Genomic DNA, 72,089 nt, shown 5'->3' on the forward strand with positions numbered 1-72,089 from the left:
GCTCTGCCGCAGAAATTCCTCTGGGGAAACCGCCAAGGAAAAGAACAACTTCTGAGCTTCCCTGAACTGCCTCCTCCTCCCAACACATGCACACGTCGCTCTTTCTACCCCCTGTCCCTCTAAAGATTCTCCTTTCCAAAGGTCAGACTTTCTCAGTTTATTCCCCCAGGTATAAACCTTCACCATCCCAACCAGAAGCACCCCAAACCAACCAGGAGTCTCTGTCTATAGTACCCAATAGATATATCTAATCTCTCCAACTCATCCTCACAAAGACAGACATGTATAAATGAAACCTGTTTCCCGGTATGTTTTCATTCCCCAAATATCCATTGATAACTATTTGTGGAGAAGCAAGTCGCAGGATTTCCCTCTGACCTGATGGCATACTAAAAAGCATTAGGCCTAAGCCCCGATGATGGGCACATCAGTCACTCAATCGGCCTTTCCATAAACATTGGGATTCTATTCATTTATTCCTCTGGTTGCCATAGAAGTGAAGCCACTTCTTCCCTCCCAAGACCAATTCCTCTACTTTTCTTTTCTTTTTTAAAAAACTTTTTTTCTTAATGTTTATTTATTTTTGAGAGAGAGACAGAGTGAGCAGGGGAGGAGCAGAGAAAGAGGGAGACATAGAATTGGAAGCAGGCTCCAGGCTCTGAGCTGTCAGCACAGAGCCTGACATGGGGCTTGAATGCACGAACTGTGAGATCCTGACCTGAGCCAAAATCGGACGCTTAACCAACTGAGCCACCCAGGTGCCCCAGAATTCCTCTACTTTTCAAACACACCTAACATATCTTTCTCATCTTGGGGTCTATGAGCTGCACACTTCTTTCAATATCTTTCAACATTCCCCTATAAGATATGGCTGCGCTAATTGTATAGACACAGAAAATGAAGGCTTTATACCCCAGGCTCAGAGCCTACATTGACTCCAGACCAAAGCCACTCAAACCCCAGTGTTTATCAGAATTACGGGGGTGAGGATTAAGTGCAGATTTACGGGTTGCTGGGGATCTTCTCGTGTAACAGACCTGAGTTTTATTAAGATTTTATTTTTTCAGGTAATCTCCACACCCAACATGGGGCTCAAACTTTCAACCCCATGATCAAGAGTCGCATACTCTACCAACTGAGCCAGCCACACGACGCAACCCTTGATTTTGAAAAGGGCTCTTTGAGAAACACTGCTGTATGTGTCTTAGGTATTTTAATATGCTGTAAATCCCTTGAGGCTAGGGGTCACTCTTTGCTTTGAATCTACCCTAGGCTTTACTACACTTTCCCTCCTACAACAGGCCCATGATAGATTGAAGGACCCTGGAAAATGTCATTACATTGACATTTACTACTTAATATCACAAGGAGCATGTTGCATGGACCCTCCAATATTGTTGTGCCTGTTCCAAGAATGAAACACGGGGCTGTCTTAAGAAACAACAAGACTGGCGTGTCTGGAGGGGCTGTGTGTGCAGCAATGATAAATTCATCCCCCCCCCCCCCGCCCCCACGCCATTGTGTCTTCTTCTAAATAAAACTGTGTGAGTAGCTTGCTCATTAGCTTCCCTGCAGGAGGTAGTGAAATGTTAACTTTTAGCGAGCCATTAGCTGAGAGATAGCCGATTACTTATCCACTTTCCCACTGTTTAACCTCTGTTCACAAAGATGCACCCCTCACATTCCTTTAGAATGACCTGGCTCTTTAAAGCCCATCTACCCAGCCCTAAATCCAGCCATCCAGCTGAGGGTGTTACAAATGTAAGTACACCCCCAACACCCCACAACAGGAAAAGAGCCCTTGTGAATTCTCTCTCTCCGGGTTTTCCTGGCTACTCTCGGCCATGGCATGTGAGGTGCCTGCAGACCCTTTGCCCAGGAAAACCACTGTCCATCCTGGGGTCCAGATGACAAGAAGAGAGCAGACAACCCAGCCCCAGAGACATCACTGAGGCCTGGAGAAATGTGAATGTTAACGTGTCTGTTTTTGATTTGGTTTGGTTCTAACTCTTCAACTTCTAGAATTCTTATTCTCCAGCAGCAGGTACATATTTTCAGGGTATCAAAATGTTTCATTTTTACTTTAAATTTCGGAGAGCACTAGGATATTTCAACTTTTTAGTACCTATAGTTGAACATTTTGCAAAAGAACTCTAATGTTTCCGTTCAACGCTTTACATCATATTCAGGATTAAAGTTATTGTTTCGCTTGAATTAATTGTGCCAGACACTATTGTAAGCATTCTGTGTATACTGACTTATTAAAATAAAACAGCAATAAGAAAGGTGCTGTAATTATTCCCATTTTACCCATAAGGAAAAGGAAGCTTAGAGAAAGTGGTAACGGGATATGTTTCTGCAGGGCCAGATTGCTACGTGGATTATGAAGTCATCTCCCACTATGTTCTAATGAAGGAAGGCTCACCAGACTTCAAGTCTTTCTCTTGAGAGCTCACTTCCATTCAAAATTTCTAGCCTGAAAATCACAACGAGTCTTTGGGAAGGCATGTGTGTTTTAAATGAGTGCAGCTTTTTCAAGAGGTACACGGAGGTATGCTGTGTAGAACATTTCTTCATTGTTCAGGAGTATCGGAATATTCGAAGATGTTCAGAATCCTTAGTCCCAACAAGAGCAAAAGAATGCAGCCTCGATGAGCAACGTTTTGAACCCAGAGAAGCCAGAGAAAGGCAATACAAGTTTGATTCACCATTTGCACGAGTCAGGGTAATGCCTGGCGTCCGTATTGCAGGGTATGGAGGAAACAGGAGTGGGAAACTCCAAAGGACTTGGCTTGGAACCTGTCTGATAAAGGTCTGCAATTTATCAGCACAAATGAATTAACCTCTCCAAAGTCTCAACTCCTTCCTCTGTAAAGTGAGTGGCAAAACCTCTGTGATAGAGTAAAATTAAATGAAAGAGCCGAGCTAACTACGACACAGTGCTGAGCCCAGAGAAGCTCTGAATTAATCTGAATTCCCTTGCCCTCTCTCTCCCTTTGACACAGAAGTAGAGGTCAAAGATGTGGCTTCCAGTCTTTACCCTGCCATGTGGCCTTGGGCATCTCTTTTCATATCTCCAGACCTTGGGTTCCTTACCAGTAAGAAGAAATGAAATCAAACTATCTCTAAGGGAACCTACAATCTAACAGTATGGTCTGAAGGTTGAAGGACAAGTGGAGAGACCCATGAGCCAGGACAGGAAGGCAGAGATGAGGAAGGGCTGGAGAAGCCACATGAGTAGACCCACTCTAGGGCACCTGATCTCCAAAGATAAGACAGGCTCCAGGCTCCCCGAAAATTGGCCTAACCATGGACATGTATCACTGTAACATGAGAACAGACACATTCATAGAAAGTCCACTTCCCTGCCCCTGAATCTACTCCAGGTGCACAATCTTCTAACCCTTCCCTCCCCGCTCCCCCAGGCCTCCGTTGCCCCATGGTTTTTCCACCATCAATGCCCTTCCAGTTCAGTGAACCACTTCAAGATGGGAATAAGTGATAATACCACCAGGTGTGACCTGCTCTTTCGGCAGCTACCCCTGAGCCCCCAGTGGCCTGTCACAGACTCTTTCTGTTTGCAGCTCTTGGGACCAGTCAGAAGAGTTTCAGTCCATGGGGACTCCAGGGGCGAAAAGAGAGCTAACGAATCCCCTCCCTCAGAAACACCCTCCACAATCATCCCTGCTCCACCAAGCAGAAGGGGGTGTCACACTAGCACTACGGGCTCGGTGGCTCCGCTCACTCTGAAACAGCTCCTTTATCCGGATCATTTTTTGCTTTGTTCATGCAGGGCAAGTCTCAAGCACTTGGGTGGAGACGGGTGACAGTGGGGTAGCCCACGGTCACTTCAGATCCCCAGTGGTGAATGAGGGCACGGCCCTGGGACCGACGAAGCTCCCATCCTAAATACAGGTCTTAATGCTGCTGAAACAGGCTGACGGCCTGCAAGTCTGACACTGCGAAGGTGGTCCTTGTCCTCCACACCCTCACCCCACAGGAAGTTCTCAAATCAGGAGTTATTTAATTATACAAGCATGTCCCAGGTTCCCAGGGTTTGAATCCCCAAGCTACCCTGCTGAAAGGATGCGTAAGTTTCAATATGCGCACACCTCTCATTTGCAGGAGAAGGAACAAGTCCCAGGGAGGTAGGATGACTTGCCTAGCACTCCAGAATTCCAGCAAAGTGAAGACCGGAATCAGCCCAGGGTGCCAGCCCAGTGCTCCTGCCTTCATTCCCTGCCTCAGTGGGCCAGGCTAACCTCATTGGCAGAACCATAGGCAACTAGCCGGCCCTTTGGCTCCTGAGATTGCACCGAAGACCCTGAAGAAAAGCAGGCTGTGAGCCTATAGAGAAATGTTGCACGTTCTACATTATTTCTCTGTCTTCTTTTGGTTATCTGGTTTTCAAGGGATTTCCCCCCGCTCCTTGGAAAATTATGAGCACACCTAAGGCTTGTGTTAAGAACATTTGCGTTCTCAATGGTCTGTTGACAAGGGACAGACCTTGTCAAGATAAGAGGGGCAGATAAATGAGGGGAGAGGAGGAGGAGGAGAAAGGCTAACGCAGTGTTTCCTATGTACTTTCTATGCGCCACACACTTTCCAGCCACTGACTCCTGTAATGCTCACAGCTCCATGAAGTAGACACTACCAGGATCCCCGTTTTACAGAAAAGGACCAGAGAAGTCCAGAGAGCTGGGCCAAGTCCCGGAGCTGGGTAGGTTTGATGACAAATGTGAAGGGCTGCTCAGCACATCAAAGGGCACTTATAATTCCTTACTGAAATCCATTTCAGAGAACTTCAATGTTCCTGTGCCTTCAACAAAAGGAAACTTCTAGAATTAGTTTTAATCCAGAAGAGGAAAACATCCATGTCAATTTTGCAACCTGTTGGAGAGACTCAATTATAGAATCCCTAAAGCTAGCTACCAGATCAGACAGTATTTCTCACTTGCAGCTCTCATAAGGATAAACACATGACCTGCTCCCCACCAGGGAAAAACCTCACTCCTCAGCCATTATTTTAGTTGAGACAAGGTCTCTGCTTTGAGCCCCTGAATTCCTTCTTGGTGTTCTTCTGACTTGTTTCTTGAATGTTTATGGAGGATGCTAAATATCAAGTAAGAGAGGGTAATACAGAAAGCGCCTGGAAAGAAATGTGTTTTGTTTGCGATTTCTAAAAAGTCTACCATTTACAAAAGTGGGTGATGGGTGTTTAGTCTCTTTTAAGAGGTTGGCAGGTTTACACCTTAAAAAAGACGGCAGAGAGGAATCCACACCTTAACACATACCCTAGACCTCAAATTGCACTATGAAGTGAAACAGTGTGTTAATAATTATGCCAATAAATATGCTGGTGTTTTTAAATGGTGTTTAGGGTGAAGCGCCCCGCCCCCCCAGCCTCGGGCTCCCTCTCCCTCACTGTCCCCATCAGTGCCGGTGCACAGCGACCCCTTTGTTCTCCCATCAGAGGGAAACTAGCACAATAAAAGCCTTGTTTCTGATAAGAGTATCTGTCACTGACATAGAAGAAGCAATGTGTTTTTTATTGAGTCGACCCCCTTAATGAGCAATACACAAAAGATCGTTAATTATAAGCCACCCTCTGTCCCAAGCCCATATGTACATTTGCATTTCCAAAAGCCCCACTCGGCCCTTTTGAAAAGGTTTGCCTTGGTTTTTGCCAGGCTGGTTAGGAAATGGCTGCACCGGAAGATGCTGCCAACATCAACACTAAGCGCACAAGACGTATATGCAAATGGCAGATGCAAATGGTTCAGTCTCCTGAGCAGGCACCTGCTGTGCAGGGAAGGATGTTCAGAGATAACATCGGTGCCATCCTGGGCTCTCGCCCCTGGAAAAACCTATGTCAACTGGGCAGAGAAGTGAATTTCCTCCTTTCTCTGCATTTGCGTCACAGCACCCACACCAGCAAACAGAATTTAACTGAGTTCTGGGACCATGGACAAATGAAAAGGAAAAGAAATTGGCAGGCTTGGCAGAGCTCTGTTCTCCCTGGGAAATATGGATTAACTTGCCGAACTAAACAACTTATTGAAGCTGCTTCTTCGGAAATGCTTTTTGGGCTCAACACACTGGGTCAAGCCTTATGCTTATACTTTACACGGCCCAAGGTCTTAGAAGACCATTTGTGTTAGAGGAACAATGTGGGCAGGCCTGTTATCCAGCATGCAGGGGGTGTCAGAATATTCTAAAAGGCTAGAGGACACACTGAACAGGAATCCTAACCACACTAATGATTTGGGGAAGGGTGGGGATTGAAGCAGGTGGAGAGGGATCCCACTGGGTGAGCATCTTACTAGCCTAAAAAAGTGAATGGATGAATCGTATGTCATCGGGGAAATACGAGGGAAAAATAACCCTGAGCCACCACGGCGCATCTATCAGGGTGGTCAGAATCCAGAACACTGACACCGCCAAATGTTGGCAAGGATGTAGAGCAACAAGAATTCTCATTCGTTGTTCACGGAAATACGAAATGGTTCTGCCACTTTGGAAGACAGTTTGGCAGTTTCCCGCAAACTAAACGTACTCTTACCAGCAATTGTGTTCCTTGGTATTTACCCAAAGGAAGTGAAAACTTACGTCCACATGAAAACCTGCACGTGGATGTTTCTAACAGCTTTATTCGTAATTGCCACGACTTGGAAGCAACCAAGATGCCCTTCGGTAGGTGGATGGATCAACAGTGGGGCATCTAGACATGGAATACTCGACAACCCTACAAAGAAATGAGCTATCGATCCATAAAAATGCATGGAGTAACCTTAAATGCAAATTACTGCGTGAAAGAAGTCAACCTGAAAAGGCCCCATACCATATGATTCCAACTAAATGGCGTTGTGGAAAAGGCAATGGAGTCAGTGAAAAGATGAGTGGCAATCGGAGGCTTGGGCGGGAGCAGGGGAAGGGATGAATCATTGTAGTGCAGAGGATTTTTAGGGCAGTGAAAATGCTCCATGTGATACCGTAATGATGGATACATGTCATTGCACATTTGTCCAAACCCACAGAATGCACAACACCAATGTAAACAATGGACTTTGGGTGATTATGATGTGTTGATGTAGGTTCATCAGTTGCAGCAAATGTATCATTCTGGTGGGGCTCTGCATGTGTGGGGCCAGGGTGGGGTACATGGGAAATCTCGGAACCTTCCTCTCGATTTGCTGTGAACCTAAAAGTGCTTTAAAAAATTAAGACTTTTTTTTTCAAAGCTTATTTATTTTGAGAGAGAAAAGGAGAGAGATTGGGGGAGGGGCAGAGAGAGGGAGAGAGAGAATCCCAAGCAGGCTATGCACTGTCAGTGCAGAGCTCGACGACAGGGCTCCATCTCACAAACTGTGAGATCATCACCTGAGCCGAAATCAAGAGTCAGATGCTTAACCACCTGAGACACCCAGGTGCCTCCCAAAATTAAGACTTAATGAAAGTTTTTTTTAAAAACTTTAGGAGCTGTGTCAGGAAAACATCTTCCCTAGGTTTAGCAGGACCATGCCCAATGGACTAAGCAGAATGAGCACTCGAATAGAATCTATATGAACCCTATACACATAGCGAGAATGGGGGCACTAGGAGGCAAATAATTATTTAAATGAGCAATATTTCAGGTCTTATAATATGGAAACAGGTTTTCATTTCAAACAGCTTCATGCAAACCATTGTTTATAATTATCATGATCCCAAGATGTTGCATGTACATCAAATTTGGCTACATTAAATTTTTCCTCCAATGATTTACAATCTCTTTCAGCTCTGAAGTTAGCGATTCAGGTATGTGCTTTCTAAGGCGCTTGATGTTTATTGTACATCCTTTTTAAGTCTAATTTCCCTCAACATTCTGTCTTTCCCTTTTATTCTTCCGCCAAATATTTAGTCAGTAAGTATTATGGGTCAGGCACAGTTCTTAGCATTGACTTCATGTTTATTTGCCATTCTGTCCTTTTATTTACAGTCACTGAAGATTTAGGATGACACTGTAATAGCACACACAAAAGACAGTAAAAGCCACAGTGCTGACTGTTGAAATGGACAGGACACAAAGAGATGTAGCACTTGATAAGATGGCAGGATAATGGGACAGATGGAGAAACTGATGATCCTTCTCAGTGAGGACAGGTGTATCTGGGAATACTAAGCCAGTTCATCCTTGTGTTTTCCTGCCCTCTTTTTTTCTCCCACTGGTACCCCAGGGAGTTTTCTGTCCTCTAGCCTATACCACAGGAGGAAAAAAACTAATTCTTCAAAGAAGCAATTTCCTTTCCAAAATGTCTAATGCATCAGTCAATTACATCTGAGGTTCTCAGCTAATGAGCCAAAATATTTGCAGTTTTTCTACACAAGCAAGAAAACACAGAGTCAAAAAGAAGTGAAATTGATTTAGAAGACTAGCCCTTTCACCTAAAGGAAAAGCAATGCTTCCCAGAACGATACGTAATTGAACCGACTGCAATAGCATGGGTTAAGCCATCTTCTTAAAATGACTACAAACTCATAAAGCAAATAGTGATGCTTTGTTTTTGTTTTGTTTTTTTCAGTTTTTTTTTTAATGTTTATTTATTTTCTTTGAGAGAGGGAGAGAGACGACAGAGTGTGAGCAGGGGAGGAGCAGAGAGAGAGGGAGACACAGAATCCAAAGCAGGCTCCAGGCCCTGAGCTGTCAGCACAGAGCCTGATGTGGGGCTCGAACCCACAAACTGTGAGATCATGACCTGAGCCGAAGTCAGGTGCTTAACCGACTGAGCCGCCCAAGCGCCCCTACATGGTGATGCTTTGTAGGAAATGAAAGTGATGAAGTCTTCTGTGTAACAGCTCCTTTTTTTTTTTTTTTAAAGTTTATTTATGTATTTAAATCATCTCTACACCCACCGTGGGTTTGAACTCAGGACCCCGAGAAGAAAGAGTCGCATCCTCTTCTGACTGAGCCAGCCAAGTGCCCCTAACAACTCACTCTTAATATCATCCTTTTGTCCCTTATCTTTTAAAAACTCTATAGTATGCGCTGCAATTATCAATAAAATATGACTCCCATTTATGAATGGCCCTCAGCATAAAGTGTATGTGCACCGACCTGTCCTGCACAGCCCACTATAACTGCTGATGGTGTCCCCAGCCAGAATGGTGAGTTAATGTCAGGGCTATGACTACGAGTCCAAGTGCAAATCCCTCTCCGATTCACTTTTCTCTGTTCCTTAATGAGAATGACACCCCAATACAGACATAAACCTCCCCCAAGTTCTGATCACTCCACTTGTATTATTTAGGAGGTAAACTCCAAGTCTCCTAAAACTTCAAAACCCTGGCAGTTTTGACCAACACCTGCTTGAGAAGAGCACTTGTTTGCCCACTAAGATGCGAGCAAAGAGCAGACAGTTCTACTGTGGCCCCAGCAAGGTGCATGGCATGCTGTAAGTGCTCAATTAACGACGGTTGACACGAAGGAGGAGATTGGCTGTCCTCCAAAGAAAACAATATTATGTTCTTTGCATCTGATGAGATCACTTAACTCTTCGCGTTTCACCTCAGGAAAATATTCCCTGTATTCCCTACAGGTCTGCCAAGAATGTAGGAGGAAAATGACAGCTGGAAATTCAGAAAATAACCTGCCCCCAAAGAAGATGAGGCTCACAAAAACGCATGCAGCTGTATGTGGTCTTAATGACCCCTGGTAAACCAGGAGGCACCGTAGCATTCTGGATAACTGAGATGTGTCAAGAAGTCTCAGATTCGAATATAACAGAACACACAAAAAAAGTGAACATAATTTGGATTATTTGCTTTGAGCAAATCGCTGAGGGCGAGTACCTAAACCTCACTAAATCTCAGGTTCCTTACCTATAAAATGAAAATAACACAGCTGCCTCCTGAGGTTGTTGGCACAATTATGTGAGATCCTGTGCTAACATATATTCAATAAATGTAAGCTATTAACCATAATGACGTGGTGAAGTGAGATAATCCAAGAAACAAGTGAGCTCACAAAGGAATTGATTCAGATTGGACTTGATGAAGGCACCAAACATCAGAGGCTTTCTTCCTCAGCTTGCCACCGCGCCTTCCCCGCCCCACCGCCAAGGCAGAGATTTTTAACCTCGGATCTAAAGACCCTTCAAACTCTCTGAAATTGAATGCGGGATGTTGTGCCTATGTGCATTCTTCTACAAAGAGTCCAAAGTATTCACTGAGATTCTCAAAGCCGTCTGGCACCTCCCCCAAATTCAGAGTCACTGCCATAGAATTATAGCAAACTCTTACTTTGAGTCTTGATTTCCGGTCTAAATGGACACAAAACTCTCTTCTTCCTCTTTTGGTTCAGCCAATAAATACATGGTACACTTTTCAAAAGAATTTTACGACGAATCTAAGGAGAAATTAGAAACAGAAATAAAACCCATACAAAAAACCAAAAATGTTTGGAAAGATGAGCATCAAAGCACATAGCACAGGTCCCAATTCTGAGACCCCAGGACAGCCACGCACGGGCTGGGCCTGCACGCAGGTGTGTGGACCCACATGCCTTCCTTTGTGGCTCCTCTCTTTCGTCCCTTTGATTAACTGCTTTCTTTCATTTAAAAGTGGAATTCTTTCAGACAATTTGCCATCTGCTTGGATTTCTTCGTACGGATACAGACCATCGCTTCTCTCTTAAAATAACGTAAAGGAGAATTTACTGGGGCTCCTGGGTGGCTCAGTCGATTAAACGTCCAACTCTTGATATCAGCTCAGGTCATGATATCACAGTTTTGTGAGTTCAAGCCCCTCATCGGGCTCAGTGCACGGGCTGCTTGGGATTCTCTCTCTCCTCTCTCTCTGCCCCTCCCCAACTCGCTCACGCGCTTTCTCTCTCAAAATAATAACTATTAAAAAAAAAAAAAAAAAAAAGGAGGGGCCCCTGGGTGGCATCTGACTTCAGCTCAGGTCATAGTCTCCCAGTTCTTAGGTTTGAGCCCTGCGTCGGACTCTCTGCTATCAGCACAGAGACTCCTTAGGATCCTCCGTCTCCCTCTGTCTCTGCCCCTCCTATGCACGTGCTCTTTCTCTCTCTTTCAAAAATAAACATTAAAATATTTTTTTAAAAAAGGAGAGTTTACTAATAACTAAAATGGCTGAAAATTATTCAATCTCTTGATGCCTGGGTGACTAGGGAGAGATGCAGAGGAGATTAGAGAGAAAGAGAATATGGGGTGAACCAGAAAAGAAACAAAATTGTTAGGGCCCTATACTATCAACAAAAGGATTTGCTTATTAGCACGTACCCACTATCAGTAATTAGGTCCTTCATGTCAGTGAGTTTCAGAGGCTTTCCTGAATAATAGATTCCTTTTCAGAACAAGGGATCACAGGTAGGTAAGGAATACAATGATGTTAGATCTATTAGAATCCTCGAATATGCTCTCCTTCTCTCCCTCTATTATTAAGTCTGAATGGGTGAGGGCCTTCCAGAAAGGAAAGGGCAGGAAAGAAATCATGAAGAATAGAGGAGTTTCTGGAAATTATTCATATCTAATTCACAAACACTGGCTGAGCTTTTATTGAATGCCACTCTCTGGACGAGACTCTAAAGAGGAGGAAAATGAATAAAACTGAGTTCATGTTTTTAAGAAACTCTTAATCTAAGGAAAGGTATAAATGATAAATATGATTTAAAATGATAAGCATGTTCATTCTGTGACAGGGAGCCGGAAGAGAAATAAGTTTCTTTTAAAAAAAATTTTTTTAAATATGTATTCACTTTTGAGAGACAGAGAGACACAGAGCACAAGCGGGGGAGGGGCAGAGAGAGAGGGAGACGCAGGATGAGAAGCAGGCTCCAGGCTCTGAGCTGTCAGCCCAGAGCCCGACGAGGGGCTCGAACTCACGGACCGTGAGATCGTGACCTGAGCTGAAGTCGGACACCTAACTGACTGAGCCACCCGGGCACCCCAGAAGAGAAATAAATTTCAAGAAAACACATCCCACTCTGAAGATCAGATTGTCCTACTTTAAAATTATCTCTGGGATCTGCCCTTTCCTGTCTACAACCACCTCCTGTTCTTCCTAGACTCAAAAGTCAAAGTTGACATGAAAATTTTCCTGGGATCACAGCATTTCATGGTAAAGTCCAGGGAAAGGCCCTCCTGAGCATTTTGGCTATAGACACAGTAATATCTTTCCACTTCCAAGGCAATGAAAAAGAAAAGGAGAGTTGTTCTTTTTTTTCCACAGACAGTCCTTGGAATTGTAATCTTTCCCCCTTGCTTCCAGAATGCCTTTTTCTGTAAAAGTCATCAATTTGCATCACAGAAACTATTTTGCCAGAGTGTAAAGAAATTTCAGGGTGTGAGCTCCAATGAGGTAGACAACATATGGGCATGCAGTCTGGTTCCTTAGACCAACTTGACACCAACTGATCCATTAGTAACTGGATGACTCCTAAGTTCTACTTCCTAGCCCTACATTTGTTCCCCAGGAAGCCAAACCCTTTTTGTGTAGACCCATCCAATCTTAAACCAAAACCATTCTCTTCCCCATCACAGGAACCTCTCACAGCAAGTCATTGGGAGATAGAAACCTTGAGTGCCAACAGGTGTGGGCAAGGCAAAGAGAATAAGATAGGACAACCCTGGGGGGCGCCTGGGTGGCTCAGTCGGTTGAGCTTCCGACGTCGGCTCAGGTCATGATCTCACAGTTCGTGAGTTCGAGCCCCGCATCGGGCTCTGTGTTGACAGCTCAGAGCCTGGAGCCTGCTTCCGATTCTGTGTCCCCCTCTCTCTCTGCCCCACCCCTGCTTGTGCTCTGTCTCTCTCTGTCTTTCAAAAATGAATAAACATAATTTTTTTTTTTTTTTTTTTTTAAAAAGGTAGCTCAACCCTGGGATCCACCAGCGGGGTAAAGAAGAGGAATCCTAGAAAAGTGTATTACATTGGCAGGAGGTCCAGCTTCTTCCACCTGAACTTCCAGGAAGTCTTACCAACCCACACCCCACTACACCCACCTCTCTCTCCAATGGGCCCCATGCCCCGCTTTTAGACCTCCACCAGACCTGCCCAGCTGGAATTTCAAACGTGGACCAACTTAGTCAACACCGTGGTTAGCAAATGGATGTTTCCTCCCTGCTGCTGCAGCAGGAGAGAATTTTCTCGTCCAAAGTGAGCACTTAAAACCGTAACTGAGCTCTCTAACCACCACACATATACCCCTCCTACTTCCTCCTATATTCTTATCTCTGGGATAGCTCCATTATAATGGTTAATTTTATGTGTCAGCTTAAATAATCACAGGATGCCCACCCAGGTTAAATGTTATTTCTGGGAGTGTCTGTGAGGATATTTCCAGATAAGATTAGTATTTGAATGTACGGACTCAAGAAAGTCAACTGCCCTCCCAGTGTGGGTGGGTATTATGGTCTGAATGTTTGTGTCCCCCCACCAAAATTCCTATGTTGAGATCCTAATCCTCAAGCTGATGGTATTAGAAGGTGAGACCGTTGGGAGGTGATTAGTACCCTTATAGAAGAGGACCCACAGAACTCCCTTGCCCCTTTGCTCCATATGAAGACAAAGCAAGAAGTGAATAGTATGAAACCAAGGAGAGAGCCCTCACCGGAAGTAGACCCTTGCTGGCACCCTGATTTCAGACTTCTGGCCTCCAGAACTGTGGGAGATAAATGTCCTCTGTTATAGGCCACCAAATCTGTGGTGCATCATTACAGTCCAAACAGACCAAACAGTGGGCACCATCCAATCTCTTGAGGGCCTAAATAGAACAAAAGGCAGAAGAAGGAAGAATTTGTGCCCTTTCCCTCCTGCCTTGATGATTGAGATGGGACATCTCATTTCATTTTCTCCAGCCCTAGAGCTTGGATTTATACTACTGGCTCCCCTGGTTCTCAGGGCTTCAGACTCAAACTAAATTACACCACCAGCTTTCTTGGATCTCCAGCTTGCAGATGGAGATCATGGGGCCTCTCAGCCTCTAAAATCTATGAGTCAATTCCTCATAATAAATCTTCCATCGATTCTGTTTCCCTGGAAAACCCTGACTTGTACCCTCCTCAAGTCCCCACATCGGACAGTAAGACACGCACCTCTCCCTCACCTCCCACATCTGAATCAGCCAAGTCCTTAGAGACGCAAAGCATCATCACATCACTTCTTACCTCAATTACTGAAATCTTCTGTAACTACCCTCTCCCTGCTTCCAGTCTGTTCCTTCACCCATCCTTTTCCCAATAGCGTACCACGGAGCTGCCACAAAAATGGTATAAAGCTGCTCGTGCTTACAATCAAGCCTTCCTGATGCCTCAGGCATAAAGATGAAATGCCTCTGTGTGTCATATAAGACACTTTCTGATCTACTTCTCTCTGTCTCTTCCCCCAAAATGGAATAGTTTAACCAGTTAAAACAAAAGGAGATTTACTGAAAGGATATGGGGGCTGAGGCTTGAGAAGAGGCAGGAACCATGGATACTAAGGAGGAAATAGAAAGGACAGCAGGAGTGTTCCAATGGGAACAATCCACTAGGCATGCCAGTATTGCAGTGAATTACCTCCAAGTCTTCATTCCAGCCTTGGGTCAAAAGTGAAGTTCAAGGAGAGAGAATCTGAATGGCATAGCTCAGCTTGCTGTCATTGTACTATTGAGATCACGTAAGGAAGGGTGTTTAATTCAAGTCTCTAGGAGAAAGGGACCTGTGTATTCCCTCCTGTCAATAGTACAACAGTGGGCAATGGGGAAGGAGAGAGATTAAGTCCCCAGAATAAATCAGTGTGGGGTGCAGCTGCTGGTCATCCGAAAAGCAACAATTGTGTATGTCACGACGCTGTTTTTCTTGAAACACTTCATCCCACCCTACCCACCCAGCACTACCACCCTCCTCCTGCCTGATGCATTCTTGCTTCTTCTGGGAAGCTTAGCTCTGCATTACCTCATCTAGGATGTCTTCTTTGAACCCCACAGTCTATGTGAGGGGCCCCTCTTCTGCATATCTTCATTATAGCTCTCATCATACCAAGCTGAAATTATTTCTTTGTCCTCTTCCACGATGATGAGTTAAATGGCCCCTTGTGAACTGCCAAGGAATCCTTAACCACCAAGTGTAACACTGAAAAAAATGCAGATGCGTTTCAAGCAACCGATTTAAATACAGTGACCTGCCAAAAATGATTTTTTGGACTGCCTTACGAAACCATTTTTAATGAAAGAAATGGAGGTTTCTCTGGGAAGCCCTAAGAAATCCCTGAATAATTCATGCATCTCTACACTGCTGCAGTGATTTGCATACTGCACACCTAAGGGGATTCTAGAACCAAATCCAGTCTCACCTTTGGTTCCTCGCTGATGTAATTCAGCAGCATATCATGACTTTTCTCTCCAGGCTAAAGCAAATAAGCTCATTGAACGCTTGGTTGGGATGCCTAATCTGTGGGAATTTTCTGTTTGTTTTAATATCTGCAAAGAATCTTAGTTTAATGTGTGGAAAGAGAGAAACATATTAATATATTTCTATAACCATCTTGTGTGCTTTTGAGAATGATTCATTCATTTTTAAACCATGTTCCCTACTAAATTAGTCTGGCTGTCCTCCAGATCCATTTCGTTAGAGGATATTACAAATTTATTACAAAAGGGCTTGCTAAGTGAATCATTGATGGGCTTAATAAAGTCATTTAAAGGAAAACTCAACTATATCAACTGGGCTTTGTCAGGCACTGAGCCATATTCGGAGAGGAATGCATGTTATATGGGAAACAAAGGACATCAATCTAGCAGTAGCAATAATAGTAGATATCTCAAAGATGGTATCATGAGAACAGTTGCTCTTCTCATTCCCAGAACCACAGTCTGGGGATCAAGATGGCTTTGTAAGGCCACGCTTTGAAGGCACTCTAAGCTCATGCTTTGAAGGCACTCTATCCACTCTAAACACTTAGCAATTACAGATGACCTATTTTAAAACAGCAAATTTAGGGGCACCCGCGTGACTCAGTCAGTTAAGCATCCAACTTTGGTTCAGGTCATGATCTCACGGTTTGTGGGTTCGAGCCCTGCATCGGCTCTGTGCTGACCGCTCAGCACCTGGAGGCTGCTTCAGAATCTGTGTCTCCCTCTCTCTCTCTGCCTCTGCCCCACCATGCGCGCTCTCTCTCTCTCTCTCTCTCAAAAATAAACATTAAAAAAAAAAGTTTTTTAAGTAAATTTAAAAGATAGTTGGGGGGGTGCACCTAGGTGGCTCAGTCATTTAAGCATCCAACTCTTGATTTCGACTCAAGTCATGATCTCTGTTTGTGAGATCGAGCCCCACATCGGGCTCTGGGCTGACAGCACGGAGCCTGCTTGGGATTCTCTCTGTCTTCCTGTCTCTCTCTGCCCCTTCCCTGTTCTCTCTCTCTCTCTTTCAAAATAAATAAATAAAAATTAAAAAAAAAAAAAAAAGATAGCTGTGAGGGGAGTAAAGCATGCGCACATGCGTACATAAAGAAGAAATAACTATTTGTGCACTAGTAATTGAACAGAAATCTAACACAACAAGTTCCTAAAGCTGTGAGCTTGGTAGACTCTCAAGGTAAGCCAAGATATGCTAGATCTCCTCCACAGTACTACGGATAAAGTGGGCACCTGGGTGGCTCAGTCCTTTAGCATGTGACTTCCACTCAGGTCATGATTTCACAGTTTGTGAGTTCAAGTCCCACATCCGGCGAGCCCTACTTTTGGTAAAACTCAAACCGTGCATTGGGTGAGCGCTGCTTCTCTCTCTCTCTCTCTCTCTCTCTCTCTCTCTCTCTGCCCCTCACTCGCGCCCTCTCTTCCTCTCTCTCAAACAAACAAACAAACAAAAAATACTGGGGATAAAGTGTTGTCTTGGATGGATGAAGCCTGATTCCAAGTTTATTGCTTGAATTTGAATGGGGTGGGAGTGCCTGCCAGAAAAAAATATGCAGTTGAGGTGAGGGCTTAGATGAATGTGAATCTAGAAAAGCAGGAATAAACAAGCCAGACCTTGTGGCCAGGACATGGGCCAAACTGCCAGGGACTGAATCCGAAATGTCCCAGCGTCATCATAAGAAAGGAGTCCATAGCCACCAACACAAAACCAGGTTGTGGACAGGGACCCTGAGTCCTAACTGGAAGCAACTGCAAATTTGTGAGACAGGAAAGAGTAAACAGGCAGAAGAGAAAGGGATAGAAAAAGAAAATAAGAGAAAGTCTGTGTGATACCCCTCCAGATGTATGTCACGAACATTCAAATGCTAACGCACTTAAAAAAAACCAGCACTGGGGCGCCTGGGTGGCGCAGTTGGTTAAGCGTCCGACTTCAGCCAGGTCACGATCTCGCGGTCCTGGAGTTCGAGCCCCGCGTCGGGCTCTGGGCTGATGGCTCAGAGCCTGGAGCCTGCTTCTGATTCTGTGTCTCCCTCTCTCTCTGCCCCTCCCCCGTTCATGCTCTGTCTCTCTCTGTCCCAAAAATAAATAAACGTTGAAAAAAAAATTAAAAAAAAAAAAAAACAGCACTAAGAAAGGCAGCCAATAAAATCAATATTGGGAGACTTTCATGCCACATTATGTGAGAGTAATAGCAGAATCTGAAAGTTCATTTATTTATTTTTTATTTACTTAGAGTATGTGCAAGTGAATGGGGGATGGGCAGAGAGAGAGAGAGAGAGAGAGAGAGAGAGAGAATCCCAAGGAGACTCCCACACTGTCAGGACAGAGCCTGATGCGGGGCTTGAACTCACAAGCTGTGAGATCATGACCTAAGCTGAAATCCAGAGCTAGATGCTTAACTGACCGAGCCACCCAGGTGCCCCTGAAAGTTCATTTGAAATAAGGGTTTTTAGAATCTTCAAAGAGAAAAAGAAAGAATATCCATTGAAATGGTCAGTAAACTGTGGAACAAAACAGGTGTGTATGAAAAAGATCAGATTGGAAATCCTGGTAATGAAAAGCATAGTACTTTAATTAAAAGTGCCATAGACAGGATTAATTCCATCTTGGAAATAGTAATAGAGACAACTGGTGAACTGGAAAATGATATCGAGGAATTTACCCAGAACGCAACATAAAGAATTAAACAGGGGGCTGAACTGCAGCTAAGAGACAGAGAACACATACTGAGAGGTTCTAATATATGTCTAACGGGGGATTTCAAGAATAGAATAGAGGAAAATATCTGTGAATCAGTAGCCCAAGAGACACCGGCTGAGAACTTTTCATAACAAAGGAAATGACATGTGTTCTCAGAAGAAAATAATATATGAAACCTTTTACGTCTGTAAAAGGGAGCACCAGATGTCAAACAGAATACATAATAGGGAACTTAACCAAGAAACATTTGATAGTGACGTTAGTAAACATTGAAGATAAGAGAAAATCTTAAAAGCTACTGGAGAGGGAACACCTGGGAGGCTCAGTCAGAGGAACGTGCAGCTCTTGGTCTCGGGGTTGTGAGTTTGAGCCCCAAGTTGGGTGTAGAGGTTCCTCAAAAAAAAAAAATCTTAAAAAAAAAAAATTCCTACCGGCAAGAAAAGACAGATGAGCTGCAAAGAAATGACAGGTAAACTAATTCTCATGCACAACGGATGCCAGAAGACAGCAATCTTTTCACAGCCTTGACAAAAAACAACTATTAACCAAGAATTCTATATCTATATTATTTGCAACAGAGTCAAATAAATCGTTTTCAGACAAAAAGATTAAGTGGGTTACCACTCACATGCTAAGCCCCCAAAAATGGATAAAATATTTGGACGAATATAATTAGCCACTGACTTTAAATAACTAATTTGTGTTCTAAAAAATAAATAAATAAATCTAGGGGTGCCTGGGTGACTCAGTGGGTTAAGTGTCCAGCTCTAGATGTTGGCTCAGGTCATGATCCCAGGGTCATGGGATCAAAACACCAAATCAGGCTCCTCTTAAGATGCTCTCTCTCTCTCCCTCTCTCTCTCTCTCTCTCTCTCTCTCTCTGTCTCCCCACCCCTGTGCCCCTCCTCCACTTGTGCTTGGGCTCTCTCTCACTCACTCCACAAAGTAAAATAAATAAAAGTCTAAAAATCTAGGCAGAGATACTCTGAAAGAGGGGGGTGATATTCGGTGGGTAGGAAATGCTAAATTCCTTGAATCTTTCAGGAAGAAGGTACAGATATTGGGTAACTCAAGATTCTGTTAGAAATTTTGCAGTAAACACATAAAATACAAATAACAAATATATATTATAGATCATAAATATAAGTCATAGATTTGAATATAATCACATAAAGTAAAATCTAAAATATAAGAGTCAAAGTCTTCTATTGAATGGACTCGAACCCTCTGGGGGGCAGAACTTAAGGTGTGGAGAAGCGGTTCACCAACGACTGCCCAGGGTCTGAGGAAACAAAATTTTGCCACATTTCTTGTTTGCTACTGAAAAGGAATTTAAGCAGTGAAAGAATCACATGCTGTGAAATTGAAGTCAGATAAAAATTAAAATTTTTGCTTCTTCAGTAACTAAAGGATTTAAGAGAAAAACTTGGTCCTCAATTCGAAGTTGCTATTAATTATGACTCCATTCACTTAAACACTTTCTTGTTTACATTAATCATTGATTGTAAGGTGCCACCTAATTTCAGAAACATTAAGCATTTTTTTTCAGCCAAGTTATATTTGACATACAACATTGTATAAGATCAAAGCGTACAACACATTGATTTGATACATTCATACTGAAGTAGGATCACCATCGTAGCATGAGCTAAAACCTCTGTTGTGTCACACAAATATCTTCTAGTGGTGGGAACAATGGAGACGTAGTGTCTTAGTAAGTTTAATGTTTAAACTACAGGATTATGGCCTAAAATCACTGTACTGTGAATTTTTTTTTTAGATTCCCCATATTACAAGAGATATCCTATAGTACTTGGCTTTCTCTGACTTCCCTCACTTAGCATAATGTCCTGAAACAGAATTTCCTTTTTTCTCATTCATCTTTATCCATCCATGTCCTTTATCTATTCGTCCATTGACACTTAGCTTGTTTCCTTATCTTGGCAATTGTGAATACTCCTGCAATAAACACAGGCGTGTATATATCTATCCCTTCAATAAACCATTTTCATTTCCTTTGGATACCCAAAAGTGAGGTTGCCAGATTCTATGGAAGTTTCATTTTTGATTTTTTGAAGAATCTTCATATCGTTCTCCACAACAGCTGAACAAGTTCACACTCCCATCAACATGCACAAGGGTTCCCTTTTCTCCACATCCCTGCCAACACTTATGTCTCGTCTTCGTGATGGGGAGCATTCTTACAGATGTGATGGGATTTCTCATCATGGTTTTGATTTCACTGCCCTGATGACTAATGATGTTGAGCACCTTTGCATGGACCTGTTGGCCATTTGAAGGTCTTCTTTGGAAAAAAAATGTCAATTTAGTCCCTCAACCCATTTTTTAATCAGCTTATTTGAGCTCTTTTGTCATTGGTTTTGAGTTATGTGAATTGTTTGTAATTGTTGGATAATAACCCCTTATCCAATACATGGTTTGCAAAAACGTTCTCCCATCCTGTCGGTTCCCTTTTCGTTTTGTTTCTTTTACTGTGCAGAAGCTGTTAAGTTTGATGTAGTCCCACTTGTTGACTTTTTATTTTAAATTAGCATTTTAAATCAATAAAGTTTATTAACTTGATTTGGAGCCAGGTAAAATGGTTCTCAAATGCATAAGAGTCTTCATAGGGAAGCTCATTAAAATCCAGATTGCAGATACAGTTCTCAGATTCTGATCCTGAAAGTTGGGAAAGTCTAGGGCTCTGCATTTTTAACAGGTAATTCTTACATGGGTGGTAGAAAGACTATAATTTCTGAAATGTTGGCTCAAAGTTTAGTCAGGCAGCCCTGAGGGAATCAACACCAAACATGAAAATGTGTCATGCATTCTGGGAGAAATCTAGGTTGGAACTCTGACAATTCTAATTAATGAGCTAAATCCTACTCTAGAAGTCAAAAGACCTGGTCCTATCCCAGTTCTGCTACTAACTAGCTTTAAGACTTTGAGCAAGGAGTGAGGAAGGATTATTTTTCCCTCTCTGGGACTCGGTTTCCTCATCTATAAAATAAGATTGTATTAATCCCCGCCAACTCTAATCATCTTTGGCACTGAGTTTCAAAAAAAAAAAAAAAAACAACTTTTTTTTAGAATAAAATGTTTTATTAAAATAAAAAACTTTGTGTAAAAGCATTATAGATCAAAACCTCTATTTATGTTTATTGATTTAATGTCCATTTAAGCACCAAACTGGGCACAGCAACAAGATGCCCATACAAAGAAAACGGGCACACACTGAGATTCCTCCTGTGCGAAAGGGGGGCTCTATGAGTTTTATGTACCTGGAGTGTGGAGCTGTAATTAATTTCATCATTATGCATTCTTTGAAAGAAGAGTTAGCCCATTTCCCTGGGAGATAGCGGTGGGAATGTGTCACGTCAGTTAATGCCCAGGACGGCTTCTGTTTGGGGACAGTTTCACTAGCATTAGGACTGCAAAGAAGCAGGCTCCGGATGTCGCCAAACTGCCCCTCAGACTCCTATCTCCATCCTCCCAGTCCCAGCTACCCCTGGTTAGCAGTTTACCAAACTAATACAGCAAACAGTGAGTGAAGAAAATGCGGGCAAGTTCCTCTAATTGGAAAGTACCTTGGCAATTATGCAGAGCAGTTTAAAATAAAAACGGTGGCCGCTGAGAACAAGGACTCGATTCCCAAGCTAGAATCTCATAGATTCAGCCCAAAGCCAATTGGCACACACAAGCTCCAAGTCCCGGGAGGTGCAGGCCCCTGGAGGAACTGCATGTTAGGGGGCCCTAACCAAACAGCCTTTGGAGAACAAACAGACTGTTAACCAGTTCTAAGAAAAAGAGTTTTTTCCTTGAAAAGCTGTCTTTTGTGAGGCTCAGATTCCTCCAGCAACGAATGTAGTGCCAAGCTGTTAACCCAAAGACCGAAGCCCTCCACACCTCCGCCAGAGTTTCCCGTAGGGTTCCTTATTTGTTCTGGAAGCTCTTTCATCAGCACTTGAGTCACTCCTACAGTGTGGACTCTAAACAGGGCTGTTTAAGAAACTATCTGCAAATACTGCAGGGGGTAATCCCCAAAACAAGGTGTTAATTGGTCTCTGGGTGATTCCAGCCCCCCACACAATAACTGGTAGTGGTTTCTTTTCAACTGAAGAGGTTCTGCCCTCAGTGTTAGTCCAGGATGCTGAGCCTTCTTACCTGGGCTTGTTTTTTTCTTTTTCTTCTTCTTTTCAGCTTATGTTTCAGGGAAGGCAAAAGAAAGTAGTACGAAATACAACAAACAGACCTTTCTCTCCTCATCTAATGCTAATTGTAGGCCATTAAAACCAAAGTCAATCAGACCGTACAGTATCTTCGAGAAGAACCCAAAGAGGAGGGAAGTTTGTCATTCCTGAAGTCTTCATTCACCAAGAGCCCAGGAATCCTCTAAATGATAAACACCTCTTCGTGCCTCTGGCACAGATGTCCGGTTAACTGTGGCCCAGTTTCCCTGCTGTTGGCTGAGTGGTTTCCAGAGGCAGGGTGCCAATCTGCACATGGCTGACATTAATCCTTTTTACCATCTTTCATCCCATCTCCTCCCACCTCTGACCTCCGACAACTCCACATTGTCAGCTCAGAATGGGCCCCTTCCCTTGCCAGTAAAAATGAATCTTTATCATAGGACCGAAGTGAAGCACCCTTATTGGAGTGGTGATACAGCAGGAGGGACCTACCCCGGCACCCACCAGGCAGGGACAGACTGCCTGCCTCTGGGCCCCACCCCCAAACTCCTTTATCTTTCGAAACACCACCCACCACTGTTATTTCAGAGCGAGTTCTTGGCTTTGGCGTGAACGGGAAACTGACCTGGGATCTTCAGTGGTTTTCTCAGTGGATAGCCCTAGAACAACAGAGTTTCAAATTTCCGGCTGCAATACTCTTCCTTTGCTTGGGAGTGGGGCCTGAGCAGTATCAGGGGAAAGGACTGCACGGAGGGTGGTGATCCTTCCCCCAAAGTTTCCGTGGCAGACACAGCGTTGACCTGTGCTTATGAGGGCCTCATGGGGCTGCGTGCACTTCCTCATGGGCCTTGCTGCCCAGTTGCCTCTGGTAGGACTGGCCTGGAGCCGGCAGAGCCCGGGTCAGGAGACAGGATGCAGGGTCTAGCCACTGTCTGAAGTGGGAGCGGGGACCGAGGCGGCCCAGCGCTGGGAACCGAGCGCTCAGACATTACTTCACATCTCAGCGGAATGATGCAACAACGTCCCTGCTGAGGGTTCTGTTAAATAGCTCAACGTTTGCTTCTCTGTCCTCAGTGATATTCTTGTCACCAGGCCAATGGCTTCATCACAGGAATGAAGCCGGGATCCTGTGATAGCCATTTTTTTGTTGTTGGTAATGAGAGTAATCATACTGGGCTCCCACTTCCGGTCACGGTGCAAAAGCCCGAAAGAAGAAAAGTGGTACTGCCTTTCTAACTCCTCTTCCTGAAGACTAAATCTTTCTATATGATCCGTTCAACAAATATTCACTGAGTGGTTTTTGTGCCCATGGCAATATGCTGGGTGCTGGCTTTGCTAGTGGATGCTGGGTCCAATAGCATCCTACCCTCAAGGAACTTGTGAGACATGACAGAGGTTGGAAGTGCCCATAAAAACTAGGTGATCCAAAGTAGCATTCCAGAGACCTGGAGCTAGACGGAAAGAAAGGCTATTTCTACCTGAGGAAGAACAATCAGGGACTGGGCTGTGTTGAGTTGTCCTCGTATGTATGTTAGACTCGAGGGTGAGTGATTTACCTCTACCGTTGTAACTCAGCGAGCGTGTGGGCATGGGTGAACTTTTCCTCTCTCCATCCCAGGATGTGGTAGAATCTGTATTTTACATCAAATCTCTCCTGGTCTAATCTTTATACCACTTCTACAATAGATGAAAAAAGAGAGGGTGGGGGACCTCTCAGTAATTTAAAGTGACACCTGATAATAAACCCCACTGCCCATTCAAGATCCACCAGCCCAACACTGATAGTCCCCTGGGACCCACAGGAAAATTGACAAGGATTCCTTTTGGAGAATTGAGAATGGCCCGTGGATGTCTTCGCTTCTTCACCATAACTCCCATTCTTCCTTCTATCAGCAATGCATTCACAACACACCCCTTCCTCTCCCAGTGCCTAAAACATCACTTTCCAGGGTCTTCCTAGCTGAAGACTCTACCCAAGAGAGAGTTCTCCCTTCCCCCCGCCCCCACCCCACCTGCCTGTTCAATTCATGAAATGCATTAACATGTGTAACGTTTATTTTCTTAGCATCTACCTCTCTGACCAGACTGCAAACTCCTTAAGGGATCCTTTCTGTCTTGCTCATGATGGTATACCCAGTGCTTAACACAGGGCCCGACACATAGTAGATGTGTAAAACTTAGATGCATGAAGAAATTACTAAACGAATAAATGCAGTAGCCAAGACCGTGGTTGCCACACCAATAAGATGAAAGAATTCGAGCCAAGGATCCAGGTTGAATAATCTATGATTATTGGAAAACTTGGCAAACTCAAAGCTAGCTGCTCACCGGAAAGGGTTGAGTATGCCTGATTTACACAGAGCTTTCCAAGGGCCACCTGGGTGGCTCATTCTGGTAAGCGTCCGACTCCTGATTTTGGCTCAGGTCACGATCTCACTGTTCTTGAGAATGACCCCTGCCATCTGCGCTGTCAGCACAGAACCTACTTGGGATTCTCTCTCTCCTGCTCACTCTCTCAAAATAAATAAATAAACTTTAAAAAACAAATAGAGTTTTCCTACCAGAGAGAGAAAATAGGCAATCAATGGGAGAATGCTGGGCATTCTGATGTCATTTTTTTAAGTTTATTTATTTTGAGAGAGAGAGAGAGAGAGCAAGTGGGAGAGGGGCAGAGAGAGAGAGAGAGGGAGAGAGAGAATCCCAAGCAGGGTCCACGATGTCAGGGTGGCGCCCGGGGCAGGGCTCCAACTCAGGAACCGTGCGTTTATGACCTGAGCCGAAATCAAGAGCCGGATGCTTAACTGACTGAGCCACCCAGGTCCCCTGATTTCATTTTTTTTTTTTTTTAATGAAAATGCCTAAATAATGTTTGCATTTGCTGACAAGTCAGGAAACTGAAATTGTACTTCGTATGCAGGTAGATTGATTCACACGGCATGGGTAGGCAGGAGGCCCGGGCTTGGCCCCATCCACTGGGGACATTAATATGAAAATGGCTTCAAAATACTTTCTGACCATTAAAATTGCCTCTGCTCAGACCCACGAGCTTGCATGAAGTACCTCAGTTTCAACTTAGTTCTAGCACTGCCTTAGCGATCCTAAAAGTGGGTGGTCTGAACCTCTGCTTCTAAGCCTACTTCAGACTCAAAGAAACCACACATTAGTTCAAAACACAGAGGCCAGAGGGATTGACTGGATCAGCAGTGTTGGTAAACACAGTGGCTTTTTTTTTCTGTAATCAGCAGGAAACACAAGCTCCTGTTGAGGACGAGAAGGGAAAAAAGCGCCGAAAGTAATTTCTATCTGAAGCTGTTTAGCAGCCCCTGTGAAATGCATCATGGGTGTCATTCTCATTCCCACCAGACCCAGCTCCAAAAAAAATTTTTAATCAGTCTTTTCTGTTTCCTGTTAGCAAAGACTTAGAGTTATGAAAAAAAAAAAAAATCCACTGGGTATTCCCAAGTGTTGCAAGGCTTGGAATCCTGCACATCTTACGAACAGAAGTCAAAATTAAAAGTCTTAATTAAAAGTTTTGTTCTCATAATCAAATCTTGAACATGTGCCCTGTGGCTGCCAGTTCTGACATGGTAACTCATTTCAATCTTCCTCCAAAGGATAAGTCAACGGTATACGGGATGAACCATTAACAGAAGATGATTACTTATTATTATTTCTGGTTTTGAAGGGAATAGTTTTGAAGGCTCCCCAATCTGGAGCCTATGGTTAGGGCCCGAGGCCTGTAGTCAAACTGAAGTTTTCTTTGCTATACTTGAGCCCTTTCTTCACTTCTCCCATGCACACACGTATGCATGCCATCACAAAATTTCGTATTAGTGGGAAGGACAAACACATTTTAGAGACCTTAAGTATTGAAAAAAATCAACTGTAAAAATGTTGGATTCACCCAAGAAAACTCCTTTTATTTGAAAATAAGAGTCTTGGGGCACCTGGATGGCTCAGTCAGTTAGGCGGCCGACTTCGGCTCAGGTCATGATCTCACGGTTCCTGGGTTGGAGCCCCATGTTGGGCTCTGTGCTGACAGCTTAGAACCTGGAGCCTGCTTCCGGTTCTGTCCCCCTCTCTCTCTGCCCCTCCACCACTCACACTCTGTCTCTGTCTCTCGAAACCAAATACATGTTAAAAAAATAATAATTAAAAAAAAGAAAAGAAAAGAAGAGTCATTTCTGAGAGCGTTGGAGACCTCTTAGAAATGTCTGGAAGGGAAATGATGTGAACATCCTTTCTGCTACCCAGACTGTCAGTAGTTAAAGCCTACTATATTATGAAAAGCTCAGTTTTACTTACTAATTTTTTTAATGTTTATTTATTTTTGACAGACAGAGACAGAGCATGAGTGAGGGGAGGGCAGAGAGAGAGGGAGACAGAATCTGAAGCAGGCTCCAGGCTCCGAGCTGTCAGCACAGAGCCCGACAGGGGGCTCGAACCCACAGACCGCGAGATCATGACCTGAGCTGAAGTCGGACGCTCAACCGACTGAGCCACCCAGGCGCCCCTCAGTTTTACTTATTAAACTGTTCATCCATGTTTGGAAAGCTTTGGGTGGAGCTGGAAGTAGGTGGGAAGCCAACCGCTGTGCCCATGTGACAGCAGCCATTGAGGGCCTAGGAGGAATCTGAACTGAAAGTCCCAACCACTGTCCCTGGCCTCCAGAAGACCTCTTCTTCTTGTGACCACCTTGTTAACCAAGATAAGGCCTTGCCTATGGCTTATTATATCTTGGTTATTCAACTGGTGGGTTCCACATGTGCCTGATGTCTCCCCCAGTGTTGGCACACTTTTTGACTATTTCTGGCTGGGGGACATCCAGGAGGTGCAATTCTAATAATTAAATTGTTCCACTCTTTACAACTACAAGATTTTTTGAAGAAGAAACCTTAAAGCTGTGGCACAATCAAGCTTCTTTGGACAATCTATCCATGTAAATCATGCCTGATGGATCTATCCCCTTTGTGCCTGCATGACCGAAATGGAACCAAATTAATCAAATCTTGTTATTCCATTTTGCCGTTTTGTATTTCTTAAAAATATAAATGTGGGGGTTTTTAAGATTTTATTTTTAAGCTATCTCTGCACCCAATGTGGGACTCTAACCACCCCAAGATCGCGTCGCACGCTCCACCAAATGAGCCAGGCCGGCACCCCAGAAGTCCCCATATTTTGAGTGCCTGTAGGAGCCCTTTTTACCAAAGAGCAGCACCCTCTTGTAGATATTCTCCCAATGATCCAAAAGCGATCCAAGTCATATCCCCTAAGTTTTCTGTAAAGGACTCTCGGGTTCTATGAAAGCCTCGGTAGTTCTCCAGCCTACCATGGAACGATGTAACGGAAAGACCATCTCCAAGAAAAGGCAGCCACATGCGGGGAGTGAATAAGGAATTTCACCTGGTGACAAGAAACACCACCACTGCAGCTACCACTTTCTCCTCCCCCTCCTCCTCCTCCCCCTCCTCCTCCTCCTCTTCCTCCTCCTCCTCCTCCTCCACCTTCCCACTCCCCCTCCTCTTCTCTCCCTCCACCTCTTCCCCATCTGTGTGAAGACAGAGGAGCCAGCTGATCAGACCCCTTCCAGCACGGAGTTGGAGTAAGCTTTCTCCCCTCAGTGCCTCTGAGTTTTGCACCTCTTTTCCTCCTCAAATTCATCTCTGAGGCTCTGTGGGGCCTGCAGGCAGGCGCATTCCAATCTTGAATATTTCCTTGTCAGGGAATCCTCATTAGCTGGCTTCTGGAGTCACTCTTTTCTCCAGCTCTCTCTGGAAAGCAGGAGTCGTGTCTTTGTCCCACGCTAATTTGCCCTCTCCACCCCTCGCACCGCAAGCCCACTGTTTCTGAAACAATAGATGGAGGAGAAAATAGTTCCGGGATTCGTCTCATAAATCTTCCACTGACTTTCCTGGAAATTCTTTACCCTTGAGCGAGTTTGGTGTGGAAGAGCCTTCGAAGATCATTCCTGACTCATTAGCCCATTTCTACAATGTGCCAGCTGGATCATCTAAAAATTATTCAGCTACCCAGGAGGGAAGGCTTTTTGCCAAACTATAGGCTAACTCGAAGAAGTTAGCGCAATCCTGTCCGAAGCAAAGCCAAGAGAAGGCCCTTCAGAGAACCATTTCCTGGCCCTCAGAGCATCAGTGCCCCCCTGGAGTGGATTTTTACAGAGATTCAGTCCCTGCCTGCAAGGCTTCCTAAAGAAGGCTTCGGGAAGTTATCCACTGTGCTGCTGCCTTTCTGTGTATCTGGGAAGAAAGAAGTCCTATAGCTTAAGTCCTATAGCTACCTGATGGGGTAGGTCCTGGGAAATATTATTACCCTGCCCTTTCAGACCCCCATGAACTCAATCAGGCTGACAAAACAAGCCTTTAAATTTCCGTGTATGCACTCACCATTTATTTTCTGAATAACTTTTATCTCTTCTACTTTGGCCTCTTCCACGTCTAAGATTCTATCATCACTTTCTCATCGTATTTGTGTCTGTTTTTCTATCCCTTGTTAATGCTCTACTGGGCATGCCATTTTATCCATAATGACAGATTGATAAATCAATAAGAAATTCCACCATTTATTGAACCCTTACCTGTGTCGGGCACTGTGCTGGGGGCTTACGTACATTAGCTCACGTAGGTCTCCACAGCACTGCTAAGTAGGTGTGTAATAGCCTATTTACAATGGAGGAAACTGAGGTTTAGGAAAAGGAGGACTGTCAGTCACATCACACAGTTACAAAGTGGCCGTCAGCATTCGAACCTTGCTCTATCTGGCTCATGAGCACTCTGGCCATAGCCATTGCCCTAAAACACAGAGAGCCCAGGAAACGTAGAGTTTCTCTAATTACCAGCCACATCCGAGCACCTGCCATCGAGCTGGAGCAAGGTCCACTGTCACCAACTCTCTGAAGTCTGGTGGTGTAGACCCGGGCGGCCACAACAATTTCTGCAAAAAGGCACAATATAAGAGGAATTTAAGAATTGTCAGAAACCTGGAGGCCAGAAACATGTCTAGCTCCTAACACAGAGCAGGGTGCTAAATAGGTGCCTGATGAAATGCTTTTGATGATGAAAGAGAATTCCTCAGGCAAGGGAGACAGGAGATCAGTGAAGAGTATTAAATGAAGGCCCCCAGGGAACAAAAACAGGGGTGCCATCAAAGACAAAGAGACAAGTCAGACAGACATAAAACCAGCATAAGTATGAATAGAAAAGGTGAGGCTTTAGAAGTCAGAGCCATGGGAGAAGGTCAGAGAATGTACCTGAAGTCCCTCTGCTGTCGAATCCCGTTCTTCATATCTCTACATTTCCCTCCACCTCACTGCTAACGCTTCAGCAACATAGGCCAGTAAAGTGCCGAAACCTAATGAGGTTTGAGTTTAGAAAAATCGTTGGTGTGAATGAGGACAGACTTGGTTTTAACATATGTAGTCTCTCTGTCCTTAGCTTTCTCATCAAATATATCCATTCACCCTAACATATCGAAAGCCCAGGGCAGCACTTGCGCAGGGGACTCGAAGCTGAGGTGGCCGAGCTGTCAGGAGGGGCCTGAGTGGGCGCTTCGAGGACCCAAGATTGTCCAAAGCCACAGGGGAAATGGTGGAACATTCACCATCACCATTGCCAGAAAGAACGATGTATGGCTTTGCTCTTTTCTTAAGCTCCCAATGTGGCTTCATACTATATCTTATATGAGCTTTTATTTCTGAATCTTGGCTAAACTCCTTAGGCTTAACCTACTGGCCTCAAAAGTATTGGGCATTTGCGTTGTCCGTCTACCTCCTCATTGCTATAGTAATCGGTTACGTACTCTTGTTGGGAATAAACATGATGAGTACCTCTCAGCTCAACTCCACTCATGCCATCACCGATAACTAGGCTAAAAAATCAACAGCAGAAGAAATATGAAGAGGAGGCCATCCCAACATTAAGAGATATTCCTATTAGTGAAGTAAGCCAAAAATTCTTTCTTGCAGTCAAAGAACTGTGCACCAAAAACGAAATTGTATGTAGACTAACAACAAGCATTTATTATACAAGTTTTTGATGTAATAATTTTGACCATGATGATTTTGAATATCTCTCTTATTAAAACCCGATATCGAAATGTAAAAAAATAAGTTGAACCTCTCTTAGATTAAGTTCCATGATGATCGTTCAAGGCTCAGCTTGTCCCCTTCCGAGGAGCCAACCTGCCCTCTCGCCCATAGGGACTTCTCTCTTCTCTAAAACACTTACCCTCTGCCCGCCTCACGGAGGGGAGCCCTGTCATCCTCACCTCAGTAAAAAGCAACTCTTACCGCGAACTGCTCAAGCTGAGACCCCAACATCCTTGGTTTGTCATTTCCCATCCACGGTTACATCAATCTGTCAGCAAGCCGTGCCAACCACACCTTCGAAACCTATCCCAGTGTGCACCCTTCCCCCATCCCGTGCCGTTCCCACCACCAACACTCTCTGGGACTCCTGCAGTGGCCTCACAGCCAGTCTCCCTGCCTCCCCTTGGATGTTCCTCTGTTATTTCTCCACACAGCAGCCAGAGTGAGATTTTCAAAATAAATTGGGCCGTATCATTCTTCTGCTTCACCACATCTAAACTTAAATCTAAAACTTCCTACCTGAGGCTGCAAGGCTGTATCTGATCTGGGGCTCCCATACGCCCATGGCAACCTCTCCGACTTATCTGCCTCCTCCTATATATACCCTGCAGGTAAACGGACCTTCTTTGTGTTTCTCCAGTCACTAGGCTTGTTCTATCCTTGGGGCACTGAACTTGCTAGTCTCTTCACCTAGACACTTCTGGTCCCAGATCGTCCCAGGGTTAACTCTTCTGTGATTCAGATCTCAGTTTCGCTGTTCCCTCCTCAGAAAATCAACACATTCTCCTTGTCTATACCACCAATCCACAATAGCTGATGAAACACTTTCAGATCCATCGCCATTAAATTTTTGTCATAGTACTTATTACTAGGTTGTTCTTGATTGCTGACTTGTTTACATAATTGCCAACCACATCTTCCATACCTGCGTAATTAGAATGTAGGCTTCATCATATACCCTATGCCACACTATTTCCCCAGTGCCTAGGAAAGCGCTCTGTAAATATTTACTGGATACATTCATGCAGTACGATGTAAGTTTTCCTAACTAGGAAATGGTGCTACTAATACATAAAGGCTAGTGTGTTTCAGAGGAGAAAGAAAGCAGTGTGCAATGGCTGTGTCACGGGGGCCACACGGAGGTGAGACAAGCTGAGCCATGCAGCGGGAGTAGAAGCTGAGCAGTGAGAGGGAACAGGTCATGCATATCTGGCCAGGGATACGGCACAAGGACAATGTCCTCAATACACAGTAAGAAGCAGTAAGGTCTGGACACAAACCTAGGCAGCCCAACTCCAAACGCTCCAAGCTCCAACTCCCGGTAAGCCGAGGAATTCTGTATTCATTCAGACCTGAGATGATGACCTACACAAAAGTGAGGCTGGAATGGAAGTTGAGTGGAAATGAAAAGGAGGGAAGATGAGAGGGATGTTATAGAGAAGAGAGGAAGAGGCAGCCAGTTATTTTACTATAATTAAACAGAGCAGAAATAAGTTAGAAGTAGCAGAAAGAATCAGAGATGAATTTGAAAATGAAAAATAAACTTTAAAAACTGGAGAAAATGGTAGTGCTATTGATTGTAAAGAGGGAGATCCAGATTATGTGGGAAGGTGGGTCAGATTTTAATAGAGTTGAGGCTGAGAAGGTGGCAGGGGCTTCTAATAGAAGTATCTAGGAAGCCATGGGAAATGTGGACTGATGTCTGGTGACATGACAGCCAGAGATATGTATCCCTGAGTCATCTAAACAGGAGTCACAGACGATGTTGTGATATATTCCAAGAGAGGGGAAGACTGAAGAGGCTGTCCCTATGTCCCTCTGTTCAGCTGCTGCCTTCCAGTTTCAGGAAGGGGAGATCTGCCCCAAGGTAGAGGCGGAGGTGGATCCCAAGCATCCTCCCAGAAGCACAGAGCAGCATGTTAGAGCGCTAGGGAATTGGAGAGTCTGTGACGTGGGAAAATATGACCCAGGTGCTGGTGCCCAAAGCAGGCAGGGCACATGTATCAGGAAGTTGAAAAGGTAGAAACCGGGGCGCCTGGGTGGCTCAGTCGGTTAAGCGTCCGACTTTGGCTCAGGTCATGATCTCGCGGTTCGTGAGTTCAAGCCCTGTGTCGGGCTCTGTGCTGACACCTCAGAGCCTGGAGCCTGTTTCCAATTCTGTGTCTCCCTCTCTCTCTCTGACCCTCCCCTGTTCGTGCTCTGTCTCTCTCTGTCTCAAAAATAAATAAACGTTTAAAAAAACATATTAAAAAAAAAAAAAGAAAAGGTAGAAACCATTGGAGACTCATTGAGGAGGGAATCAGAATTTGGTCCAGAAATGGGGACAGATAGAAGAAGGGAGGGAAGCCAAGGGGGATATACATTACTTATGGTAAAAGACCCCGGGGGTAGAGTCCAGTGGCCAAAGGATAAAGTGGCCAAATGTGACCAGAGTGTCCTGTGTTTCAAGGAGGTCAAGAAGAATAAAGTCTAAGAAAAGGTAATCAGGCTTTCCAATCGGTAAATTTACATTGACTATTTGGGAACAATTTCAGTCGAGTGTCGGGACAGAAACCAGATCACTTGGGTTTATGGGTAGGAAATAGAAATCCCAGATGCACAGAATTGGCTCAAGAGGAAGAATTGCAATAACTTTTTGGTTTTTTTACTCTTCTTTAGTGGATGAAGTCATGAGCTCAAAGGGAAGAAATGGAGGTGGGGGGTCGGAAGAACAGAGAAACGTTGGCATAGGTGCTATGAAGACAGTGTAGACGATAAACTTTCAGGTGTGGTGGTTATTCAAAAAGTGAAAAATGCTGAATGCAGTCATTTGTTCACTCAGTAAATACTTTCTGGGCATTGTCTTAGGCAAAGAGATAAGGCCATGAATAAGACAGTAGCCCATGCCCTTAAGTAGCTTGCGGTGGTGGGTGGTCAGGGCAGCCGTGATCATGCTCACGATTGCTCTTGTGTAAGACTTCATATTTGGATAAGTACTTTCACATTCCCTGATTTCATTCAAACCAGACATGGTTCCTTGGAGGTCAATGTAGGGAAATTCACTTTGCAAAAAAAGTCAAAGTAAGGCTGAGACATTAGAAGGCATGTTAAAGTCTCCAGAGCTCGTTATTAGGAATGTAATGACAGCTCTTGTTTCTGGACTTAGAAACGACAAACAGAGGACTGGATGGACAGAAATACCTATTTTGGGCATCTCTTTTCTGCACTCTCTCCTCCCTCCCCTCTTTAAGTCAGATGAAGTCTTCTTATATCTAATTTCTCCATCTGGGCTTAGCTCCAGCTTTGAAATGCAATTCAAGTCTAATACTCAACATTGGATTTGCATGTGGCCAAAGATAGCAGCCATCGTTTTTATTTTTTTATTAAAGTTTACTTATTTCTTTTGAGAGAGAGAGAGAGAAAGAAATTGGGGGAGGGGCAGAAAGAGAGGGAGAGAGAGAATCTCGAACAGGATCCACACTGTCAGTGCAGAGCCTGAGGCAGGACTTGAACTCACAGACTGGGAGAACATGACCTGAGTCAAAATCAAGAGTCAGATGCTCAATGGACAGAGCCACTCAGGCTCCAGTAGCCATCAGTTTTTAGATGAACAATGCATAGTAGACAATTTTAGGTACATTAACTCAAATCCTCAAGAATCCAGCCAGCCCCTAGGATTTCCTTGTTCCTTGACCTCTAGTGAACTTGGCTTGAACCTCAATTCTAAAAACCATGGAAGTTCCAAGCCCTTCCCTCAATTTCCATGAATTCCCAGAGCATTAGCCTAATCTTTTACCTGGTTTACATCCACATGTGCTATCTCCTCTTTGATCCCAAACTGAAATCCAGCCCCATTCACGTGTTTCTAGAACCAATCTGGTGAGTTTAATCAAATTTATAGATTTGCTAGGGGGCAAGAAAAGGGCTTGAGGAAATGTCTAACTGAACAATATAGAGCCCACCACCATCACCCTATCTCCGCTCTCTCCTCCTTCCCCTTTCCCTTTTTCCTTATAAGCTAAGTCAAATCCTCCTCGTATTGCCTGCAATTGAGTGTATTAATCACATCGGGTGTCTTGAGCTTGCCCTTAGGGGTCTTACCCTCACCCCGGTATTTCTTCCAGACAAATATAGTGTTCTCTACAAGAGAAGCTAAGGCAAATAAAATGTCTACGTCTGGTGACATCTGTAATAACCCTCTGAAACACACGTTATTATTATTTTCATTTTGTAGAAGAAGAACCTGATGTACAATAAATCCAAAGCCTCTGCCCGCATTTTCATAGTTGGTAAGTAGTAAGTCCAGATTGCAACTGAGATCTGTCTGACTTTGAAGTCCATGTGTTTTGCAAGACACCGTGATCTGGAGGTTATCTCAGGAGGGTCTAGACGAAGGACCAAATCTTGAAGAAAGGGAAATGGCGAAAGGCCATTTTCTTCCATATTCAGGAAGAAAGTGTCAAGCAGAAAATCATGCCTGCAGAAGAATTTCCCTGCGCATACTCCAGTGAGAATAATGCCTAGAACACCCAAATTATTATTTGAGTCTGCTACAGATCCGTCTGTAACTTTAAAATCTGACAGAGGAGTTTATCGTGATGTGATGTTTATCCCAAGCACCCGAAGTACTTAGACCTTAACATTATCCACTTTAGAAAATTGCAGTGTGACAACATGGATGGACCTTGAGGACATTATGCTAAGCGAGATGTCAGATGGAGAATGACAAATATTGCATATCACTTATATGTGGAATCTTAAAAAAAAAACCAACTTGTAACAACAGAGTAAAATTATGGTTACCAGGGGATGGAGGGTGGCGGGACGGGACAGATGCTGATCAAGGGTACCAATTTGCAATGTGCTAGAGATCTAATGTACAATATTAGTGGATGCAGACAACAACGATGTATCGTAATCATCAAACTTGCTTAAGAAACTGTCTTAATTATTCGAGCCACTAACAAGAGATGATAATTATGTGACCTGAGAGTCGCTTATAATTGCTACAGTGGCAACCATGCTGTAATATACAAATGTATCCGATCAGCATGTTGTGCACTTTGAGTTTACACGATGTGATACGTCAAATATATTTCAATTATGGAAAAAAGGAAAGAAAATTACCGCGGAGACTAACCCCAAGAAAAATGAAGTCATGACTGAGAAAGCATCATTTAAAAGATCCAGAGGCTGACCATAAGGATGGTATGGATGACTGGATTTAACATGGGGAATGAATCACCTTGCCTCAGGACTCTCTTCCTACTGATGCCGTGAACCTAATTGTTTATGAGCATCGGCCTCACCTAACTGATGTGTTTGCAATACGTTGCCTGGCAGAATAGAGCCCAGAAATTAGGTCCATACAAATAGGGTGAGCTATTGCATCTGACTTCTTGGTTTAACAAAAATTGTAGAAACACATCCTAAGGGGATTCCCCCTTCTCATCACCCCGTACACTTTACAAAAGATCTATCATCATCACCACTGTTTAACAGAGTCCATGCGTGGGCTGGGCACTATCCATCCACCTAAGGACGAGGAAAAGCAGGGCTGTTACCTTCACAGAACTTCTAATGTAGTGGGAAAGATTTTGTTTTTAAAAATCACAGAAATAAATGTATAGTTGCACTAGCAAATTCTAAATACTTTCATTGATTTATTTGATTCTCATAACCCTAAAAAGTAGGAAGTATTACCTTCATTTTATGGAAGAGTAAATTGGGGTTCAGAGAGATTAAGCGATCAGTGTAAGGTTACATGGAATTGCTATTTGATCTACATCAGTCCAAGTTCAAAGCTATCCCTCTGCATTCTTGAAACACTAAAAAAAGAAGGACCTCACTTGAGCGTTTTGACATTGAATCATGACACATTGGGTCATGTTACTCTGGGGTTTTTTTAAGTTTTTATTTTAATTTCAGTCAGCTAACATACAGTGTTATATTAGTTTCACGTATACAATATAGTGATTCAGCACTTCCATACATCACCCAGTGATCATCACAAGTGCCCTCCTTAGTCCCCATTGCCTGTTTAACCCAACCCCCCTCCCCCCTGGTAACGATCAGTTCTCTATAATTAAGAGTCTATTTCTTGATTCCTCTCTCTCTCTCTCTCTCTCTCTCTTTCTCTCTCTGTTAAGTAATTTCTACACCCAACATGGGTCTTGAACTCATAACCCCAAGATCAAGAGTTGCATGTTCCAATGACTGATCCAGATAGCCACCCCTATTTTGTTTCTTAAATTCCACATGTGAGCAGTATACTTAGAGAGTATTTTCCATAAAGAAAATGTGGTACAGGGACGCCTGGGTGGCTCAGTCGGTTAAGCATCTGACTTGGGCTCAGGTCATGATCTCACGGTCTGTGAGTTCGAGCCCAGCGTTGGGCTCTGTGCTGACAGCTCAGAACCTGAACCTGCTTCAAATTCTGTGTCTCCCTCTCTCTCTCTGCTCCTCCCCTGCTCATGCTTGCACGCTCTCTCTCTCTCTCCTTCAAAAATAAGTAAAAACATTTAAAAAAATGTTTTTAAAGAAAATGTGGTACATATATACAGTAGAATATTACTCAACCATGAAAAAGAATGAAATGTTGCCATTTGCGGGTCATGTTACTCTGTTAAAGTGATAATATGAGGCAGGGGGGATGATTACCTCTTGAGTTTTGTGGAACCTTCCTGGGGACGTCCTTACAGTTTCGGCTGTCACATTCCACGAGATTATGGATATGAACAACTCCTTGGATTTTTCTTATCCTGAGCTCTCAGAGATGATTTTAGCACCTGACTGGTTCAGTCAGCAGAGCATGCAACTCTTGATCTTGGGGTTATGGGTTTGAGCCCCACATTGAGTGTAGAGATTACTTAAAAATAAAATCTTTTCTTAAAAAGGGGAGTGGGATGCTTTTAGAACCTACTTTTGATTATTCCTTTGTTTGTTCATCATGTGATTGTTATCCTAGTTTATTTGATTATTTAATAATTGTCCTTGATTATTCTCAACCAGAAAATGACCAAAATTCTTAGCATGATAGGTCCCTATGACCTCACCCCTTTCATTCCCTCTCTAGCTCCCAAGCTGGAGCATTCCACTCTTTTTAAGATCCTATCTTCTCATGTAATTGCTTTAGAAACTTTTTTTTGTCCTGCATAATACCTGCATAAACATATTGCAGGTATTTCCTCCTTTGCAATCTCACCTTTGTTAAAGCTCTTAAGGTGTTTGTGCCTCGGCAGGTGAGCCCTGAGTTTCTCTAGGTAAGAACCATGTCATATCCATCAAGACAATTCTAGCGGCTAAGAACAGGCACACAGTATGACCTTGATAAATGCTCGGTGGATGAAAGTATGGATGAGTAAATGTGTGACTGAATATCCCGTAACTTAGGGCTCTAGCAGTCCAGGAGAGACATAATTTCAAATTCTTCACAAGCCGTTTCATTTAAGTAGCTCAATAACTAGCCTCACAGACTATCAGCTCTGGAAGGTTCCTGAAATAACCTCTTCCAACACTTGTATTTTATAGATGAGGAGCTGGGTTTTGCAGAGAAGACTTGCCCAAGGTCATGTCTTCATTACTCTCCACCTGCCCCACAATCACTCTTGGTTGCAGGGGCTTCATTCTTCTTTTGAGCTCAAATGCAACCCCAAGACTTTTTTTTTTTTTTAATTAAAATTAATGGCTGATCTACAAAGGAGCCTGTTAGTGTCACAATTACCCAGGGACCTTGAGAGACACTCTGGCGGGTGGAAGGGGGCAGAGGCAATGAGGTCATCCGGTGTCTGTATTTATCAATAGGGATCTTAGTTCCTTCCTTCCATGAGGACTCTGCATTTAATGGGGAATTTTAAAAGCTTGTGGTTTGCAATAAGATCCATCACTGTGGCTTCAGTCAGGTCTATTGTTCCTTGCTGCTCACTACATGTACAAAGTGGGACTCAAACAAATGTGGGTTGATATTGAATAAATATACATATGGCATCGGTAACCTACAATTAGCTCAATCATAGATAGTGCAACTAATACTCAACCATGAGTTGTCGCCAAGAACCTGGCAGTCTCACCCCTAAAATTATGATAGTGTTGAATTCTTTACCAAGAGGTTTTACCTTTAAAGAAACATGCAAAAGATGTAATTCTCCTGCTTATCGCTCAAGAAGCACCCAGACCTCACTGGCCTGCCCGTGGTTCTTTGTTTGTTGGCTCTTCCCTTTAGACAGCAACACCACATTTTGTTTATCCATGCATGTCAGTAGACATTTGGGTTGTTTCCCCTTTTTGGCTGTGGTGAATAGCACTCGTTAGGAGCTCAGGTATATCAGGTAGATCCCTTCTGAAGAGCTGGGCAGGAAGTCCCAACCAACTCCCACTTATTTTTACTGGCCACCCTTAACTGCAAGGGAGATTGGTGAGCACATTTTGTCTGAACTTTCCTCCAAGATAGTTTATCTGGAGGCTAAAGGACTGTATCCCCCAGAAAGCCCATTCCTGTAGAAGATGGACGTGTTCAGGCCTGAACTTATATTTTTCTGAGCATTTTCACGTATCTACCCTCTCATCTCCAGAGCTACATTTGCAATGACCTGTTTAACATACACGCTCGGAAAGTCGCTGGCATTTTAACTCAACAGATCAGAAAAGGTAATTACCCTCTAACTCCTCCCCACCCACCAAATAGCTCTTCCTCATTTCAAGTCAAATAGGCTTTCTTTAAGTAACCTTAAAGTATCAGGTACAAATATGATCATTCGTGGGGCACCTGGGTGGCGCAGTCGGTTAAGTGTCCGACTTCAGCCAGGTCACGATCTCGCGGTCCGGGAGTTCGAGCCCCGCCTCAGGCTCTGGGCTGATGGCTCAGAGCCTGGAGCCTGTTTCCGATTCTGTGGCTCCCTCTCTCTCTGCCCCTGCCCCGTTCATGCTCTGTCTCTCTCTGTCCCAAAAATAAATAAACGTTGAAAAAAAAAATTAAAAAAAAAAATATATGATCATTCGTATTGCGAAGCTCCAAAAAAGAGATATGGATGAGAATACTTTTCAAAAGTATTTGTCCGTGGACCCCTTTTTTTCTTTTAGGGGACGCTTCTTGGGATTAGTGTGCTGAGCAATGTATTCTGGGAAATAGCCATCAAGTGTGGGAATTCATAAACGTCAAGGCTCTCTTACCTTTGGTGCTTTTCGAGTCACCTCGACTCTGTCTCCCAAAGTCTCTCATTTCTGCTTTCCTTCCCTTCTCTCCTGCTAAATTAGTTAATCAAGGTGGTCATTAGACTGAAGTGGTCCTAATAGCTTAGCAGCCACCAACATCAACAAACCAAAACTGAAGCCTATAAAGCCTCAAGGTTACTCAGTGGGAACCTAAGGACAATCAATCACAAATGGCCACCTAGGCTTTTCCAAGTAAGGCAAACGTTTGAGCTATAGCTAATCGATAACTTCGTTGCTTTGCATTCACCTTAGGTCTATGAGAGTCTCTTTGTGCTCTGGTCAGAAGAGAGCCCTTAACCCCTTCTGTTTCCTGCTGCCCTCTTCAAACCAATCTTTAAAAGTTTTTTTTAATGTTTATTTCTTTTTGACAGAGAGAGAGAGAGACCAAGCATGAGTGGGGGAGGGGCAGAGAGTGAGGGAGACACAGAATCCGAAGCAGGCTCCAGGCTCTGAGCTGTCAGCACAGAGCCCAATGCGGGGCTTGAAATCACGGACCGCGAGATCATGACCTGAGCCGAAGTCGGACACTCAACCGCCTGAGCCGCCGAGGCACCCCCAGATCAATTTCTGTTCAAACAAGCTCCTAAAAGTTTTAATGTACCTCAGTTTATCTTTTAGCACTGCCTTTCATTTCTAAGGCTACCAGACCACCTTTCCCAATGTGACTTGTCTCCCTGACCTAGGGCATTTGCCTTGTTTGTTCGTTCCACACCAGTGGTTGTGCTGGGCACTAGGGACGCAACAGTGAATAAAGGAGCCGTGGTCCCTGTCTTCTTCACGGATCATGTTGCTTATGGTCCAAAAGGCATGGAGAGACAGGCCTACATCAAGTAATCACACAGCAAGAGGAAGATGACAACTGTGAGGGGCACTGCAGAGAAGAACATGATGCTATGTGGCTCTCTGGGAAAGTCCCTAAGGAGAGATGTTTGAGCCCAGAGCTCCTGGCTGCTTGGGAACTCATTAGGCAAATGGAAGGAAGAGTTTATCAGGGAGAGCTGGGGCAGGAGGAAGTCTCATAAGGACAGGACCTGCAGGTCACAGTGAACGGCAGTGAGGGAGATGAGCCAAAGGGGGCAAAAGAGACGGTTGGGGGGTGGCGGACAGGGGGGCCTTGAAGGCCTTGTTAAGAATTCGTACCTTTAGCCTTCAAGCCGAGGGGTGATTTATCGTTGTGTCTGTTTTTGAAAAGTTGGTTTCATGTGCTGTGTGGATTGACATGGGACTGTAGAGAGGCAAAGGCGGATGCACAAAGACCAGATAGAAGTCCCTGCAAGCAGCCACGCAGATGATGGTGGTGGCGGTGGCTTGGGCCAGATGGCCATGGAGAAATGTTGACAGATTCGATGGTATTTCAGGGGGTGGGTCAACAGGACATTGGTTTGTATTGGATGAGGCTACCTGGGGGTAGATCTTTCTTCCCTGAGGACAAAAATCTGTGTCTCCACTATTTCTTGCTTCCCTGAGCCTAACTACAGACCCTGCATTTAGTAGGAGAGGGCCAGTAGGTTGGCTGAACTGATTGGCTTTGGATATTTGCATAAAAGAGCAAAGGTTTGAGGAAAGCCAGTCTAACAGGTGCAGTTGTGATGCAAAAAGGAAGGGACAAAGCCCACCCTCCTTTACCTTCCCAGAGTGAGTTAATAGGATTGCAGGGAGGAACACGCCTGGGTGCAGCGTGGGAACTCAAAAGGCAACTGTAACTCTCCCCTGTCTCTACCTGAGGGCACAGGCACAGAGCCTTTCCGTGGCCGAAATGGAACTGTATAATCAACACTGTCCTCATGCACTGGAGAGCTGGACGGGCCTCTGTCGAGCCATGCGGCTCTACCAGGAAGAGAAAGGTTTGAAGGCCTATTCCAAATTAACATTTTGCAACGAAAAGCCCTTGCTGGGCCACTTCAATTAACTCGATGACTTGGTGCTCTTAGATGTGAGCGGCTGTGCCTGCAAATTGGAAAAAATTACCAAACCCAAAACACAATGATCCAAAGAGCTTTTAGATTCATTGTAGTTCAAAACACTCAACGTGAGACCGCCAGACAATATTCGTCGTGATCCACAACGCTCGAGAAGACTGGGAGTAAAGGATCATCTCACCACAGTCATAAACAGAGTGACATTCTGTCAGAGATGCTGAAGAAAGTTCCAGACTCAGAGGTCAAGGATTGCCATTTTTTTCAATGCTAAAGCAATTATATGCCAGAAACAGAGGGCGCCTTGTCCTCAGTGGTCCCCTTCTTTGCTCTAAGGAGCCTTGGTGTTTTCCCCAAATCTTTGTCCCTGACCCCACGCCATAATTACAGCTAACCTGACAGTTTTCCAGAGTTCAATGGCTCTCGCCTCAGTGACAGACTTAGAAATAGAAAAGTATTTTCGCGGAAACACAACAATGTTACCAACATCTATGATGTTCTGTAAGTGATTAGATAATACGAGAATGGGGGTGGTTTGGGGAAGTTACAAAATGGTAACTGGTTGTGGGATAACAACCAGGAGGAAAAGAGAGCGCCTGAGGGGAATTGCTAAATCAGAGCTTTTTTTTTTTTTTTCCTTTAGCTGTTGCCCTGCATTTTTGTTAGTGGCTGCCTGGGGCTGAGAAGGCCACAGGCTTAATTATACCTGTGGACATCACACCACATAATAGAAGCATTAACATGGTGCCCAGTGACCTGCCAGAGAGCCCCTTCCCACCAGCCAGAAGGTTCTCAAACCAATCAAATGCAAAAGGTCATGAAATTTGGATGACATTAAAGAATTATTGTTAGGATTTTTTAGGTGTGATAATGATACTGCGGTTACGTTTAAGAAAGAGAGGAAGAGTCCATAGCTCTCAGAGATAAGTTTCAAAGTAGTTACCAGTGAAAAAATATGACGCCTGGGATCTTGGTCAAGAAAGTCCTGTTGGGGGCAGGGGAAAGGGTGGAGAATTAAGAAAGCACACTCAGGCTTGAATTGATAATTGCTGATGCCTCGTGATGGGAGGATGGGGCCAGTAGACAATGCTCTCTTTATGCGTGTATGTTTTTGGAACTTTCCATGATAAAAGTTTCAAAACACCACAAGCATTTTCTCTTTGTTGGTTTTTTTTTTTTTTTTTCCAGAGACCCCTAAGAAAGCCAAGCTCTTGATAGCAAGAAACCCTTTTCTCGAAGCCAAGAAATCAATATAAACATGCGAGTGTTATCACATGTTCTTTGTGCTTCTAAAACATGAAACATTGAACTCTTTGCCTACAGAGGAAGGGAAAGCTAGGAATGAGGTTGAGACCCTCTCTTCACTCCATAAAACCATGAGTCACGTCAACACATTTTCCTCACTTCTAGTCACATGTGTCTATGACCTGCCAGATGTTAGCCAACTGATTAGTTTCAGAAGAATTTTTAAAATTCTACTATTGTCATCATCAGGCACAAGTCCCTGTGGGTAATATACTCTAAACAGGAACAAAACTGAGATCTGGTTATAAATTCTGTGTTCAGGGGTGCCTGGATGGCTCAGTCGGTTAAGCAGCCAACTTTGGCTCAGGTCATGATCTCATGGTTGAAGAGTCAAGCCCCACCTGAGGCTCTGTGCTATTCTGTCAGCACAGAGCCTGCTTTGGACTCTATGTCTCCCTCTCTCTCTGTCCCTCCCCTGCTCATGCTCTGCCTCTCTCTCAAAAATAAGTAAACATTTCCGATTCTGTGTCTCCCTCTCTCTCTGCCCCTCCCCCGTTCATGCTCTGTCTCTCTCTGTCCCAAAAATAAATAAACGTTGAAAAAAAAAATTTTTTTTTTAAAAAAAATAAGTAAACAATAAGAAATTTTTTTAATAAATTCTGTGTTCAAAAATAGCTTCTCCTCAGAGGCCATGTCCATAATCTCCCTTCAAAACTTCCCATTTGGGGCGTAAGGACTTCTCTGCCCAGGAATCTGGCTTTTGAGGTTCCCCTTTGATAGCTCATTTCTCAGCTGCTTTTGACTCCCTCCATTCGTGGCAAGAAGCTAAGACTGTTCTTTGGGAATTTTCCTCCCACCCTCTGGTTTCTTCTTCTTGTGCAGAGAACACAGGGTACATCCTTTAGAGCCTCCTGCTATAGCTACTATTCAAGTAGGGCACTCGTCCCCTGTTGACTCTGGTGTTCTCAAGAATCAAACCAAGCAAGATCACAAAGTATCCATGTCATAACTTCTGTGAGCCCAGAACTATCTTAAGTCCTGAAATAGAAGAATGAGAGAGACAGAGACAAAGGGGGGAGGGAGAGAGGAAGGAAGGAAGGAAGGAAGGAAGGAAGGAAGGAAGGAAGGAAGGAAGGAAGAAGGAAGGAAGGAAGGAGGAAGGAAGGAAGGAGAGAAGGGAGGGGAGCAGAGGAGGGAGGGAGAAAAAAGGGAGGGAAGGAAGGAGGGAGGGAAAGGGGAAAAGAGAGAACAAAGGGAAGGGGAGGAGGGAGAAAAGGAAAGAAAGAGCGAAAGAAAGAAAAGCAATGACTTCCTGATTAACTATCTTCCATGACTTTCAGACCTGAGAATATGTTTCTCCAGAACATACTCTCCTTGGATTGACTAATGGAGAACTTCAAGAGAGAAAGAACTGAGGCTGAGTTTCAAAGTTTGTCTTTTCTTTTTCTCTTTTCATCTTCAATCGCCTTGGGTTCAGAAGGCTATTTCTATAAGCTGCATCATCTGGACCTGGACCATCTGGTGGAGGCAGCATCCATGCTTGATGATTCAATTTGCTCAGTGGGTGACTAGATAGTCTTAAAAGCCCTCTGTGTCAGCACAGGTCGTTTGTCTATATCAGATGCAGAAGGAAGCCCTGCAGCCTCCCCGAATCACCCTAGAATGCTCTCCCAGATGGACTGGATGCTGTGATTTGTCATGAGAAATTGAACATCACCTGGTAAAGTTCTTCCTGAACAATGGGTCCAGATGTCAGGTTGAAAAATGTCCCTTGTGCTTGTTTCATTTTAAAGCATGTGGTTAAAAGAACTTGGCGTGATTTATTTGTTGGTTGGGGGCATGGCAGAGTAGAGGGAAGGGGCAAAAATTAGAGGACAATTTAAAACATAACCGATTTTGTTTGGCACTCCTTGGTGGGAACTTGAAATCAAATACAGTAGCAGAGACATCTGTCAAGGGCAACTTGCTCTGATGTCCAAGAGAACCTCCTTAAAAACCCATAAGTCATCAATGTAAGAAATACATGACATTTTTGTTCTTTCCGTTCTTCATGTCTTGGGGATAGAAGAGGCAAGGAATGGTACCTTGGATTGTAAATCGTGGCAAATGGCTGTTAAATCTGAGACGAGGTGCATAGGTCGCTCACGTGTTCAGCATCGTTCATTTCCAGCTCTGTCTCCTCCCAGCCCTCACCTCCCAGACCACTCACCCCATAGGCTTGTTTTCACCTTCATTTATCTTGGTAAAGATGAGTTAATGGAAAATTGTTACGGCTTAAAAGAACTGCAAAGAAATGGTCAACTGAAAGATCAAATGTGGCCCTGCGCCCCCCCCCCCCACCTTTTTGGTTTCGTGATAAAACTAAGTCATAAATGAGAGAGAAGGAAAGGAATTAAATCAGACCAGCACATTTTTGGTCTCATACGGAAAAAAAAAAATACATAATTTCTGTGAACGTGACTTGACATAGGCGTCTGTTAGGGAGATCTTTAATAACTCAATAGCTCAGCTAAGAAGATGAACTCCAGCCTATGTCTATTCCCTGAACCTAGAAGAAGTCAGGATTATAAAAGCTTAGCTAGGTTATAGAAGGGAAATTGCAAAGTTGCTTTATTTTGTAAGACACCAGCCTAAATGCGGGCTTGAGTCCTATTTAGAGAAGAGTGTGTGTGTGAGTTTGTGTGTGTGTGTGTGTGTGTGTGTGTGTGTGTTTGCATGTTAAGGGAATGTAGGGAGTGTGGTATAAGGAGTTGGATCACCCAGGGCGCCTGGGGTGGCTCAGTGAGTGAAGTGTCCGACTTCAGCTCAAGTCATGATCGCCTGGTCTGTGAGTTCAAGCCCTGCATCAGGCTCTGTGCTGACAGCTCAGAGCCTGGAGCCTGCTTTGGATTCTGTGTCTCCCTCTCTCTCTGCACCTCCCCCATTCATGCACTCTTTCTCTCTCTCTCTCTCAAAAATAAAATAAACGTTAAAAAATTTTTTAAAAAGAAGTTGGATCACTCTTGGGGCACCTGGGTGGCTCAGTTAGTTAAGCACCCAACTCTTGGTATCGACTCAGGTTGTGACCTCTCGGGCTCAGGCTCTACACAGAGCATGGAGTCTGCTTGGGATTCTCTCTCCCTCTCTCTCTGCCCCTCTCACGCTCGTTCTGTATCTCAAAAATAAATGAATAAAATAAAATAAAAAAGGAAGTTGGATCACCCTGGCCAGGCCCTGGCCTTTTCCACTATGTGTAGCCGGAGCCCTCCTACCTGGAGGCAAAGTTTCCACGCAGTTCTGGAAAGTGTGCTCCCAGAGGCTGTCAGCTCTGGCTACCTGGGTCCCTGATGCACTCACTCCTGGACCCGGTGAAGCCTGGAATCCAGGAGGAGCTGTGGCTGACACTCTTTCTGCAGTGTCAGAGGGCACAGAGCTATTACACCTCCCCAGGGGCACAGTGAGGGTCAGGCTAACTCTATCTGAAAACCTGTTTTCGCAGAGGGGAAAAAAGTTATTTTAGTCCAGACACTGACACATTGATTTACATCAGTTCTGGCAGGAAACTGGCAGGAGAGTAAGTTTTTACAAATGAACAGTGGATGCTGTGGCCCTTAAAATGGCCTATAGCCATCCGTCATTCACAGCCTCTGCGTCTAAATGTGGCGTCCCCAGGGGCAGGAACCTTGCAGAGATTTCGTTTTTACATGTGATTATTCAGGTTCTCTGAGAATGGCAAGAGGTCAAAGGGAGTCAAAATGGTGGGTGGAAAGGAATGGAAATAAATTCAAAACACAGATGAAACCAGAGCACGAGCTGGCGGATGAATGCTGGGTCGCCCTCCGAGTCCAGGGCGTAGAATCACCGTGGCCAGCGGCCCTCCTGGGAGCAGAGCAGCCAGCAGCCCCACTGATGGCCTAGTCTTCTCCTCAAGACCAGGAAGACTCCAGTCATGGAGTCTTCTATGCTTGAGGTCAAGGAGAAAAGCACAGTCGTCTAAAACTTATTCTTCCTTACCTCCTTTGCTCTGGATGCTCTCCATGTCCTATTTAGCAAGATCCCAAGAGATTAGCCAGAAATCCAAAATTCTGGTCTCTTCATTTAGGGATAAATATAATGGTCAAGATGACCAGACTTCGCATGTCAACCTCTTAGAACCTTTTGTCCTCATCAGGGAAAACAAAATAATAGCAGATGCTTACTTGGTAAGCATAATCATTGCCAAGAGAGTTGGACTGGAGGAATATTTTATCAAGATAAAAGCATGAAGCAGGGGGTGGCTCAATTGGTTGAGCATCCGACTCTTAATTTCAGCTCAGGTCATGATCTCACGGTTAGTGAGTTCAAGCCCCATGTCAGGCTCTGTGCTGTCCGTGTGGAGTCTGCTTGGGATCCTCTGATTCTGCCCTTACCCCACTTACGTGCTCTCTCTGTCTCCGTCTTTCTCTCTCTCTCTCAAAATAAATAAACTTAAAAAAAAAAGAGATATTATAGCTCAAAAAAAATCACCTTTTTTCTCCAAAGGAATTCATCTGCTACTTGGACCAGAATTAGTCTCTCCTTCCCTTGAGTTTATAGCATGGAGACCTTCAGGTTTTCCTAGGGTTAATGCACCCCAGATCATCATGCTAAAGAAAGAGTCGGGGATTTGGGGCAGATATTCTATGCGGGCAAAAAAAAATTCTCTCTCAGAAGACCCAGTGAGGCAAGAGTGTACAGGAGTATAATTATGATCATCGTTAAGAGTTCATGAGCGTTAAGGAGGGCACTTGCTGGGATGAGCACTGGCTGTTGCATGTAAGTGATGAATCACTGAATTCCACTCCTGAAACGAATACTACACTGTATGTTAACTAACTTGAATTTAAAACAAACAAACAAACAAACAAACAAACAAAAACCAGTTCACACTCTGAGTGTAAATCCAGATTTCTCTCTGTTATGTAATGATCCCTCTATTTAAAAAGATGGATGGGGCTGAGCCTGAGTGGCTCAGTCAGTTGAGAACCCAACTCTTGATTTCGGCTCAGGTCATGATCCCAGGGTTATGGGATGGAGCCCTGCGTCAGGCTCTGTGCTGAGTCTGGAGCCTGTTAAGAATTCTCCCTCTTTCTCTGTCTCTGTCACTGTCTCTCTACCTCTTCCTGTGCCCCTTTCTGCCACTCACCCATGCTTTCTCTCTAAAAACAAAAAAACAAAAATGCCCTGACCTACGATATTATCCAAAATGTTCTTATCAGAAATAAAAATAAGTTCAGGAGTCAATTGGAAAGGGGAGGAGGAGGGACATTCCTTAGCATAGGATTCCTTTCTTCCTAGAGAGGATGCCTGTGACCGTGTTGCCCACCGCTTGGCTGTTGCTCAGGAGACTTGGGTGTCATTCCCACTGCCACACAGGCCATTGAAAAGGTCCTCTCTCACATGTGGAATCTTAAAAAACAAACAAACAAACAAACCATAAACTGCACTCATGGATGTAGAGAATGGATCGGTAGTCGCCCGTCTGGGGATGGGGAGAGGACAAAAGGGGTGAAGAGGGTCAAAAGGTGCAAGCTTCCAGTTATTAAAATAAACAAGCCTTAGGCATGTAATCACAGCATGGTGGCCCTAGTTAATAAATCTCTATTGCAATTTTGAAAGTTGCTACGACAGTAGATCTTAAAAGTTCCCGTCGAGAGAATAAAGGAAGTTTGTAACTATGTGTGGTGTTGGATGTGGACTAAACTACACTTACCGTGATCATTTCACAACATGTAGAAACATCGAATCCTGGGGCGCCTGGGCGGCGCAGTCGGTTAAGCGTCCGACTTCAGCCAGGTCACGATCTCGCGGTCCGGGAGTTCGAGCCCCGCGTCAGGCTCTGGGCTGATGGCTCAGAGCCTGGAGCCTGTTTCCGGTTCTGTGTCTCCCTCTCTCTCTGCCCCTCCCCCGTTCATGCTCTGTCTCTCTCTGTCCCAAAAATAAATAAACTTTAAAAAGAAAAAAAAAAAAAAAAAAGAAACATCGAATCCTTATGGTGCACACCTGAAACTAATATAATGTTACATGTCGATTATAACTTAATTTAAAAAGAAAAAAACAAAAACAAAACAAAACAAGGACCTGTGCTCTGAGTAGAGTCTCCATGCCTCCCAGGAGCCTGGAAGTACAGCCCTGCTTGCCATCACTTAGGCCTCATTGGCTCCTGGGAGGAATAACCCCTGACCTGGTCCCACCCCTGCCTTGGCCCCAGCCACCTGTGCCAACTCAGAACAGAGAGAGCAAAGCCCTCTCCAAGCTGTTCGTTTGGTAGCTCTGTTGTTGGGTGTCTTTACTGTTAAGGGTGTCCAAGCTCCTGTAACCCATATGCTCCTGGAATTGACTTTGAGTAGTGACCTATCCTTCAGGGGCGGATGAACACAAGTATAGCCCCAAAGGGGGTGCAGAAGGAGAGGATTATGAAAGCAGAAACGAAAGCCAGAATCTCTGGCATCAGAAACAAAATAAATAGACAGTCACCAGCCCAGCAAACATGTAACTTACTACTACCTTTCCCTTGGTCTCTTTATATCCTTCATATCCTTCTGTCCAAAAATTCCACTTCTAAATTTGGCATGTATTAGAATATTCACTGTAGCATTGTGGGTTTTTTCCCAAGTTTTTATTTAAATGCGCGTTAGCTAGCGTACGGCGTACTCTTAGTTACAGGCGTAGAATTTAGTGATTCAACACTTCCAATACCACACCAGGTCCTTCTCAAAAGTGCCCTCCTTAATCCCCATCATCTCTGTAACCCATTCCCCTACCCACCTTCCCTCCACTCACCATCAGTTTGTTTTCTGTAGTTAAGAGTCTGTTTCTTGGTTTGCCTCCCTTTTTTTATCTTCCCCCTACGTTTATTTGTTTTGTTTCTTAAATTCCACGTATGAGTGAAATCGTATGGTGTTTGTCTTCTCTGACTTATTTCGCTTAGCATAATACCTTCTAGCTCCATCCGTTTCGTCGCAAATGGCAAGATGTAGTATTGTTCCTAATGTTTGAAAAATCCCAAGTAGTCTAATTACGATAGACTGTTATACACCCATATTTTAGAATACTATCCAGTAGTTTAATTTTTTTTTTTCAACGTTTATTTATTTTTGGGACAGAGAGAGACAGAGCATGAACGGGGGAGGGGCAGAGAGAGGGGGAGACACGAATCGGAAACAGGCTCCAGGCTCTGAGCCATCAGCCCAGAGCCCGACGCGGGGCTCGAACTCCCGGACCGCGAGATCATGACCTGGCTGAGGTCGGACGCTTAACCGACTGCGCCACCCAGGCGCCCCACTATCCAGTAGTTTAAAAGAACAATGTAGATTTTCATGTAGTGACTTGGGACGATGTCTAAAACATATTAAGGGGGGGGGGGGAGCAAGTTACCGAACAAATGTAACCCCATTTGTGTATGTACACACATATACCAAACGAAAACAAAATGATTTTTCTATGGGAACATATAAACGTAACTGTGTAGAGAAAAAGGGGAAAAGCAGTCTGGTTCATTGGAGAGAGGGCAATGGCACAATTTGGCCGGAGGGTTTGATTGTCCTGTATCATTTGGGGGTTTTGCAACTAGAGTGTATTTACAACTAGAGTGTATTCGTGCATCATGGGTATATTTAAATATGAATTTATTTTAAGGGGTTATTAGGAAATTTAATGAAATATATAACCTCAATTGGAATATATATATAATATATATCTATCTATATATATATTATATATAGATATATGGCCGCAATGTCATTTACATCATTTACCAGCCCTTTCAACAACAAAGGGACCATTTTGTTTGGCATAGGAGGGAAGCCCGAGGCAAAGAGTTAAGGGAATCCAAGGATCCCGTTCTGTAATGAAATCAGGTTTAACCATCTGGTCAAATTAAAGATAACCCATCACCTGTTGAGAGCCACAAATCATTGACTAAATTTGAACCTACCTACCACGCAGGCCAGGATTCATTTGCCAAGCCCAGCAGTGATTCAAGTCAAATCACCGCTCTGCCACTCACAGTGTCCTTGCTGAATAATTTTCCAGTGCTGTTATGTTTATAAAATGGAAGCGAGGAGCATAAGTCACATCTCGCACAGCAGGACAGCCAGGATGCAGTAGGGAAGATGAACAATTCACCTCAGGTTTTCATAAAATCTCAACCGTTCATTCCATATCCTGTCGTGGAATACAATAAAGGGTGATCGAAGCTGTAAACACAGAGCCAACTGCTGTTAGATTATAACGTTTACACTGATTCGCTTATTTTTCGGTCATTCAGCTGCACACTCTCCTACATTTTCAAAGGTAACGGTTCTCGGTAAATAAAACGTTAAAGAGACGTTCTGTATCGAGTGCATACTTAAGTTTGAAAGACACAAGCTTAAACCCTGCCACGTCTCCTCCAAAAAAAAGCAAACTGGTGAAGAGGCACCAGTTCTATGGTGAGTGGCCTTCCTTTGAGACTCATTTCCCCAGGATGTCGCCAAGAAAAATTTGAATAAATTCTAAGGCCATGACAGGCACAATTGCTTTCGTTATTTCCAAGGCATTCCACATCTATTGTTGTTGGTACAACAACCCTATGGAATAGACACGCAGATGCCAGCAGGTGATAGTGTTCCCATTGCACAGGTTCAGAAATTGTGACAGAAATTTCAGAGTGCAAGATCAGACAGCTGATCTGATCTACCGACGGGGCCTGGGCTAGAATTCAGGAATGTTGACTCCCAGTCAAGGTCTTGGAAATTGCTAACGTAGAATATCAACTTCCTGATTGCAAAAGGATACGAACTCTCTAGAAATGACATGCCCGGTCATTTTAGTCAAGTCTGCTAGAAATGACCTCCCACTTACGATAGGCCTTCAGTGGCCCAGTCCCCCTGCTCTGGGCCATATTGTTGCTTTACAGGCCAAACCTGTGCTGAAGCTTCCAGATGTTGCAAATACGTCATACAATCTCAAACAACCATCGTAGCCCCTGAGGTTTCCATCCAAATACTTTCAACGTCCGAACACGTGGGCATCAGAAGCACACGTGAACATGGGTACCGCCTGCTTTATTTCAAGACCCATTTTGCCCACAGGGTCTTCAGCAAGCATCAGAGTAACTAGCAACGCCCCATATCGATTAGTCTTTCAAACTTCTCCGCCAGGAGAACAGTCTACATCCCTGTTCCTAATGCTTATCCGAGTCTCCCTGACCTTAGAAATGACAGCTTCCTGGCTTTGGGGAGGACTACAGCTGTCTAATGACATCATCCTCCCCCTGTCGAGCAGGCGCTGCCCTCCCCTCGAGGAAGGATTGGCACAAATGACTTGAGGCTGTTATTCCAGGATCAATGACCTGAGCAGACGGGGTAAACTCCCCGAGAGAATTGGATTCAAGAGACTTGAAGCTTCCCAGGAACCTGAAAGAAATGGCATTTAGGTTTTCATGGCCCACTAGCGCTGGTTAAAAGGTCAGAAATAAAAGGTTATTGACCTGGGAGATTTTCTTGAGAGAAGGAGGGCAGCGTGACTGCAGCCCCCGGGGTCCCTCCAACTCAGGGATCAGGAAGGCACTTGCCAGTTGCTGACTGTGGAAAAAATTAAAGTAGGGAAATGATGGGAAAATGTACTCTACGTTTTATTTGATTTGTACTGAAGTAAGTTAGGAGGTGATGCTCTGCTTTCAGAAAGGCTATGCTAACTCTGGAATAAGTTGTGTTGGTTTGCCTTGGGTTTTATATTCAAATTCATATTCCTTTAATAATTTCCACATTGGGACCTCCTGAGGTCCACAGAGTTCGGTTCCTGATCTCCGAGTAAGGAAAGACTTGTATTTCTGGCCACGTCTCTATTATCTCCTAAGAAATTACCCCATTGACTTGCAACCAGGAAAACAGCAAACATAAAATTCTCCTTAGCTTTGATCAAGACAAAATGCCAGTCATCTGAAACTGCATCTGACAGCGTGCATGTACAATAGGAAGTGAACTAGTAAACTGGGTCATGAAATTGGAGAAAAGGAAGCAGAAAAAGTTCACTGATCAAAAAGCCATCACAGCAGCTAAGATGAAACGTCTCCAGACATGACACTGGACACCCTTCTGGAAAGGTTAGCCTTGCGGAAAGTGCGGTTGTATATTTCCTCAGCATGTTTGAAAAGTTCCCCAGCTCAGAATAACCAGGAGCCTATGAAAATGCCACTTTCCCTCAGAATCGACAACAACCTGGCAAGGCCCCAGTCGTGGCAATTTATTACACTCAGCCTGAGCCATTAACATGCAGCTTCACACACTTGTTGGAGTTTGACACTGGTTGAGCTTGTTTTTCTGGTCCCCTGGGGCAAAAAACAAGCGATAGCCAACAGTAATTTCACCTTTCGAAATGTCCTTTCCTCTCCCGAACTTCTCCCCCGCCCCGACCCCAACACCCTGTAATACCTGAGCTCATATTCAGAAGAGGAATACAAAAGGAGATCTGACACAGCTCAACAGACAGCACTTCCCGGTCAAACAATGGGGCCGTTGGTCATGGACAGCTGGCCACCAATGACTAGATTGAGACCAACAAACAACCATGCACAGGCCTCTGAGCAATCATTAAGTGGGAATGACTTGAGGATGAGCTAGGCTTGAATCAAATGACTTGTTAAGGCATCTCAGTCTACCATCCGTCTCAAACCTTATACTTCCCCGGGTCTTTTGATGGTTTCTGATCAGTAGTGCAAGATACCCAAACTGGAGCTCTCCCCTCGGGCATGAGACAAGTGCCACGGGGCAGAAGGTAACTATATTGTTTGCATAGCACTATATCAAATATAATAGGCCCTTAGGTGTCATTCTGATAGCAGCACACCTAGGAAGCCTTATGAGACAAAGCCATTTATGTGTATGTTCACAGCATTTCCTCCTTCCCTCTAGGCTTAAAAGGAAGTGGTCTTTGCTCATCCAGCTCTGTGCATTTGTGATGCAGAAAGAGGGACATGGGTAGAGGATGGGAGAGAGGTCATGGAAAAGCCAAGAAACAAACGGAGAAGAAAAGGGCTGGACCAGCTGGGTGGGCAAGAGTTTTTGCTTCCTGGTGATAAGGGCTTTGTTTTGTTTTATTTTGTTTTGTTTCTTTTTGGTTAGGAGTAAGAGTGAGGAGAGACAGAGAGAGAGAGGAAGGAACCGCCCCTGTCTGCAAAGCACCCAGGTGACTGAAATGAGAGCATTAGACTTTGAAGAGCATTTGGCCTACATACAGCGTGTGTTTTCTTCTGTCCTTTTGTAGTTTCTCCAGGCATCCGTTCAAAAGGAACGCGTTGTTAGGTTTCTCTTTCTGTGAAACAACTATTTCTTTAAACCACCCCAAGACTGGGCCACATGGGGCGCCAGTTATAATCAAGTCACCCTTGAAACCACACAGGGTGGCAAAACAAAATGGAAATAGGATGCTGTAGTCATGGCAGACGAGAGGCCCATTCAGTGCAGAGACTCATTTTTGCCAACCATGCCTAGCCATATCCACCAATGACCATGACGCCTGCCTGACTGCTGCCCCGGATAGATTTGACAGATGAAAGTGTCCCGTGCTGACGGTGACCATGTCATTACACTGATAAAAGTGTTCAATCAACCAGACGCCTGCCTTCAAGGAAACAAAAGATCTGGATGATCAACTGGAATGTTCTTTTCACCTGGACGTTTGCTACAAGGGAGATGTGGTCATCTGACGTTTCAGGTGTCAAAACCCTGGTGGGTCTGATGCAAGGCATGCTGGTATCCCAGCAGAGACACAAACTAGGAATAGAAAGACCAAGTAAGATAGATGACAGGAGGGGTCCTCTGGGTGGAAAGGATGGCCTATAATTCAAATCAGAGTGTCCAAGAAGCACAGTGAACTCAGACTCCGTGCTGTCGGTAGAGTATCTGACACAGCGAGGAGATCATTTTTGACACCCTTGCTCCCCTCAACACCAAAAAATTATTTTTATTAATTTTTATTTTTTTAACGTTTATTTATTTTTGAGGGAGAGCCCGAGCAGGGGAGGGGCAGAGAGAGAAGGAGACCCTGAATCCAAAGCAAGTTCCATGTTGTCATGGCAGAGTTCGATGTGGGGCTCGAACTCATGAAACTCGGGATGATGACCCGAGCCAAAATCAAGAGCTGAACGCTTAACCAACCCAGGCACCCCTAAAAAGCTCTTTTTAGTAGTAATCACGAAATAAACCTAAAAATAACAATGGCCAGAAAAGGAATAAAGATAGTGAAAGTGTTCTTTTATTGAACTTCCTGTGTATAATTGTGCCTGTAAAAAGTCATCATAATAAAATACGCTAAAGTATATAAAAGGGAAATATGAATATTAATACTTTCTAATTTAGCATATTTTCTGGAAACAGAGTAACTCATAAGTACATATTGGTCTATTACAGTCTATTACAGTAATGAATCTCACAGTTCACACTCGGCTTCGCTGTTTAAAATTATAAACACTGGGACGCCTGGGTGGCTCAGTCGGTTAAGCGTCCGACTTCGGCTCAGGTCACGATCTCGCGGTATGTGAGTTCGAGCCCCGCGTCGGGCTCTGTGCTGACTGCTCGGAGCCTGGAGCCTGTTTCAGATTCTGTGTCTCCCGCTCTCTGACCCTCCCCCATTCATGCTCTGTCTCTCTCTGTCTCAAAAATAAATGTTAAAAAAAAAAATTTTAATTATAAACACAGAAGCTCCACGTGATCTTGTTCCTTCACGTTTGCAATCATTATGCCATCATTTTTTATTTTGAATCTACTGTTTAAGTGCAGCGACATCTGAAAAAAAAATAAATGCGGCAATGGCTGTTATCACAGGGGTTGGACCCTCTAACTTATGCCCTACACCCAGCTCAAATGATTTTGAATCGCTGTGAATTTAGGAAACAAACATCTGTTTCCACCTGGGTTGAAGTCCAACTGTATAATGAGGGGTGTCCTCAGAACTAAAGTCCATGTTTTTGTGAAATGTGTAATTAAAAGACAATAATATTAGGGGCGCCTGGGTGGCTCAGTCAGTTGAGCATCTGACTTCAGCTCAGGTCATGATCTCATGGCTCGGGGATTCAAGCCCCACTTGGGGCTCTGTGCTGAGAGCTCGGAGCCTGGAGCCTGCTTCAGATTCTGTGTCTCCCTCTCTCTCTGCCCCTAACCCTCTCTCTCAAGGATAAATAAACATTAAAAAAAGTTTTTTTTCAAGACAATATTATTAAAAGGTGTATGGGGCGCCTGGGTGGCGCAGTCGGTTAAGCGTCCGACTTCAGCCAGGTCACGATCTCGCGGTCCGTGAGTTCGAGCCCCGCGTCGGGCTCTGGGCGGATGGCTCAGAGCCTGGAGCCCGTTTCCGATTCTGTGTCTCCCTCTCTCTCTGCCCCTCCCCCGTTCATGCTCTGTCTCTCTCTGTCCCAAAAATAAATAAACGTTGAAAAAAAAAAAATTTTATAAAAGGTGTATTACACAACTGTATCAAACCATGTGTATTAAAGGACAATAATAAACATATGCTCATCGGACATAAATTACTAAAAAATCAATTGTTTAGAACTTGGAAAAGGCACCCCTTTTTTTTGTACCCTTGGGGGAGTGATCCCACTGACCTGCACTTAAAATGCAACTGTGCCGATCATTGTCTACTCTGATGGAAAAGAGGTACAGCTACAGGGATCTCCAGGTAGTGACAGGATGCCGGAAATGGAGTCCAGAAACTGGACACACACAGTGGGAGTTGGAAGCCTACAGCTTATTAGGCACTCAAGACTGACTCCACTCCTTAACCTGCACACAGGAATCAGATGTTTGACTTTCTGTCAAGTTTGGTCCTGATGGCTCAGGACCAAGAGGGTGGAGCAGATCTCTGGGGAATGTTCTCTGAACTGAAGTTGAGAGGAGCTAAAGTGAGCAGAGCCATCCTGGAATGGTCCTTCAGGACGTGTTTCATCAACATGGGATGATGACTGTCAAAGCTCTTCCAATCAAGCAAGAATGTTCACGTTGTTATTGCAACGTGTGGTTATGTATCAAGTGCCTGTGAATTTCAATTTGGGGAAGTCCTCATCTGTCTTTTTCACCGAAGAGTTGAAAACATGAAAGGGACAAACAAAAAGATGGTATGGCAAAGCATTTGTTTGACTGCTTTTCCTTGGATTTCTCATGTAGCCACTTTGGAAAAACTTACCAGATTTCCCAAGTTCTGTGACTGTCGGGCTTCAAAAATCACCCACTCAGCAGGTTCCTGAGCAAACCTTGATTTTTTTCATTATCATAACCACCGTGTATTGGGCACTATGTTCCAGGTACTGCGTTAAGCTACATTTATAAAAGTGATAATAATAATTGGTCTTTTTGGTACAGATTTACAAAGAGATAGTTCCCCATTACAAATAAGAACAAGCAGACAGAAAATAGCTCAGAGGAATTAGTCATCATCCCAGCTGATAGATAGAATCACACCAAGAATGTCAGAGTTAGGAAATACCACAAGGTTAAGAAGATTACAAAGGACAAAGATGACTATAATTACTGACGTTTAACTGAATAGTATAATTGAATCACCTAATTCACTTCCATTATTCAAGTTCCTGGCTTAAGAGTGGGATGTTACTATGAGTCGAGAACTACTTCTACTCCAATTTTTGCTAGCCAAAGATTACTGGGGAGTGGGTGGTGGGAGACGGGGGGGGGGGGGGGGGGGGGGGGGGGGGGGGGGGGAGGGGTTGGGGGGGGGTGGGGGACAGGGCGGGGGGCAGGGGGCGGTGGTTAGCATTCAATGTGGCAAATAAAGCTCTCCTGCTCAGCCATCCCCCCCCCCCCCCACCGAAAATTCTATGACAAAAGAAGCCTCTGACACTGTAAACTACAATAGGACAGGTCTTTGACTTCTCTGGGGTGTAAAGAATTTTAGGAAGCAGCTAGAAAAACACCACCTGTACGACAGTGCGCTTCATCAAGGCTCTATGTAGGGAAGATCAGGCTACTACAACAATGGATCTGAATTTGAGGCTCCATTTACAGGTTTTGGACGCTAGTAAGGTCACAGCCTCTGAGATTTCTGTCTGTGAAATGGTGATCATAGTGAAGGATAGCCTGTGGAATAGTGATGAGTCCTACCTACCTCGCAGGTCACTTGTGAGGATTACATGAGACGATGCATGGGAACACACTCGTTAGGTCATAGAGTCTACAAAAGGAAGAGATCATCATCCTTAAATGTGTTTCACCTTCTATGCCAAGTGCATACTCATAACTGCAGTTTTTCCGAGCAACAGTCAATACTAAATTCAAAATACACTTTAATGTAACAATTATTTCAAGCAATGCAGTCTTCATTTTTTTTTTTTTTAAATTGTCCTTTGTGAGAAATGGTTTCGTCATTTTCTTGTCACCCAATCTGCTTCTAATCTTGCTATGGTATTCTACTGGGAGTGAAGGGAAGTGAGGAAGAGTTGGGGGGGGGGGGGGGGGGGGGGGGGGATAGGGGGTGGGGGGAGGGGGGAGGAGTTGGTTTCTGGCTCTGTGGAAATATCCCTGGCCAGGATCAAAAGTCTCAGAACTTCCCTCGGATTCCAGAAAAACATCAAGTCAGTGTCAGCCTGAGTCCCCCACCAATTCAGTCCTCAGCTCTACTGTGCTTTGACAAGAGTCCAGTTGGAAAGCCCACCCTTTGGGCCGTAGGGCTTGGTGCATTCTGCTGCCACTCGCCGCCTGGAGAGCCATATCAACGTCAGAAGAGCAGGCTTATTTAGGTTGTGGCAAGGCTGGCTTTGCCACAGGGTGGGCATTTGCTTAAGCCTCAAAGCTTATTAGGTAGATTAATGGGGGATTTGGGCTAGCTCCTTGTTTCGGTGTCCATGTGGCTTCATGTCTGTTGTGCTCATTTGTTTGTGTGGAAAAGGGTCAGCATGGGTACGGGAGGAGTCTTTCCATAAATCTCATCAAATAATGTTTCATCTCAGGTAATCTATTTTTAATAGAAAATGAAATTCCAATTCTACCAAATTTTACTTGTCAGACTTTGACCACATTCACATTTTCTGATTTCCATTTTGCCTTCCTATCATAAACATCATCTTGCCCTGGGAATATTCCTTATAGGACAAGGGAAAATAAATCAGATCGCTAGACATTGATTCTCTGTCCCTACTCATCCAACACTAGGTGCCCAACACAGATGCCCTAGGATTTAAATAGAGGCATGCACACATTGGGAAGAAGACCCTGGTTTCTCTCCACTCTCCTCATTTGCTCATCAGGATACAAAAGAGAGCCCACTCACCTAGCAGCGACAGAACTGACCAAGACCAAAATTGTCGTTACAACATTCTAGAGAGTCTTATTGGAAGGCTGAATACTTTGAAGAGAAACACAGCATGAGTAAGGCAACTGATTGCCTGTGTTTGAATCCTAGCTTTGCTCCTTACTAGCTGTTACGTCAGGCAAGGTCTTAATTTCTTGGCACCTCAGTTTCTCCATCTGTAAATCGGGGATAATCACGATATTTTTTCATGTGGTGGTGAGGAGTCACTGATTTAATAAATGTAAAGCAATTAAAACAGTACCAAAGTTATAATAAATGTTCAATAACCATTTCTTAATCTTGTTATTATTAGAAAAATATGCGACTCAATAATTATACCAGAAAAAAAAAATTCCTCCCTCCTATCTCTCTAACCAAAGGGACTAAAACTCAAAGAGGTAGTAATAGAGAAAAAGAAGATTTGAGCTCACCGAAACATTCAACACAATAGCCATGATCTTAAAACACTGGGCTAACTCTGAATTAGCCCAATGTGAATTCTGATGTTGGTTTTCCTCATCCTGGAAGATGAACCGAATCCGACACAAGGTAATATTACCTCAGAGTTCTTTATTAGCTCATGACTTTAGGAAGACAACCAAATATTTTGCTGGGAACAAAAGAACCCACTCTCTATGAGAATTATGTATAGTTTGGGTATGGTAGATTTGGGTGTATTTGATATAAACAAAAAGGATATGCAATGGCTCAGTCTTAGGATTTCAGTTTTAATTTCTCTTTAGTGCAAAACCAGTAGCAAACTCCTTCCTCATGTTAACCAGGGTGGTTTCCCTAGTGTTAAGCAGTGCTAAATAGGAATGGTCCAATGTGGAGCCCCTTCTGTATTTCCCAAGTTGACCGTGACAGTGACGCCTGGTGCACACCACCTGCTTAGGGGCTCTAGTTTCCACTCACATGCATTTCTTAGTTTTTGTTGCTTGTTAACCCCAGGAGTGGCTGTATAATGTTATAGTTCCTGCTCCCCAACTAAGCACTTTCTGTCTTAATGTGTTAAGCAGCAAAGGGAAGGGGGCGGCAGCTCAATCCCTCTTCAGCAAGAAAGGATTTCTGGCTCAAAGTGGAAGTTAAAAGCAGATCTCTCGTTGTGCAAAGATAGGGTGCTGTGAAGTCTAGAGAACTCTGTTTAAGAGCCTTCCGGCCACAGGATTGGGATGTTACTATCTAATTTTTCTGGGCCTACTATTGTATGAGTTGCTTGCCTTTCAGGCAAGGTTTCTCCCAGCTTTTTCTTTTCCAGGCTTACTTCAAGGAGAAAAGCTTTCCTAGATCTTTGTTCCAGATTCACTGCTGGAACCAGACAGTGCCCAAGTTCTCGAAACCCCAGGGCTTCCAGTTTGAAAGACGCTTAACCTTAAGTCAGGCTTCCTACCCTCAGTTTACCTAATGTGGGGGTGGGAGACCAACTGATGAAGTAGATTCATCATCACTATTCATCTTGCATAGTGTTGCGACCTCAACTCCGTGCAAGAACAAGTATGCCACTAAAAAGATCAAAAGTGGGGCGCCTGGATGGCGCAGTCGGTTAAGCGTCCGACTTCAGCCAGGTCACGATCTCGCGGTCCAGGAGTTCGAGCCCCGCGTCAGGCTCTGGGCTGATGGCTCAGAGCCTGGAGCCTGTTTCCGATTCTGTGTCTCCCTCTCTCTCTGCCCCTCCCCCGTTCATGCTCTGTCTCTCTCTGTCCCAAAAATAAATAAACGTTGAAAAAAAAAATTTTTTTTTAAAAAATAAATAAAAAGATCAAAAGTAAAAACAATAAAATGGAGAAAAAATAGGAACAACTAGACATCTACATGCAAAAAATATGAATCAGATACAGACCTTCTATCCTTCACAAAAATCAACTCAAAATGGATCATAGACATAGACGTTAAATGCAAAACTATAAAACTCCTAGAAAATAACATAGGAGAAAATAGAGACAACCTTGAGTTTGTTGGTGACGTTTTAGGTATGTCACCAAAAGCATGATCTATGAGAGAGCTGCTAATCTGAACTTCATTAAAATTAACAATCTCTGCTCTGAGAAAGACACGATCAAGAGAACGAAAAGACAAGCCACAGACTGGGAGAAATTGCTTCCAAAAGGTCCATCTGATAAAGATCTGCTAGGGGCGCCTGGGTGGCTCGGTCGGTTGAGCGTCCGACTTCGGCTCAGGTCATGATCTCACGGTCTGTGAGTTCAAGCCCCGCGTCGGGCTCTGTGCTGACAGCTCAGAGCCTGGAGCCTGTTTCCGATTCTGTGTCTCCCTCTCTCTCTGTCCCTCCCCTGTTCACGCTCTGTCTCTCTCTGTCTCAAAAATAAATAAACGTTAAAAAAAAAAAAAAAAAGATCTACTACACAACATATACAAGGAACACTTAGGATTCAACAATAAGAAAACAAACACCCTGATTTAAAAATGGGCCAAAGACCTTAACAGACACCTCACCAAAGAACATAGACAGAGGGCGAGTAAGCACATAAAAAGATGGTCTCTATCACATGTCATCAGAGAAATGCAAATAAAAATGACAGTGAGCTGCCACTACACATGTATTAGAATGACCAAAATGCAGAACACTGACAACACCAAACGCTGGTGAGGGTGTGGAGCCACAGGAACTCTCATTCATCACTGGCGGGAATGCAAAATGGTACAGCCACCCTGGCACACCATTTGTCAGTTTCTTACAAAACTAAAAATCCTCTTATCCTATGATGCAGCAATCACGATCTTTGGTTTCTATACAAAGGAATCAAAAGCTTATGGCTGCACGGAAAACTGGCATAGACATTTGTGGCAGTTTGGTTCATAATTGTCAAAACTTGGAAGCAACTAAGCTCTCCTTTGGTGGGTGAAGAGATAAATAAAGAGCAGTATAAATGGACAATGGAATATTATTCAGCGATAAAAAGAAATGAGCTACCTGGCCATGGAAAGATACGTAAAGGAAACTTAAATGCCTATTACCAGGTGAAAGAGGGCAATCTGAAAATGCTGCAAACAATATGACCCCAACCGGAATCATTCTGGAAAAGGAAAAACAAAACAAAACAAAGCCTTGGAGACAGTAAAGAGATGAACGGTTGCCAGGAGTTAATGGAAAGGGGGGTGAATAGGCAGAGCACAAAGGACATTTAGGGCCGTGAAAATACTCTGTATGGTACCAGAGTGGGGGACACATACATTTGTCCAAACCATAGAATGTACAACTCTAAGGATCAACCCTAATGTACTATGGGCTTTGGGTGATCATGATGTGTCACTGTAGGTTCATCATCTCTAACAAATGCACCACTCTGGTGAGGGGTGTTGATAATGGGAGAGGTTATGCATGTGTGCGGGAGCAGGAGAATCTCTGTACCTTCCTCTCACTTTTGCTGTGAACCTAAAACTGCTCTTTAAAAAAAATTAAGGGGCGCCTGGGTGGCGCAGTCGGTTAAGCGTCCGACTTCAGCCAGGTCACGATCTCGCGGTCCGTGAGTTCGAGCCCCGCGTCGGGCTCTGGGCTGATGGCTCAGAGCCTGGAGCCTGTTTCCGATTCTGTGTCTCCCTCTCTCTCTGCCCCTCCCCCGTTCATGCTCTGTCTGTCTCTCTGTCCCAAAAATAAATAAAACGTTGAAAAAAAAATTAAGTCTTTTTGTTTTAAATCAAAATGTGACCTCCCCTTTTGAGCCTCAGGCCCTAGGCCAAATGGCCTGCTTACCCCCACCCTCTCTTGTAAGATCTGTGCATGTTTCCATACAAATCATCCCCAAGAAAGCCTGTGTAGCAGAAGTGTGGATAAAGTACTGTTTCTCAGTAATTTCAAGAACATAAAGCAATGGGATTACACATCACTCATTTGCACGACATTTTGGAAAGCTAGGCTTCCATTACTCCTGTGGCCATCCTTGGACCCAAGAGTTCACAGGACCTGAACCAAGAGGTAGGAATCATTGTTGGGGACATGAAGTATTTGCTGCCCTGGGAGAATGGGAAGCTAGTCTCCACTAGTACTCCAAAGAAAGTCTGTCATCATCTTCTGTCCTTGGTTTATTCTTCATGGAAACCAACCACGAAAGACCTCAGTTCACTGTGGCAATGGATTTGGTGGTCCACAAGTTTTGGGAAAAGCTACACTGTGATCACCTAACTCTAGCACCCCAGTTATCTGTAAGAATTTTCTCAGGGACCTGTACTGAGGAGAGAGGGCCTTGAGCATTCCTTGCCCTCCCAGCACAGAAGGCTTAAGTTAAAATCCTTGGAAACTTTCACACAATCAATCAAGTTCTTTTGAAGCCCAAACTGTATGTCTAACATGGGCTAGGTACTAGGAGAGAAGGGGCATTTCCCAAAAATGTGTAAGACATGGTCCCTAACCTCAAATACATTGGGCGTTACAAACCAAATACATATCATTTTATGAAACAGGTGATGGGGGAAGAGAAAGGGAAGGAGAGAGAGGGGGAGGGAGGAGAGAGAGAGAAACCATTATGTCAGAGGTTCTTCATAGTCTAAGTGCAGAGTATTTTGTAAAGGCCTGTGTGCTACTTAAGCTGAAGGTTCGTAGAGTATAAAAACTCTTCCAGGAAAAAGTGGGGCTTAAGCCAGAGTTATGTTTGTGTCCCTGTAGCCACCGTTCTCCTCAAAATATACTTTCTTCTACCCACCTCCACATTAATCCAGTAGAATCTACCTCTCAAATACTGTCTTAGCAACCTGCTTCCTGATTAACTCTAACAAGCCAAACAGGCCAGCATGAATAGTGAGGCTGAGACTCAGACCTCTGGCTCTGGGCTGTTTTTATACCACCACAGAGTTTCAAGGTCAAAAGGGACTGTAGATCTCACCTAGTCCAAACTCTCTTCCGCTGCTTAGGAAAGAGACGTCTGAAGACACGTTCTCCAAACTTCCTAGGATGGTAAACCCGGTAGCTGTGGAAGTCCGGCCAATAAAATCAGCCTTGTGCCCATGAAGAAGCAGGGGATGTTAGGACACAAAACACACCTGAACAATCTCACTGGCATGAGCAGAAGACAATCACCTCAAAGATCCAAGCCGCCATAGCTCCAAGTTTTGTAACACAGGGCCACATAGTGAATTATCCCTTCAACCAACCTTCAAAGGTCACCAGACCAGCCACATTGCAGTCATCAAGGCTAAATTTCCAAGTCAGTTTGGAGTTTAGGTAGTTCATACCCAAACTAGCTCCAGCCCAACCAAGAAATCCTTGAGGGTAAGGATTGAGCCTCATTCATTTGTGCATCTCGAGGCCTGGTACGATGCCTCACGCTCAGTGGGCAGCTCAGCGTGGTTTTGCTGAATCGAACTGAAATGCCCACATTCAATTATTATACTGAATAATACAGAATGAGTTATCATGAGTGAGAGCAATATCTGGTACAGAAAATGTGACCATAGCTGGAAAGGAATGATGAGTAAACCAGCTGCCCCCCTCAACTCCCCAGCCACCTTGGGAATCCCTCAGTCCCGAGACAAATAGCCATTCATAAATACAATGAGATAAAGATACTGATTCCATCTGGAAATAATATTATCATAATATTAACATAGAATAATAATATTAGAACAATTAAGTTACGATCACTAAGTATAGAAATGGGATTTGGTTTTTTTGGAATAAGTAGAAATTGAGCTGGGTTTCAAAGAACGGGTGAGATTTTGTATCAATATTTAGAGAGGGTGAAAAAGGGAGGAAATGTGAGAAGATACTGTCCAAAGGGTAGGAAGAGAACAAGGACAGAGTGATGTCACAGCGGCCAAGAGGAGGTAGGGCTTCAGAGAGGGAATTGAAAGAGTTTTGATGGCAACAGATGCAGTAACGTTGATAAGGGCCGAACTTCCCATTGAATTTAGCCAACAGGAGGCCAGAGTTGACTTTAGCAGGAGTCGTATGAATAGCTAGGACAGCAGCCAGACTGCAGTGGCCAGAACAGGAATGATATGCAGAGGCCCCAAGAGAAGACCTGCTCTTAGGTCACTTAGTGAAAATAGCCCGAGTGCGTGCAGAGCAGAATTAAGGAGGGTTCTGTACAACAAGAGAACCTTGAACTTCTGCAGAGGGGACGTGGCAGGAGCAACGTCTTGCCCTGGGGGTGCAAGAGAAAGAGAAACAGTGTGGAGGGAGAGGGGTTTGCCTGAGAAAGAGGAAAGAACATACACACAAAACGTCCTGCACACTGGCAACCATCGTCTTCCCATAGCCTAGGCACAGATTTTCAAGAAAAAAAATTAGTTTCGTATTTTTTGCCTTTTAAAAAATGGCAAGACAACAAAACTCACAGCGAGGACATACTCTGTATCAGGCTTTGTACTAGATGATTTGACACTTACGCGATCATTATAAAAAAGGTCTCAGATGCTCAGCTGGCTATGGAGGTGAGATGCCAGCCGGGTGATATCTGGTCACGGTTCTGAGACTGGAGTTCAGGCCATCAAATATGCCCGTGTGGAAGGGCCCTGGCCGACCTGACAGGCCACTGTCATCTGCACGCTGACCATTCCGGGATGGCAAAGAAGAGAACGACTGAGCCCCTGGTACTTCCCCAGTGACCTCCTTCTCCATTAGTGAGCTTCTAAGGGAGGCAACTCAGTCACAAAATATTATCTTCTTTCATCTTGTAGAGGAAAATAAAATACCCTCAGGTAGGCTTCATAACCGGCTTATTCGCTGAACCTTTGTGAAGCACCTGTTATGTGCTAGGCGGTACCACTTTGCTTTTGCCGCATGACAGTTCACCCCAAAACAGAAGGCACGTATTATTTCTCATGATATTCACGCCCAGGGAAAAATCAGGGATTTTGATCAAGGAATAAGTACTGCTACAAAGGTAAGAGTGGCCATTTCTGCTTGGGGAGCTCCAGGAAGGCTCTGCAAAAAGAAGCATTTGATGGAGGTCTCAGACCTCAGATCTGGGGTATGAGCTCATCGGGCAAAGAAGGAAAGGGGGTGGCACGTTTGAAGAAACAGCAACAGCAGGCAAAGTGCAGAGCAATGGAAACCACAGGGGGAGTTTGGATAACTGTCCAGGAACATGTGAGGAGGACGCAGGGTCGTAGAGGACACAGGAGAAGTTGGAAAAGTCCCATCTGGAGGGATGGTAAGGAATGCCAGGGTCATCTTTGCTGAACTAAGGGACAGATGGTGGAGAAGAGGCAACATTTTTGAGAACTGTTTTGAAGTTGATTGACATTTGGATGCAGAAAGTCAGTGGGTGGGGTGCGGGGGGACAAATCCCAGGTTTCGTTCCGTGTTAGTAGACGGACAGTAGGGCTGTTCGTCAGGAGAGAAACACAGGAAGAGGCGAACAGGAATAACAGTGAATTTGTGGTGTCTCTGGGACATCCTAGAATGGCTGTTCACTGGCTGGTTGTAGAGACTGGTTGGGAGTCCAGAAAAGAAAGTTCTGGGCTGAGAATTTGATTTGCAAGCTGTCAGCATATGTAGTGCTTTAGGGCTATTCAAAAGAACGGAGATCTTAATCATGGATCATCCCAGCTGGCCAAAAAAAAAAAGAAGAGGAAGAGGAAGAAAGTAATTTCTTCTTTAAAAAACGAACAATCATTTTCAAATTCATTCTCTCCCAACAAAGGAATTAGCCAAGGGTCTGTTTCGAGACCAAACAAAAAGGGGGAAGGGATCATCTTTCTACATGAACGCAATGGGTAATTCATGAGGCTCTGAAAAATACAGCTGCAGCTTTGCCAATAATTTCCTGTGCCTGTGTAAACAGTGCCATGTTCTCTGAAGCTTTCTCCTTCTTCAAAAAGGTAAACTTTGCTTTGCCAATAATAGAGGCAGAACAATGCACTCAGTCTCCAAGTTCTTTTAGAAGAGTCTTCAGATATTAAACGCTGTCGTCCTTTGGTTACTTCTTCACTGGAGAGCTGGATTAGGAACACGTTAAGTACAAGTGGCCAGATACGGTTAGCTGTCATTACTGTGTAGCCGGTTAAGAGTGAGAAGGGGGAGGAAGATGAATCCCCCGCAGCAGATTCTCCCCCATCCCACCCCCAAGCATTTCCCTGCATTGTAGTAACTGTTTGCTACTGTTGAGGAATATTTCGCCACTCCACCAAAAAAGAAAAACAGAAACAGTTAAGTTTGCCATCAAGTCCATTTGGGGGACCCTGGACACTAAATCCTCTCTTAGAAAATCGCAAGAGTGGAGAAACTTGTTGAGGTAAGGGGGTGCTTCCCCAAGGAAACTTCATTTCGCAGAGCTCTAATTAGGATCTTAGGGTTTTACCCAACACCTAAACACATTTTGGGAAACACTGTCTCTGGGGCATTCAGCCCCTGGCTCTACAGAATCACCTGGGCTTCCCTCCTGGCCTTTCTGTCAGGGCTAACTTGGGTTTGTAAAACCAGGCGGCACATTTTCCCATCTCCACAGACCTGGGGACAGGATCTCAGCTCTGGGCAGTCTCTCCCAATTTAAATTCTGAATTTGAGTGGTCAAAACAGCTGCCTCCCCTCCCCCAAACCTGCCGGGCTCTGGGAGGGATTCCTATTGAAGAGGAAATCCACCATTTCCTGCCCTAGCAGCGCCTCTGCTCAAGTGGGCCTTTGACCTGCTGAATTGGGGGTCTGTCTCTGGGATTTTTCCAGGACACAGGGAAAAACTCCTCTTAGAAAAGTCTCTTTGTCCTTAAGCAGCGCACCTCTAGGGGAAAATAAAAAATGAACACAGTCAGATTTTGTAGCCTTATTTTCCATTTTATTCCATATATCGAGTCAATGAGAAGCGCTCTTAAAAAAAAAAAAAAAAAAAAAAAAAAAGGCAAAATCCAGCTCAGGAAAAGTAAAAATGTTTATGACAGCTTTTTTTTTTTTTTAAGATATTATATCCTCTTCCACATCAGGAAATGCAACATCTGCGTGTGCTCTTAAGGGTTCTCTTTTTATTTCCTCATCGCCACAGATTTTCATTCCTGGCTAAAATGTCAGACACTATAAACTTGCACGTACCTCTGAACTAACTGTGTGTAAGATGAGACCAGGGGAGCTGAGGGGAAGTGCTTTTAAAAAACGGAAAGGTGGGAGGAATTGAGAAGGGGATGTAGACTAGTATCAAAGTTGAGCCATGACAAATAAACACGGAGATAAATAAGCAAATATGTCAAGGCTCTGACTTCCTGAGAAGATTCCAGGTGCTGGGGAAGGTCGTGGGAAGAGAGAAATGCAGCGAATCAGTGAATGAGGGTGGGGGGTAGAGGGGGGGCACCTGCAAATACTTGTATGGAGTTCTGACTTTTCATCTCACTTACATCGTGCAAAATCATTAGACGGCAACATTTGCTTGCATCATTTCCTCATGTGCAAAGTGGAGACTGGGGAATCATCTCTCGTCTTTCTTCTTGGGTCTTTGACTTCTTCCTTCAACCCACACTATATCATTGGCTCTGTGCTCAGGCCCGGATGCTACCTTCCAGGCTCACCTAGACATCCCAAGCCATTGGAAGCCCCAGTGGAGGAGGGAAGGTTGGCTGAGTCACTCAGCTTAGGAAGACCTTTCTCAAGGCACATGCAAGTATGTAGGATTTATATTGATGGCACTCAGCTTCAAGTCATCAACAAGGTGGATTTAAATACAAAGAAATCTAGAGGGAAGCGGCTGCTGGTTTTGGTTTTGTGTCTTGACAAAATCTGTTTGATGTCTGCAATGTTTATAGACTTCCTCTTATGGTCGTAAAATGATCACCTCTACTGTAGACATCGCGTCTGCATTCAGTCTTTCTTTTTGGGTCTAAGAAAGAGAAGGCAGTAGGTCTGATATATCTTTCCCTTTTACCAGGAAAGCAATATTTCCCAGAAGCCCCCAACAAGTTTTGACTTATAATTCATTGGCCAAATCCATGTGACAGACATTCCTAGCTTCAAGGGCTCTGGAAAAGAGGGTGTTAAGATTTCCCAACCTCCAAAATGGGCCACAAGAAGACCGAGTAGGTCTATTGACTTAGCCAATTATCCATTAATTTTATTATTGCTGGATGTTCCTTCCGAAAATTCGATCAAGGGGCCCATCATGAAACTAGTAAGACCACATTCGGCACATCACTTCACATGACCACTGGTAGTTGAGCTGTGGTATGAGTGAGCTAATAACTTTATTCCCATTTAAAATAAAAGCTTTTAAAGTGGTTTAATTTTTTTCAGGACCACTCATGTCTTCCCAAAACCCTCAAGTGTCTTTGGTTTACATCAAAGTCCTATCTAATTTTCTCCCAAGAGGAAACCTACCACAATAGTAAAGTTGTATATTTCCACAGGGATTTTCCCTAAACTGTTAATGAGTTGTGACTTCCTTATATGTACATGCAGACGAGACTGGTGCACTCCAAGCAGGTAGACAGAATTTGAACCAGATGGTTCAAGGAAAGGAAACTGGATTAGCAGATCATTTCAAACACCTCCATGTGTTGACTGAAATCCATAAGGGGAATGACAAAACATGTACCTTATTTTCTCAACAAACTGTGCACCATATTGAATGTTAAACATTATATTGAGGGAGGTGTCGAGCAAGCTCTGGTTTTTCTTTCCTTGTCACTAGAACCATAAGCCTCGTTTTGCCTAATTAATGTATACAGAGGAAAAAAAGCAAGCAAGCAAGCAAGAAACACGGGGCTGCTTCATAAACTCATACCACTGAGGGACCCCATGGTAATCCTCTAGCAATGGCATTTGAATAAATTGGAGGTGGCAAGGGTGTGTCTAATTTCCATGAGTTCCTGTATGGAGAGCAAATCCCATTTTGCCTGATTTTCCAGTTTAAACAATAAACAGTAAGAGTCTCTCATCCCCACCCTTAAACCAACTTCACTGAAACTAGGGCTGGTGCAAATTAAGGCACTTCCCGGTACTCAGGCCCCCAAGCCCCTACCCCCCGTTTAATTAAAGCCTAATTTGGTTGAGGAGTAAACTGGTATTTACAAATCAGGAGAAAATCTGGTTCCAGTAATTAAAGGGATTTTCTAAATCTTGTCCTCCGTGTTAGAACACCCGTTTTAATAGTTAATTAAAGACTCCTTAACCATCCTTTGAAGGAAATTTGAAAAAGAAAGATTAGGGACCTGCCACAAAGACATTTCTGACAATAGGGACTGAAATTCTTTGTTAGGCCCTTTAGGGAAAACTAAGGTCTTCATTTACCTAAAACACTTTGGGTATGCAAACTTTTTTTTTTTTTTTCTTTTAAGAAAAGGAGATACTTATTTGCCTTTGCAAATAAGTATAATTTGTGGGTAGCCTTGCAAATTTTACAGCTGTTCCACAAATCTAAGCCAGCTTGCAATCACCAGCATACCGCCGCCATTACAGTTAAGGTGGATTGGGGGCACGGCCATCTTGTTCCTTTGGTCTCTCAGGCTACAGCTGGTATGTCAAAATATCCAAGTCCTGAGGCCAGGTACAAGGAAGAGCAACATTCCTTCCTGGAGATTCCACGCCCTTCTCCTATTCGAAATGGGTTTAAACCATTTAAATTGACCAATTGACCAACATTTAACCAGCCTTGTGCTAGGTGCTAGGAGGAATACAGTTGAATACAGTTGAATACAGTCATGGCTGCTCAGGGACTTGACTGTAATTCAGAAGACAAACACTTGTCCAGATATTGCTAATGGGAGACACAGAAGATATGCGGGAGGTACAAAGGACAACATGAGAATGGGAGAAGGGAGAGAGACTGAATGAGCAGCCCTTCTAAATGTGTGAGTCAAGCTCTTTCTTAATAGGTAGGGAGAAGCAGATGTCTGGAAAATAACAGTGCCTAACAACGAGAACAAGGACACGGAGGCAGGAAAGGGCAATGCACATTCCAGAAAGAGCCTGGAGATCCCTGGGGCTGGAGTTCAGGGTTCTTAGGGCCTGGGGCTGGGAGCAGGAAAAGAAAGTGTGAGGTCAGCAAAGACCATATTGTGGAGAAGCTTCCTGCCTAGTCAAGATATTGGTTCCATTCCATGGAGAAAAAGGTTTTGTGGGGATGGAAGTAACTGGTTAGGGGACAAAAAGAGACTTGTAAGAGACCAGTTCAGGTGTTACTGCCAAACGCTGTGGTAACAGCACCCAAAAGTGTGCTCTAAGGCAAGAGGCCTACAAAGCAACACTTACACCCCTAGGGACCCACAGACTTTCCAGGGGGTATAGATGCTAAATAAACCATCTGAAGGGAATCAGTTTCTAGATCTTCATCTCCTCTATGTTCTCTATGCTTTTTTTTTTTTTTCGGTGTCCTATATGTTCTATACGTCCTTTTCTGAAACAGCCTGATAGCCCAAATCACACTTGAAAAAGAAAGACATACCCTTCTCTTAAGCCAGATCTTTTATGGTGAGCTAATCATTCAAGTCACCTTAAACATAGGGGCTTCCTGTCTTGTCATCTCAGTTCCTTCTGTTAAGAATGAAATGTGTGGGAATGCAAGCTGGTGCAGCCACTCCGGAAAACAGTATGGAGGTTCCTCAAGAAACTAAAAATAGAACTACCCTATGACCCAGCAATTGCACTACTAGGCATTTATCCAAGGGATACAGGTGTGCTGTTTCGAAGGGACACATGCACCCCCATGTTTATAGCAGCACTACCCACAATAGCCAAAGTATGGAAAGGCCCAAATGTCCATCGATGGATGAATGGATAAAAAAGATGTGGTGTGTATACATACACACACACACACACACACACACACACACACTGGAGTAGTACTCGGCAATCAAAAAGAATGAAATCTTGCCATTTGCAACTACATGGATGGAATTGGAGGGTATGATGCTAAGTGAAATTAGTCCGAGACAAAAATCATATGACTTCACTCATATGAGGACTTTAAGAGGCAAAACAGATGAACATAAGGGAAGGGAAAAATAATGTAAAAACAGGGAGGGGGACAAACCAGAAGAGACTCATAAATATGGAGAACAAACTGAGGGTTACTGGAGGGGTTGTGGGAGGGGGGATGGGCTAAATGGGTAAGGGGCATTAAGGAATCTACTCCTGAAATCATTGTTGCACTATATGCTAACTAATTTGGATGTAAATTTTAAAAAATAAAAAATAAAATTAAAAAAAATAGA

At 44.1% G+C, this 72,089-nt stretch overlaps 2 long non-coding RNA genes and 1 pseudogene across 2 annotated transcripts; 2 read left to right on the forward strand and 1 right to left on the reverse strand.

The window, feature by feature from the left end:
• Window positions 1-10,030: 10,030 nt before the first annotated feature.
• Window positions 10,031-14,695, reverse strand: LOC123606774. The gene is made up of 2 exons (XR_006716496.1): window positions 14,286-14,695; window positions 10,031-10,384 (listed from the first exon to the last, which is right to left on the reverse strand). It is a non-coding gene; the product is annotated as an uncharacterized LOC123606774 (long non-coding RNA).
• Window positions 14,696-29,782: 15,087 nt separating this feature from the next.
• On the forward strand, window positions 29,783-30,334 carry LOC123606777 (annotated as a pseudogene).
• A 36,781-nt stretch (window positions 30,335-67,115) lies between these two features.
• Window positions 67,116-68,125, forward strand: LOC123606781. The gene is made up of 2 exons (XR_006716497.1): window positions 67,116-67,195; window positions 67,854-68,125. It is a non-coding gene; the product is annotated as an uncharacterized LOC123606781 (long non-coding RNA).
• The last annotated feature ends 3,964 nt before the right edge of the window (window positions 68,126-72,089 follow it).

Source organism: Leopardus geoffroyi, chromosome A1 (genome assembly GCF_018350155.1).
Source record: "Leopardus geoffroyi isolate Oge1 chromosome A1, O.geoffroyi_Oge1_pat1.0, whole genome shotgun sequence".
In the NCBI taxonomy this organism is placed as follows: domain Eukaryota; kingdom Metazoa; phylum Chordata; class Mammalia; order Carnivora; family Felidae; genus Leopardus; species Leopardus geoffroyi.